Raw genomic sequence first — 72,089 nt, forward strand, 5'->3', positions numbered from 1 at the left:
TCAAAAGGTAATTGAAAAGTACCTCAATGTTTTCAAAGAACCAAGCCAGCTGCCTGCCTCCAATTCTAAAAACTAGTCATTCTATTAATCTCAAACGATTCCACCAAATCTGAGACTATACCTTTATCCCTTTATTTGTTTATCATGTTATCTTAGTTAAGAAAAATGATGGAATATGGATGTTTTGTGTAGACTACATGCAACTAAATGAAATCACAATCAATGATAAGTATCATATACATGTAGTGGACGTGTTACTATATCAGCTTTATGAAGCAACATTTTTCATCAACCTCGACTTATGTGTGAATTATCATCAAATAAGGGTCAGAGAAGAGGACATTCACAACACTGTTTTCAGAACTCATTCTAGATTATATGAGCGATGACATTCGAATTATCAAATGTACTTGCAACATTCTAAGTATTAATAATTGAAATATTTTCGAGAATGGCTAAGAAAATATTTTATTAGTATTTTTTATGATATTATTTTATACAGTTCTATTATGGAATTACATCTAAGGTATTTTGATAAAGTTATGAAAATTCTAAAAAAATTAGTCTATTGGTAAAATGATCAAAATGCTTATTTGGATTAATGAAGTAGAAATATCTAGGTTATTTGTTGGGCAGGTCATTATCGATGATTTTTATGCAACTTTGAAACTATTAACAAACCATTACATGGATTTACACATGCAAGAATGATATGTTTAAATGGACTGAAGACCCAGAGAAGATATTTAAAACTTTGAAAGAGGCTCTAACTACCACTCCGATAATAGTATTACCTGATTTTTCAGTTGATCTCAAAATAGAAACAGATGCCTGCATTGGCGCGGTATTGATGTAGAAAGAAATACCCATCGCATATCTGAGAAAATCACTATCTAAGAGACATTTATGTTTTTATACATATGAGAATAAAGTGTTGGCAGTATCTAATTGAAGATATTACCTTTATGTTAGGCATTTTCATAATTATCAGTATAAAATGTTCTGATGAAGAAAAATATTACTACAGTCCTTCAACAAACATGGTTATCAAAGTTATTGGAATTTAATTATATCATAATGTACAATAGGGGAAAGACAAATGTTGTGACCTAAGAAGGTACATAAAGTCAGCAATGCATAAACACGAGAGATTCAGCCTCATAAGAAATTATAAAAGTTGTTAGTACTGTAAAAGATTATAGAAGTAGTACTAGTTAAAGTTGTTAGCAGTTGATAGATAGTTAGGTAATCAACAGTCTATATATGAGTAGTATAAATAGATAGACAAATATAATGTAATAATTTATGTTTTCTTTTTTTGGAAAATGACTTATTGTCATTTACTAAAACCCCAAAGAGATACAAGAGTTCAATCCAGACAAGACAACCCTTGCCCTAATAAAGAAGCTTTTATTAGTAATTTTTATGATATTCTTATACACAGTTCTAATATGAAACTACATAACAAGGTATATTGAGGATGTTTTGAATATTCTATAAAATAGTCAATTGGTAAAGCGATTAAAATGCTTATTTGAATTAAAGAAGCAGAAATATCTAGGTCATTTTTTGGGCATCAAAGCATTAAGAGGCTTTCTTGGGCAGGGTATTATCCAAGATTCGTATGCAACTTTGGAACTCTTAACAAACCATTACATAAATTTACTCAAAAATGGTATGTTTTAATGAACTAAAGACGCAGAGAAGACATTTAAACTTTAAAAGAGGCTCAAATTACCACTCCGATATTAGTATTACCTGATTTTCGATTGATCTCAAAATAGAAACCAATGCCAGCATTAGCGCGTTATTGATGTAGAAAGGAATACCCATAGCATATCTGAGCAACACACTAGCTAAGAGACATTTATGTTTTTCTATATATGAGAAAAATAAAAAGTTCTGATGAAGAAAAATATCACAACAAACATGGTTATCAAAGTTAAGGATTCAATTATACCATAATGTACAGTAGGGGAAAGACAAATTTTGTGACCCGGGAAGGTACATGAAGTCAACAATGCATATACACGAAAGATCCAGCCTAATAGAAGATTATAAAAGTTGTTAGTAGTGTAAAAGATTATAGAAGTAGTTACTAATTGTTTATGAGTGTCCATACATGAATAGTATAAATAGATAAGGCAAATATGATGTAATAATTTCTGAATTTTTGTTTGTTTTGGGAAATGACTTATTGTCATTTAATAAAACCCAAAAAGGAAAAGAGATACAAGGGTTCAATCAAGACAAGACAGCTTTTGCCTTGAGATAAAAGAGTCATCAACAAAACAAAGATATATCGAAATGACAACAAAAACAATAACAAACCGTAATAATTTTTGATTTCTTCCTAATGGAATGGGGATCAGCACCTCCGTTCTTCTACTCCCCATTTCTGATTCAATATGTCTCGTCTCTATTCCTTATCTTCTATTATAATTCTCTCTCCTTGCATTTCAATGGAGTTTGTTTACATTTAACATTTTTTAGAACGAATAGTCAAGCAAAACAAGTCGATACACATGATAGACTGGTTCTAATAGTAGTGTCATCCAAATATCTTCCAGCTGTAAGTAGAAAGCTTAGACTACCCATTATTATTTCATAATTGTCTTGAAGATTCTCATTGTTCAAGTTCTGCTCAGGTTGCTTTCTTTAGCGTGGTACCTTAACCATTACAGACGATCTGACTAGCACTTTCTTTAGCATTCACACTTACATTTAGATAATTGCTACCCCAATGGGACAAACTCCAACAGGTATATTGAAGATATAATTTGTATGACAACAGTAACAACATTATTTTGTACAATCGTATCTATTTTAACATTTAGATAAAAGTTCTTCCACACTAGTTTTTGTCTTATCTACCTTAATGCCAGGGGATTCTCATTACCATAAGTATTGTCTATACCAAGATTATTGCTAGAATGCATAGAAATCATACCTTGATTGATATCATTTATCCTGGATCTCGGATCCTTTATAATTCTGTTATTACGAGAAACATTAATGATTTCCAGATCGCTCTCGCGACAAAATCGGCCCCTAGAATCATCCAGGGAAGAGAGAAACTTCATTGTCAGGAGCCGTTATTGAAAAGAGATTACGCATATATAAAATTTTGTCGAACATTTTTTTCAATAATTTTATATTCAACATTTTTCTATGTCCAAAATTTCAATTTATAAAGGCAACATAATGAGTGAAATCGCCTCATTTGTTTTTGTCACCGCAATGACAACAAAATAAGCTTATATGATTTTCTTATAAAAGAGTAGACCAAATAATTAAGAGAATATGCAGAAAATGAAATATTTCTATAATTTCAAACTAAAACTATATTTCTATTTCTCAAATTTCAAGCAACCCAAAAATATTTCTAATTCCCAAACCAATACAATTCACGAAAATATAAATCACTATAAAACCAACATTAATAAATGATATTATTCTCATTATTTTTGTACTTTTGTGTTTCTATCCACGCCGGACAACAAAATATATTAATTATATTATTTTTATGACAAAAGAAACTAAACAAGAGAATATGCATAAATAAAGTATCCTCAACCTTTTTAATCATTTAATACTTAATATTTTTTAAGTCCAAAATCATAATTTAAGTGATATTACCTTATAATAAATAAAGATAATAAGTATAAATGAATTATTCTGAAATACAGTGAGTTAAATCATTTGATATTTAATATATTTCACAAATTTAAAATCTCAATATTATAGAACCACTTAATTAAGTGATGTTGTCTCATAATTTTCAAAATATTTTTTTGTGTTTAATATCAGACAACGAAATAGGCTTAACAAATTAATTATGAAAAAAGTAGATAAATTATTTTGAGAATATGAATAAATGAAATGAAGTATTCTCAAACATAATGTTTCTTAAATTGAAAGTTTAATTATATTTCTCAAGTCATAAATCGAAAGCAACGAAAATCTCATACAATAACATTAGTAAAATGCCCCAATTCCTTTTGAACTTTTCTTTGTGGTTTTTTATCCATAAGGGTCAACTAGTCTGAGAATATACATAAATGAAATGAAGTATTCTAAAACATAATTTTCTTTAATTGAAAACTTGATTATATTTCTCAAGTAAAAAATCGAAAGCCACGAAAATCTCATAACTAGACAATTAACATTAGTAAAATGCCCCAATTCCTTTTCAACTTTCTTTGTGGTTTTATCCATAAGGGTCAACTAGTTTGAGAATATGCATAAATGAAATGAAGTATTCTCAAACATAGTTTTTCTTAAATTGCAAGTTTAATTATATTTCTCGAGTCACAAATAGAAAGCCACGAAAATCGCATAACTAGACAACTAACATTAGTAGAATGCCCCAATTTCTTTTGAACTTTTTCTTTGTGGTTTATCTATAAGGGTCAACTAGTATGAGAATATGCATAAATGAAATAAAGTATCTCAAACATAGTATTCCTTTAATTGCAAACTTGATTATATTTCTCAAGTCACCAATCGAAAGTCACGAAAATCTCATAACTAGACAATTAACATTAGTAAAATGTCCCAATTTCTTTAGAACTTTTCTTTGTGGTTTTATCCATAAGGGTCAACTATGAGAATATGCATAAATGAAATGAAGTATTCTCAAATATGATGTTTCTTTAATTACAAAATTGATTATATTTCTCAAATCACAAGTAAAAAGCCACGAAAATATCATAACTAGATAACTAACATTAGTAAAATGCCCCAATTCCTTTTGAACTTTTCTTTGTAGTTTTATCGATAAAGGTCAAAAAAATAGACTTGTCAAATTATTTTTAAAAGAATTAAACAACTATGTAAAAGAATATAAAAAAATGAAGTATTCTCAAACACAATTTTCAATCATTTGATACTTCATCACAAAATCAAATACTATCGAGTCAACTTTTAAAATGATGTTTTTGTGTCTGTACTCGCAAAGGACAACAAAATATATTTATAAAATTAATTTTCAAAAAGATAGACCAACTAGTCAAGAGAATAGGTAGAAATGAAGTATTCTATAACATAATACACTTCTATCATTTGAAACTGAATACTTCTCTAAAGTTCAAAATCACAAGGCATGAAAATACCAATCACTATAAACCAACATTAGTAAGTTATATTGTTTCCATTATTTTTGAAGTTTTTTTGTTATTCTATGAGGACAACAAATTATTTTTAACAAATTATTTTAAAGATTAAAACAACTAAGAACGAGAATATGCAGAAATGATGTATTCTCAACCATAGTGTTATAATTCTATAAAACAAAATCAAAATACTATAGAGCCAACCTTAATTAAGTGATATCACCTCATTCCCCATATTATTCGAAATATTCTTTGTGTTTGTAATTGAAACAAAAAACAACCAATTAAGTATATAATATTACTTTTGAAAAGAATAGATCAACTATTCAAGAGAATATGCAGAAATTAAGTATTCTCTAACATAATACTTTTGTAATTTGAAACCTAATACCTCTAAGTCCAAAATTTCAAGCCATACAAATATCAATCACTATAAAACCAACATTTATAAGTGCGGTTTCATTCTATTTGAGATTTTGTGTTTCTATACATGCGGGATAACAAAATAGGTTTATCAAATTATTTTTAAGACTAAACAACTAAGAGAATAGACAGAAATAAAGTATTCTCAATAGCAATGTTTTAATAATTTGATACCAAATAATTATTATTTTATCATTATATACTAATACTTTATTAAGTCATTTACCAAAAAAAATCTATACCTTCTCAAAATCACCATCAATCATATTTGTTAAATAACCTGAATCCAAACAAGGCCTAAGCAATTAATAAATTAAATATTTTCTAAAATGGCTAAGAAATGGTTTTATTAGTATTTTTTAAGATATTCTTATACATAGTTCAAATATGGAAGAACAACCAAGGCATATTGAGGATGTTTTAAACATTCTAAAAAACAGTATTTGGTAAGCGATCAAATGCTTATTAGGATTAAAGAAGTAGGAATATATAGGTCATTTCTTAAGCATCAAAGTTTTCATGGGCATGGTATTATCAAAGATTCGTATGCAACTCAAGAAGGGTATATCTAAATGGACTGAAAATACAGAGAAGGCATTTAAAACTTTGAAAGAGGCTCTAACCACCTCTCCAATTTTATTATTACCTGATTTTTCGAGTTATTTCAAAATAGAAACAAATGCCAACATTTAGTCAATCTGCATCAAGAAACAACAGTTGAAAATCAAATTGACATGTTACATACAAAATTCAAGAACATCAACATCTAACCGAATCCAAAATTTTGTCACAAAACCGTAGCACTACAACAAGATAATGTGAAATTCAACTTGAAGACATCAATGTAGTCACCATTTTTGGCAAATCTAACAGAAAAATTGAATCAAGAATCATACATGTCAACAAAATTAAGGAAGAACTCAAAAGAGCGTCATCATCGACTTCAGCACGAAAAGAGAACGTAGTTGGAGAAGAAATATTTTGCTGATCAGATGTAAATATAACAAACAAACAACTATAACAAAAGATAGAATTTTAAATTAGTAGGACTACAAACAACATTAAGCTTATTTTAAAAAATCCTATAATTGATCGAGACAAATTTGATAGAACTAATTCGATAGGGTTAGGAGGGAGAACCAATTTTTCGAAAATTTCACAATCGAAGATAATGACAAGGTGAATTATGCTATATATTTTTTACGGGCCGAGCTGGAACATGGGTTACTAATTATTTGATGGACCACATGGTTTCGACGTGGAGGGATGTATTCACGAATGAAGTTCTATTAGCATTTCAACCAATAACTTTATACTAAAAATTTTAGGGCAACTCAAAAAAAGGAAAGATCTTAGTTTAATTGATAGTGGGAGTACTCATTCGTTTATAGACGAAGAAAATGCACGCCAATTGGGTTGGGTTTTAACCTTCGAGAAAATAATCCGTTAGTATTTACCATGGCAGATGAAGGTTCTTTATATAGGATCGTGCAAAGGAAAATTAATTTACTCTCGAGGTATGGACACTCAAATTGCTGCAACATAGTTTAGGGTTGATTGGATGAGAATGATTAAACAAGTAAGCTGAAAGTATCCAAATCAATGAATGAAGACAAGGATCAATAATTTAAAAATACATTTGTACGGGATTAAGGATAAGAGAACTTTCAATTTGATGAGTGTGGGTCAGTGAGCTAAACACTATTAAGAAAGGATTGGGTTATTTCGTAGGACAATTATACCACATAGAAATTAAGAAATCTTCATAAATTAGAACAAACCGATCATAAAAGGATAACCAGACTTGTCCATTCAAAAGTTAATTGAAAAGTACCTCACTATTTTCATAGAACCAAACCAGCTGCCTGCCTGTCTCCAATTCAAAAAACTTTTCAATTCAAAAAACTGATCATTCTAATAATCTCAAACGATTCCACCAAATCTGAGACTATACCTTTATCCCTATTCAAAAAAGGCTTCAGTAGCAGAGATGAAGAGGGTTGGGTTTATAAGAAACAACACAAGTTTATTTGTTTATCCGATTATCCTTGTTAAGAATAAGGATGGAACATGGATATTTTGTGTAGATTACATACAACAAAATGAAATCACAATCAAGGATAAGTACCTTATATCTATAGTGGACGAGTTACTGGATGAGCTCTATGAAGCAACGATTTTTATCAACCTCGACATATGTGCGGATTATCATCAAATAAGGGTCAGAGAAGAGGACATCCACAAGATTATTTTCAGAACTCATTCTAGATTTTATGAATTCAAGAGTAATGACATTCGGATTATCAAATTCATCTGCAACATTCTAAGTATTAATAATTGAAATATTTTCGAGTATGACCAAGGAAAGGTATTATTAGTATATTTTTTTATGATATTCTTATATACAGTTATAATATGGAACTACATCTAAGGTATTTTGAGAAAGTTATGAAAATTCTTAAAAAACAGTATAATGGTAAGCGATCAATATACTTATTTGGATTAAAGAAGCAGGAATATCTAGGTCATTTCTTGGGCATCAAAACATTAAGAGGCTTTCTTGGGCAGGGTATTATCGAAGATTCGTATGCAATTTGGAACTATTAACAAACCATTACTCGGTTTTACTCAAGAATGGTATGTTTAAATGGACTGAAGATGCAGAGAAGACATTTAAAACTTGAAAAAGGCTCTAACCACCACTCCGGTATTAGTATTACCTGATTTTTTGATTGATCTCAAAGTACAAATAAATGCCAGCATTGGCGCAGTATTGATGTAGAAAAAAATAGATGCCAACATTGGAGCAGTATTGATGTAGAAAAGAATACCCATCGCGTATCTGAGCAAATCACTTGCTAAGACACATTATGATTCTCTACATATGAGATGAAACTGTTAGCAATATTAATGGCATTATTTAAGTAAAGAAATTACTTGTATGGTAAGCATTTTCATTATCAGGATAAAAAGTTTAAAGTTTTTGATGGAGAAAAATATCACTACAGTTCGGCAACAAACATGGTTATCAGAGTTATTTGGATTGAACTATACCATAATGTACAATAGGGGAATGACAAACGTTGTCACCCGGGAAGTACTTGAAGTCAGTAATGCATATGCACGGGAAACTGTAAGCAGTATTAATGTCAGTTTCTATGTGAAGAAATTAACTTTATGGTAGCCATTTTCATTTTAATATAAGATTCTAGAAGTTGTTAGTAGTGTAAAAGATTATAGAATAGATAGTTAGGCAAATATGATGTAATAATTTCTAATTTCTTCCTAATGGAATGGGGCTCAGCCCCCCTCCGTTCTTATTCTCAATCTATCTCGTTTATATTTATTATCTTTTATCATAATTTTCCTTCCTTGATAATTCTGGTTACTATTAAAGATTTTGTTTAGTTTATGCCCTCTTTATAGATCAGGACACAACAACAGACTTAGTTGTATATATAAGAACAGTCGCATCAGTTTGGCCAAGTGAAGTAGAAGGATCGTACAAAGAGATGAAGAAATACAAAAGTTTATAATACTACTTGCATCTCAACAAAATAAATGTCTATTTTACAAGTAATAAGACAATATCATCAAATATAAAAACAAGAACAATTAAGGGAAACTGTGAGAATAAATTTTAACCATTCTTTATATATAAGATTATATTGTTGCTCGTATGGGAAATTAGGGTTTGTCTGAGCCATTAATTATTATAAATATAATGAGATGAGAAGAACTGATCGACCTGAGGATGATGTGGAAGGAACGATCGTCAGGTGGTGAATTTCACTCCTCCGATCACACTTCTCCTCTTAACTGGTGCAGAGCTCCGACCGACCGACCAAGAAGAGAGACGCGGAGGATTCGGTGGTGGAGGAGTGTATTTATACTTTTAATTCTGAATGGTAACATAATAAAAAAACAAAAAGTTGGAACATAAAGACTAGTTTTGATAAAGAAACATCTTTCAATAGTGAGAATACAAAAGCAAGGCATAAATTTATCTGAAAATCACTAGTAAATAAAGGGTATGAACCTGAATTGGGGTATGAACCTGAATTGGATTTTTTTCGTGTAATCTTCATACTGGGTGGCAGATTTATCTTCCTCCATTGTTGCCCTTTTGCTTGGCTGATAGTACATCAAGCCCAGACTGCAACTATGAACAGTGCACTCATAGGTTCTCTTAGCGAAACAACGAGATATGAATATGAAAAAGATACATTTGTCATTTTGGTCAAAAATCAGAAAACAAAATATTCTCAAATGAAGCAGAATATTATACTACAATTTGGGGATATTTACGCAGAAACTAATTCTTATACCAAATGAAAATTCTCGATCATATCCAAAAAATAATATCAGCATGCCCCAAAAAAAACCCTTAAACTAAATAATGTTTTGAGGTGCAATGGGGCGAACCTTCATCCATTTTCTGTCAAGAAAGAGTTTCGTTGATCAACTAATAAAAGAAACATGACTATTGATTGACTCGAATACATTGATTGATCAAACAGGGTAAGAAAGTTTGGGAAATTAGGGTTTGTCTGAGCCATTAATTATTATAAATGAAATGAGATGTGAAGAACTGACTGACCTGAGGATGATGTGGAAGGAACGGTCGTCTGGTGGTGGATTTCACTCTTCGATCACACTTCTCCTCTTAACTGGCGCAGAGCTCCGACCGACCAACCGAGAAGAGAGACGCGGAGGATTCGGTGGTGTAGGAGTGTATTGATACTTTTAATTCTGAATGGTAACATAATAAAGAAAACAAAAAGTTGAACATAAAGACTAGTTTTGATAAAGAAACCACTTTCAGTAGTGAGAATACAAAAACAAGGCATAAATCTATCTGAAAATTGACTAGTAAGGGTATGATCCTGAATTGTGGTATGAACATTAATTGGACTTTTTTCGTGTAATCTTCATACTGGGTGGCAGATGTATCTTCCTCTATTGTTGCCCTTTTGCTTGGCTGATGGTACATCAAACCCAGGATGCAACTATGAACAGTGCACTCATAGATTCTCTTAGCACAACAGCAGGATATTAATATAAAAAAGATACATTTGTCATTTTGGTAAAAAATCAGAAACAAAACATTCTCAAATGAAGCAGAACATTATACTACAATTTGGGGATATTGATGCAGAAACTAATTCTTATACCAAATGAAAAATCTCGATCATATTCAAAAAATAATATCTGTTTGCTCCAAAAAAAACACCTTAAACCAAATAATGTTTTGAGGTGCAATGGGGCAAACCTTCATCCATTTTCCGTGAAGAAAGAGTTTCATTGATCAACTAATTAGAGAAACATGATTATTGATTGACTCGAATACATTGATTGATCAAACAGGGTAAGAAAGTTTAGGAAATTAGGGTTTGTCTAACCATTAATTATTAGAAATGATATGAGATGAGAAGAACTGACCGACCTGAGGATAATTTGGAAGGAACGGTAGTGAGGTGGTGGATTTCACTCTCCGATCACACTTCTCCTCTTAACTGGCGCAAAGCTCCGACCGACCGGAAAAGAGACGTGGAGGATTCGGTGGTGGAGGAGTGTATTGATATTTTTAATTCTGAATGGTAACATAATAAAGAAAATAAAAAGTTGAACATAAATACTAGTTTTGATAAAAAAACCACTTTCAGTAGTGAGAACACAAAAGCAAGGCATAAATCTATCTGAAAATTGACTAGTAAATAAAGTGTATGAACCTGAATTGTGGTATGAACCTGAATTGGATTTTTTTCGTGTAATCTTCATACTGGGTGGCAAATGTATCTTCCTCCATTATTGCCCTTTTGCTTGGCTGATAGTATATCAAACCCAGACTGCAACTATGAACAGTGCACTCATAAGTTCTCTTAGCGCAACAGTGCAATAGGATATGAATATGAAAAAGATACATTTGTCATTTTGGTAAAAAATCAGAAACAAAACATTCTCAAATGAAGCAGAACATTATACTACAATTTGGGGATATTGATGCAGAAACTAATTTTTATACCAAATGAAAAATCTCGATCATATCAAAAAAATAATATCAGTTTGCTTCAAAAAAAACCCTTAAACCAAATAATGTTTTAGGTGCAATGGGGCGAACCTTCATCCATTTTCCGTCAAGAAAGAGTTTCATTGATCAACTAATTAAAGAAACATGATTTCTTATTCTGATTCAATTTTGTTCTAAGTTATGTTACTTACTGATATATAGGTTAGATCATTGGTCTTTAGGTATTAAAGCGCCTTTAATTCTCTTGAAGAACTTCCATTGGTTATAATGACAAAATATCAAACCACCAATGAAAGCATTCAAAGCGAGTAAAGAGGCTTGAAAGGATTCCTGCCAAACAAATTAAAAGCCACCGTTGAAAAAAAAACAAATTTACATGTTACATCAACATCAAGATATTCAACAAATCTAACTGAATGTGTCACAATTTTATAGAAAGAAAAATGAGATAACAACAAGACTTAACTCGAAGACTATAAACAATGCAGCCACAATTTGTGACAAATATGGAAGCAAAATTTGAATCAAGAAATATACCTGTCAAAAAATTGAGGAAGAACCCAAATGAGCATCATCATCTTCATGCAAGAAGAGAACGCAGATGAAGATGAAATATTTCGCCGACCATATACAAAGCTGACAAATAACAACCAACAAGAATGGTGGAAAATTTTGAAGGAACTAGAGGTTGGGTCAAGAGAGTGAAGCCAGTGTTTCGAAAATTTCACAATCGAAAACAAAAGTAGAACTTCAAACAACATGAAGCTTATTTTAAAGCATCCTAAAATTCAGGATGACAAGTTTGGTGGAAATAATTATGGAGGATTCAAGAGAGCATGCTGAGCTCACATATGGGTTACAGATGATTTAATGAAGCTGACATAACTTAATAGAAGTTCAATCGATTCTCTGTCAGCTCTAGCAAAAGGGAATATGTCATCTGCAAAACAGACATTACTAATTTCATTTCATTCTCTCTGCAGTTTTAATAGAATTCATTTGAAAGAGATCTATTAAAAAGGTTGATAATACCTTCTAACATGTCCATAATCACGACCAAATAAGAAGATAAAGAGTCACTCTTTTTAGGCCCTTTTTTCAATTTAAAATAACCATCATGTGAACCATAAAACTCAATATATAATTGATTAAAGGGAAACCAGTATCAATAAGAACATTTCCTAAGATCTATTTTAAATGATCCCCTTGATGAAATATTTTTTTGATTATATCCTGTAAATAATCCCTGTAAAAGAAACACATTATGAATAAATCTTCTTCCTGGACAAAAACAAATTTATTTAAACTAATGAGATACCTTTTCATTTTATAAGGATGTTAACTACAATTTTATAGAACAAAAAGCAGCAAGAGATAGGGTCTTAAGTTTTGAAAATTTTTAGGATCAGAACCTTGGGGATGAGTTTAAATATATCAACATTACACTGCTTCAACATTTTTCTATTTTTGAAAAATTCCTAAACAGTTGAGCACATAATACTTTAGTGTCAATAGATTCTCATTTACTTTTTAAAAAGTTGCGTTGATTACAATTTCTGACATCCCTAGTTGCACATTTATTATACATTTTTTATCATTAACATCAGTCAGCCAAGCATCAATCTTGAATAATCGTTTGAAAATCTTCACTTTCCATTAAAAAATAGTTGAGAAACCTGAATGTAATCTTCTTCATCCCCATGAGAAGAGTGTTTCTCCTTCTCGCTCGTAAAGACCATGCAAAGTTAGACCTTGAGTGACTAGTACAAAACAACATATATCTCTCATAAAATTATTAAAATCAACCATACTTATGATGAAATTTCAGCATAAGATTTGTTTCTTTCACATAGGAGTCTTGTCTTGTTTCATTGAAGTCACCTACCGATCAATCTTCTAAGTTCTACCCACTGCCGCAAAGAAACTAACACAATTATTTTGATACAATTACTTTGATAGTAACATTAATAAGAATGACCCGCTCATCATAAAAAAAATCTTTGAACTTTAGCTGTCTTTGAATTCCAAACAAATCCGATTCTTCCATATGCATCATTTCCCAAAAATACAAAATTGAAGCGGTCTAAAACATAATATTTCTATCAACTCAAACTAAATATATTTCTCTTAGTCATACACGCCATAAAAATATTATTACTATAAATCCAACATTAGTAAAGTGATAACTCTCACATTCTTCTTGAACTTTTCTTTGTTTTTCTATACACGGAAAACAATATAGGCTAATCAACTAACAAGAGAATATGCAAAAATGAAGTTTCTCAATAATATTAATTTAATCATTTGATAATTGATTGATATTGCATCATAATTGAGGAGAGAATATGCAGAAATGAAATATTCTTAACCATAATATTTTAATTGTTTGATACTTAAAATTTATATTGTCCAAATCACAAGTTAACTGATATTGTCTTATAATAGACCAAGAAAATATAAAAATAAAGTATTTTAAAATCACAAGCCGAAAAAATTCAATATATAGAGACAACAATAATTAAATAATATTGTTTCCTACTTATCAAAATACTATTTTCTTTGAATTTGTAACTGCATCGATCAATAAAATATGTTTATTTAATTTTTGTAGTAAAAAAAGTTGAACAACTAATTAAAATATTGTGCAGAACTAAATTATTCTCAAATATAATGTTTCTATAATTTCAAACTGAATCTACGCCTCAAATAACAAGCCACGAAAATACTAATCACTATAAAATCAATATTAGAAGTGATATTGTTTCCAATTTATTGAACTTTTATATTTTTATTCACAAGAGACAATAATATAATCTTATCATATAATTTTTACGACTAAAGTCACCAATTAAGAGAATAATTGTGACAAAATCTCAATATTATAGATAGATAGAAATAATCAAGTAATATCGTCTCATAATTTTTGAAATATTCTTTTTGTTGTTAACTTAATTCGAACAACAAAATAAGTTTAAATTATATTTATTTTTTAAAATAGTCCGACTATAATAAAATAAGAGAATATGCAGAAATTAAGTATTCTAAACCATAATTATTTAATTATTTGATAATTAATATTTTCTCAAATCCAAAATCACAAGTTAAGTGATATTGATATTGTCTTAAAATAAAACAAGAGAATATGTAAAAATGAAGTATTCTCAAACATAGTGATTTAAACATTGGATCCTTTCAAGTAAATCACAAGCCAAAATATTTCGATATTATAGAGCCAACATTAATTATGTAATATTGTTCCATATTTTTCAAAATGTTGTTTAAGTTTGTAACCGCAGCGAATAACAAAATAGGCTTACGTGATCTTTTTGAAAAGAGTAGATCAATTAACTAAATTAACTAAGAGAATATGCAGAAATGACGTATTCTCAGATATAATGCTTCTATAATTTCAAACCGAACTTACGTCCCAAACCACATCCACGAAAATTTAATCACTATAAACCAATATTAAAGTGATACCGTTTCCAATCTTTTTGAACTGTTATATTTCTATCCACGTGAGGCAACAATATAGTCTTATCATATTTTTTTTATGACTAAAGTCACTAATTAAGTAAATAACCGTCACAAAATCTCAATATTATAGAGATAACAATAATCAATAATCAAGTAATATCGCCTCATAATTTTTAAAATGTTCATTTTGTTTGTAACTGCATAAACTTAAATGAAATTTATTTTTTTTAAATAAGCCGACTATAATAAAACAAGAGAATATGCATAAATGAAATATTATTTTCTTAAATCCAAAATAACAAGTTAAGTGAAATTGTCTCAAAATAGGACAAGAGAATATGCAGAAATGAAGTATTCTCAAACATTGTGGTTTAAACATTTGATCTTTTAAAGTAAATCACAAGCCAAAATATTTTGATATTATAAAGGCAACATTAATTATGTAATATAGTTTCATATTTTTCAAAATGTTGTTTGAGTTTATAATCGCAACGAATAAAAAATAGGCATATGTGATCTTTTTGAAAAGAGTAGACCAACTAACTAAACGAATATGTAGAAATGAAGTATTTCAAATATAATGTTTTTATAATTTCAAACTAAATTTACGTCCTAAACCACAACCACGCAAATTTAAAGACTACAAAACCAACATTAATAAATGTTATATTTCTATCCATGTTAGGCATCAATATAGTCTTATCATATTGTTTTTATGAATAAAGTCATTAATTAAGTAAATAACAATCACAAAATCTCAATATTATAGAAAACAATAATAACAACAAAATAAGCTTAAATGATAATTATTTTTTAAATTAGTCTGACTATAATAAAACAAAAGACTATGCATAAATGAAGTATTCTCGACCATAACGATTTAATCATTTGATAATTAATATTTTCTCAAATCCAAAATCACAAGTTAAGTGATACCGTCTCAAAATAGACCAAGCAGAAATGAAGTATTCTCAAACATAGTGATTTAATCAATTGATTTTTTCAGTTAAATCGTAAGACAACATATTTCGATATTATAGAGGCAACATTAATTATGTAACATCGTTTCATATTTTTCATAATGTTGTTTTAAGTTTGTACCACAACGAATAACAAAATAGGCTTATGTGATCTTTTTTAAAAGAGTATACCAACTAGTTAAGAGAATATGCAGAAATGAATTATTCTCAAATATAATGTTTCTATTGTCAAACTGAATCTATGTCCCAAACCACAAACCACAAACCACGAAAATATCAATCATTATAAAACAAATATTAGTAAGTAATATTTTTCTTTTTTTTTAACTTTTGAGTTTCCATCCATGTGGGAGGAAGGAACACTACAGTTTTATCATATTACGTTTAAGACTAAACCACTAAACAAGAGAATATGAATAAATAAAATATCCTCCATCGTAGTGATTTAATCTTTTAATACTTAGTATTTCTCAAATTTAAAATCACAAATTAAGTGATATTGCTTAATATATAGAATTGAAATGTTTTCAATCATAGTAATTTAATCATTTGATAGTTGATATATTTGTCAAGTCAAAAATAACAGTCACAAAAGTTTAATATTATAAACAAATAACAATAATTAAGTAAGAATTTTTTTTAATTGTATTAAATAATAAAAATAGTCTTAAATGATACATTTTGGAAAGAGTAGACCAAATAAAATGAAGCAATAGAATATAAAAAAAAAAAATGAATATTTTCAACCATAATGTTTTAATTATTTGATAATTAATACTTTCTCAAATCCAAAATGACAAGTTAAGTGATTGTCTCAAAATAGGTATTCTCAAATTTAATAATTTAATAATTTAATATTTAACATATTTTCCAAGTCTAAAATCGCAAGCCAAAATATTTCGATATTATAGAGCCAACATTAGTTAAGTAATATCGTTTCATATTTTTCAAAATAGTATTTTTCAAAATGGTATTTTTCAAAATGGTCTTTGTGTTTGTAAAGCATTGAATAACAAAATAGGCTTACGTGGTATTTGTGGATTTTTTAAAAAGAGTTGACCGACAATTTAAGAAAATATACAAAATTGAATTATTCTCAAATACAATATTTTTATAATTTTAAACCAAATATAAGTGTACGTCTCAAATCAAAAACCATCAAAATCATAAGTTACTATAAAACCAACTTTAATAAGTATTATTGTTCATGTTCTTTTTGAACTTTTGTGTTTTTATCTACATACGGGACAACAATTTAGTCTTATCATATTACTTTTAAGACTAAAACAACTGAGCATGATAATATACATAAATGAAATATTCTCAATAGTTATGATTAAATCATTTAATATTTAATGTTTTTCAAATCCAGAATCATAAGTTAAATGATAATTGCCTTATATTAGTTCAAATAATTATGAAACCTAATTTAATATATATATATATATAATATGAGGTTTTTGTCTAGAATGTAATGTCTATAGTACCTAATTTAATCTAACTAATTATCCATAGTTTCTCTTTGTCTTCTTAGATATATTATATGTGTTTAACAAATTAGGTAAAATTGTATTTTGGTTAGAAATAATGGATGAAACAGAAGTTTCAGTCATCTAAGCAGATTGATTAGTTGTTAAGTTTTTCCCTCTCCAAGAATTGCAAATTTTTTTTTGTACTTAATTCAAACAGATTGTAACCAAGTACAATGGTTGTTATCCTTTGAAATAGTAAAATTTGTATGATCTAAATAGTTAGAGTGGTTATAATAAATTACAGAAAACAAATAAACAAACTTACCAAAGGAGAATCAAATTTGTTTAAGCGAGAAGTGGTTCACTGCTCCATGCACAATTTCTACGCAAAAACCTACTACACACAACAACAATAGTATATGGTTTTGATTTATAACAACAATAGTATATGGTTTTGATTTAATATAAATTAACGCTTGTAACATGAAAAATAAAAGATAGTTCAATGGAAAAAAAATTAAGACATACTTCAATTATTATTTTTAGAATTAAAAATGATCTTTATTGTTAGTTATGAGAATCCATAATCTTTCTGTTAATAAATTGTTCAAGTAACTAAATCCACAACCTTAATCATTTTACTCTGGGTATAAATAACTAAATCAGTTATGAATATTAAAAACATTAACTAGATCTTATCACAATTTTTTGAATGTTAAAACATTCTCCCTTTGGCTCTTTTTCTTCTTGTTCTTCCTTATCGTTCTTTTCTCTACCTTCTTTTCTATTCAACCGATTTAATTTTGTTCAAGTTACATCACTTACCGATGTAGAGTTTGATTGAGATCGTGTTCTAACAGGTCCCGACTTTAGGTATTAGAGCCTTCGATTTCTTGGCAGGACTTCCATTGATTTCAATGAAGAAATCCGAAACGGCAATCAGAAACTGGGCAATCAAAAACTGGGCGAGCGAATAAACAACCTTGAAAAACATCATTACCTAACAAATTAGAAGCAACGGTTCAAAATCAAATTGACATGTTACATCAAGATATTCAAGAAAGAAATCTAACTCAATGTGTCACAATTCGTAACAAGAAAAACGAGAGAACACGAAGACTATAAACAATCGAATCATAATTTGTGGGAAATCTGGAATCAAAACTTGAATCAACAAGAATATAAAGCCGCTTATCTTTTTCCATAACACATCTTCGTTAAACAACGAATTCCTTACCGAGATTTTTAATCAGAAAGAACGCTGCCAAATAAATCGAATCGCTGCCGAAATAGAGGATCTGGATCCTCTGTTTTCTCTGTTTCTGGTGTAATTAAAAACGATGATGTTCTCGTAAGCCGCCGTTGCTTCAATACCTTCAATATCACCATCCGATCGCGATAGGACAAGCAAGATCGGTGCAATCGGACAAGCAAGATCGGTACGATCGGACAAGCAAGATCCAACATCCACATATTGGAATCGCCGAACATGCATGGTTAACGGTGCCGGTACGATGAAATCGTCGTGATCAGGTTTTGAAGGAGGCGGATAAAAAAGGGCTGGCTGTCTTCGACCGACCAAAACCTAGTCTGTATTTATAGTTTTAATATGAACCGCATATGATTGTATTTAAGTCCCTAATAAATACCGAGTATATTTTCTTTATTCATTTTTTTTATTTTTTATTAATAATTTATTATTATTGAAAGAGACATAATTCGCATATGATTGTATTTAAGTCCCTAATAAATACCGAGTATATTTTCTTTATTCATTTTTTTTATTTTTTATTAATAATTTATTATTATTGAAAGAGAAATAATTAGTATGTTCAAGGATGACCCGAACTCCACGGTATCTCTATCTCTATTTGTATCTTTCTCCCCGATGGGTTTTTAATTCCTAATTTTTTTCTTAAAAAAAATAGATAAATGAGTAAAACATTTGTCCCAAATAATTTTATTTTTTTGGTTTTTTGTTTTAATCTTTAATTAATTTAATTAATTAATACAATAATTAATCTTAATTAATTGTTTTAAATGGGTTGTTTTAAATGGGTTTTTGTAGTGATGTTAATTATTTTAATTTTATTTATTCAAAAATAAATCAAAATAATTATTTTAATTTTATAAATTGGTGTGTAGATTTTTAGTACTTACAAACTCGTCTATTGAAATCTTTTTTGGTCAAGGATCTTGGTCCCTTGATGTACTTCGTGTTGAAGTTGCTAAGTGCTAGGAGGGTCTATTTTTGTCTCAAAACAATTACACATTGGACCTCTTATTTTGCTTCAAGTTGGATGGTGCTAAACATGTTTCTACCCCATGTCAACCAAATAGACTATCATCTATGGTTCATCTGATGCTAGTGAATATCGTAGTGTTATTGGCGGTCTTCAGTACCTCACTCTTACTCGACCTGATATTGCCTTCACAGTGAACAAGCTTTCTCAGCACATGGCCTCACCTCTCGCTTTCAATGTTACTGTTTTACACATTTTATTAGAATTTTTATATTGTAATGATTTTAATTAAGTTTATAATAGGTTTAGAAATAATAGTTTAGTTTTTAATATAAAATAATATTTAGTATTGTTATGATTACGATGTATCCTATAAATAAATAGACGTTAAAATATAGAACTAGCATTTATCCGGTGCATTACACGAATAATAATATAAAAAAACCGTGAAAAATTATTACAATAAAAATGTGATAGCATTTTTAATTTTATTTTTAACCGTTTTAAGTTTATGGGCGGGTCAACCAACAATCCGACTCAAGTATCCATTTACTCTCACATTGCAGAACGATCTCTAAAACAATTGATACAGTTTGATTCCTCAACTCAATTAGTTTGACCTTTGGAGTCCACTTTTTCCACATATTACGAATGAAAAGAAAAATGTAAATACTACTATTAAAATAGCACAGACGAGACTTACTATATCCATATGAATTATGTCTCATATTTCTATAAATATGACAGAAATCTTCTATTATTGCTCACTAATAATAGTAAAATCTACAGCGCAGAGTCAAAAGATAATTATGGCCGATTTAAAATTATTGATGAATCACCGCGTTCATCAAATTTGGTGTTGAACTTAAAATATGAAGTTTTATTAGCTTAATTGGTTAAAGGGTTGTACTTGTTTTTGTTAGGTTGTAAGTTTGAACCATACCTATAGCATTTTTAATTTTATTTTTAACCGTTTTAAGTTTATGGGCGGGTCAACCCACAATCCGACCCAAGTATCCATTTACTCTCACATATATATCCAAATTAATCACAGCTCTCAACCCGGCAATCCGGACATTTTAAAAATTAAGCATCATTATATATATATATATATATATATATATATATATATATATATATATATATATATATATATATATATATATATATATTACTTAAACTAATATTTCAAAAACATTATATAAAATGAATAACTCTATAAGATATAGGTATTTGTTGAGCCGAATCTCGTTATATTTCATTAGATTATGTATTCTATTATTTTTATATGGGATAAATGATCAATTTAAAGAAGAGTTTTTTTTTTTTTTTTTTTGTTAAATTTAAGTATTTCTTAATTTTTTATAATTTAAAAAAATCAATTATAATATATTTTTTTTATATTTAAGACTCTACATTTAACCCATTCATTTATGTACAATAACCTATTTGTCAAAACTTTACAACATATACTTAATTATAAACAATAACTGAAAGGAACTTTTAAAACAAGAGAGGTTTGATACATAATCTTAATCTTATTCGGTTTAAAGGTTAGTTTGATATTGAATTATTTTGATTTTTTTTTTAAGTATTCTGGTTGAATTTTTAAAAATCTACATTTTATTATATTACTATCATTTTAGTTATAAAATTATTTAATTTATTAATAAAAATATTAAAATATTTTTACTCTACTCTTATTAAATTTAAATTTTAAATATAAAAAAAACATTTTAATAATTTATATTAAACAAATCTAAATAAAATAAGGTCAAAAGAGTTTTTTTTATATGTTTGATATATATATATATATATATATATATATATATATATATATATATATATATATATATAAATAAATAAATTTATCATTTAAAAACAAAGAAAAGAAAAAGGTCTCATTTCCAACCAAGAGTCAAGATGAGGATGCTGATTTTTAATAATTAAACTCAATTAATCTCATAAAATCCATTTAGATTTTCTGTGACAGCTATAAGCTATAATATTATAACCAAATATAGCTATTAATTGAACTAAATAACCTTTAATTAATCAAACTATCCGGGCCTTTGATTATTAATTATATTATTAAAAAATATATATATATATATTTAAAATAAAATTATTTAAAATTTTATTATTAAAAAATATAATTTGATACTTTAATGAAATAAACAATTTAATTCTTAAAAAAATATTTTAAAATAAATAAATAACCCAAAATCAAACAAGCTTAGTTAGACATGTGATTTTAGGCAGGTAGGTGGGAACAATAATTAAACAAAACAATCTTCTTCTGACAACTTAAATTATTATAAAAAATTAAGGGGATGTTTGGATTGACAGTGTTAAGCTATTTTGATTTTTTTTTTTTTTTATTATCTTCTTTGTAAATCATTATTTTAATATATTTTCTTTGTAAATCTTATGGTTTAATTAGATTTAATAATTATTTAAAGGGTTGTTTGGTACACACATGAAACCAAACAGACCGTTATAAATGAGAAAATTAGAGAAGAGATGAAAAGGATGTGACAAATTATTGGTTGATATTTGATAAAGGTCATCTCTTGATTCGTCTTTCTGTCGGCTTTCTCTTTTCATTTTTTTCTCAATTAGAAAGGGATTTTCATTCAATTCGATTCGATCCCCTCAAAACCCATAACTTTGTTCACTCTATATATCCCTAATAGGACTCGATTCCCCAAAACAGATATTTTTGCTTCATCTTTCTCATTCGGTAGTTCTAACTACTTTGGCTTCAGGTTAGTTCTCTTCATTATCACAAGCTCCTTATCTGCAAAAATCTCTGTTGTTTGCGTTTTTTTTTTCAGGGTCTTCGTTTCTTGTTTGGGTTTTCTTATAATTTCTCAATCTCTAAAGATTTTAAAAGGGTTATCGAAGAAAATTGATTTCCCAATTGGGTTATATTTGTGAGGCTTTCTCTTACATGATAGTACCGTTGGTTTAGATTGAATCTATTTGCAATAAGGAAGCTTTCTTGTTTCTTCAAGCTTAGTTAGATCTCAAAAAGTAGGTCAACGTCCACTGATTGTCTTGGTAATTATTATGTTATTGTTTGTATGAGTTGAGATGAGATGAGATGATGATGCTTGTCCAAATTTAATGGCTTAGATTGCAGATTCTTATGGCTGAAACTTGATGGGTTTAATCTGTAAGGTTTTAAATAGGTTATGAGTTAGGTGTTTCTGTTAAATTCACATAGTCTCACTCAATCATTTTTTGTGTTAAATTCTGTAACAATGAGGTGCTCATAGACAAGACCATAATCATTTTTGTGTTGAAATTTGTTTTTGTTTGCAGTTTAAACAAAGATGCCTGAGGGAATAACAGCAGAAGGTCTTTTGGACAACATCATGGAACAATTTGCAGATAATGTACCAAAACAGAAATCAGTATCGTTCTTTGAGGAAGACAAATCAGACTCTGTTAGTTCCCAGTTCAATAGATTGTTTGGGCGCCAGAAAACAATTCACAATATCTTTGGGGGTGGAAAATGTTAGTTTCATTTTGTTTTGTCTTGAAAAGAGTTTGTTTTAGTTGCATATTTAATTATGGGCTTAACACTGGCAGCTGCTGATGTGCTTTTGTGGAGGAATAAGAAGATTTCTGTAGGTGTGTTGGCCAGTGCTACAGCCATCTGGATTCTCTTTGAATGGCTAAACTACAATTTTCTTTCTCTTGTCTGCTTTGGCTTGGGACTTGGCATGCTTGCACAGTTTGTTTGGTCAAATGCTTCTGGATTAATGAGCAGGTAGTTTTTTGTTTTCTTTTTCCATCTTAATATTCAATTCTTTGGATGATTAATTAGGAGTTAAGATCATTGATTTTCCATGGAAACAGGTCTCAATCTAGGGTTCCTCGACTTGTTCTACCTCAAGAGCTATTTGTCAATATTGCAACATCAGTTGGCCATGAGGTGAACAAGGCTCTCGGGTTTCTTCAGGATGTTGCAGTTGGAGGAAACATGAAACTGTTTCTTGGGGTATGCATCTTTATATTTGTAGAGAATTTTTAGAATGTGTGATTCAATTGATAAAATGTCAAATTTGTTGTTATGGCTGAATGAGAGATCATACTTTAGAAATGACAAATGAAATTGTAGCTGAATTATGATGTCAAATTCTTTAGAAACAGATACATTTTCGTTTGGTAAGAAAAACAAAATTCTGTTTTTCCAAAAGGGGCACATTCAAAATCTTTAGATTACTGTTTTCCTCCATGTAGGCATTGCATGATTTTGAGGTGGTTCTTCACAATCACATGTCAAGTTATGGATTCTTGTCATTTGAATGATCTTAACTTGTCTATCCATGACTGATTGAAAGATAAAATTGTATTGTCTTCTATTTGATTAAGCTTTTGTTTCCTGGAATTCATCCAGGCTGTGTCGAGCTTATGGTTTGCTGCTATTATCAGCAGCTGGTGCAATTTCTTGACACTGGTTTATATTGGTGAGAAATCTGAATTTGTATTGGTATCATTCTGTATTAAATAAACTTATTTGTTTTGACACGGGGATTTTGTGTTGGTGTTGAAGGGTTTGTTGCGGCACATACGTTTCCAGTAATATATGAGAAGTATGATGATCAGATTGATGACTTTGTGTACAACGCGTTGGACCATCTTCGCAATAACTACAAGAAGCTAGATACTGGTGTTCGTAGCCGTATCCCAAAAGGACAATTCAAGGGGAAGAAGCATGAATGAATAGATATTATTGATGGTCATAGTAGTAGTAGTGGTTGATGTTTGTATTCATCTGCAAAGATTGTGTTGCTATTATTGAAGTCAAGCATTTTGTAGTTTTGAAAGATGCAATGTTGTTTTAATTTAAAGAATCACTCTTTATTTACTTAATGAATTAGAAATAACTTTGAATGTGGATTACATGCTGCTTAGTGGTCTTGTTATGAATGAATCAAACAAACAAACATGTCATTTGAACAAGTCTTTCAATTCCCTCATTTTAGTGGTCAAAACTAATAGTCCAAATTCCCAACCAACCAACCGCTTGTCTTAATACCCTGTTTACAACGGCATTGTTTTATATGATTTTTTCAAACCCGTCTCTTTCTCAGAAAAGCACTCAACGAACATGAAGCTGGTCTTACTCCCCTTACAATGAGGTAGATGGTCTAAAGAAAAGAATTTTATCCTTCAAATATTCTCATCACTCAAATTCTTTATTTCTTTAGATCCAAGGACTTTGTCAAATATAGGGTTTGTTCAAAATCGTATTTTTTAAATAATTTGGATTATTTAAAATGTATCGATGGATTATGACGTATCATGAGAAAAAGTAAAATATTTGTTTTGGTAAAAAGATTTAAAAGGTATTAATATATAATGATAAAATAAAAAATTATAATTCAAATATATTATATATTAGTATTTTAATTAATGAATTATGGATGAATAAGAGTAGAGAGTGAAATAATGTTTGATTATATTGGTTATTTCAACGGCTAGTCTAACAAATTTACAAAATTTAAAATTATAATAGAGAAAATCAAATCATTTTAAATTTTCTTGAGTGTGACTCAAAATACGAACTCGTTCGCATTTCATAACGATGAGTGAATAAATAAAGCAAAGCGAACAAACCAATCAAACGGTATTAGAATAATGTCTATCAAATATTCTGAGCGACGGTTAAAATAACGTCGAAAAAGTTATATCAGGTGATAATTGATCATCTATATATATTGTTGAAAGAATAATATACTCGTATAATTAAGAAATTATACATATAAGATATAAGAGTACTTTAAAATGATAGATGAATTCCAATAATTCTTATTAAATAAAATATAAACAAATTTATATCTAATAACTTAATTTCTTTTAATGCTAAAATGAGGATAACACATACTCGAGAAAAAAATATTAAGACAATTAACGGATATCAGCATCAAAACGACTCATTAAAAATTGTGAGAATTATTTGAATTAAAAATTTAAGACGAAAAATTCGATCTGACTAAACAATATACTTGACCAAACAACTTCAAACTTCAAGTCAAATCTAAATGGTTTAAAAAAACAAGACACTTTCATAATAGGGACTGAGATGAAAATGACTTTTATAACTTTAAATTTGTTATTATTATATTAAGAAGAAATTGCTTAGGCTATTTCTTTCAACCTAGCCAATTTCAAAATAAGAAATAGATGAAATTATCATTCTTAAATAAGTCCTCACATTTGTATTGGCTATACATATCTCCTATCCATGATTCAATTGTTCATTGGCTATGATAATTTGTAATAAATACTTTTTAAACAGGATTATCAAATTGAATCCAAAATAAAATATAATAGAATGAAAAAAACAGCTGAATTGAAATTCCTAGTATGTCAATGTCACTCGTTTTGCCTAAGAATGGGGCTTTTGACTTGTACAGTATTATTCTATTTTATTTATTTTCATTATAATAATAATCTATCATTGACTTTAAAACAGAAAAATAACACCTAACTTCAATGTTCAAGTAGTAGATGTCGAAACTAGAAAAAAAAATCAATTTGACAAAGTTCTATAAAGAAAAGGAAAATATAAACTATTCAACTTATTTTTGGTACTTCAAAGTTAGGTGGTTTATTAATTAAATATTTTAATTTACATATCACTTGATCAAAAATTATTAAATTATTATTACAAAGTTAGAAGAATTATAACAACAAAAAAATTAAAAATATCAATGAAAACGCGTAAAGGATCAATCTTTTCTTTTATCATTGTGTGTTCATATGAAAATCAACCCGAACCCGTTCTTCAATTCAAACATAACCCAAATTCAATGCACTAAAAACTCAGTCTTTGACTTCCTCTTCTTCCAATTGGACTCGTTTCACTTTCTCTCTCTTCTCTCAAGAATTGGAAAAGCCACCATTGGAGGAGCATTTGTCTTCCTTGTTCAACGTTTCTGTTCTTATAATACGTTTTTAAGGTTTAGCTTCCGACCAGTTCTGACATTTAAGGATTTCAGTTTCTGGGTTTTAATTTGTTTTCTTATAATCTTCACTTTTTTGCTCGATTTCAGGAAAACAAACAAAAAAAATCATTTCTTTCTTCCTCTCCAAGTAAGAATCTCCGATGGTTTCCAACCTTTTTGGGCATATCATACTCTTTCTCTTCCTCACCGGAGCATTAGGAGTCGCCGGCAGAGCTTATACCCAAAAATCAAACATCTCCCATCTCGCCGGAATCCAAATTCCAGATAATATCAGTTTCAATGCCGTCTCTACTTCAGCCAATTCAGGCTGTGGCCTAGCAGAATCGAAGCAACCCAACTCCGAATCTAGTCTAGATGAAGAAGATGATGATGGGTTTCCTTCAAATCCCCAAGCTCCGGCAGTGAAACTCCAGATGAACCGCCGCCGGCAGAACCCAGAAATGAAAGACTCTGTTTTTGAGTCAACATCTAGAGACATAGTCAGAATTCAGAGACTACATAGAAGGATAACGGAGAAGAAGAATCAGAATGCTTTGTCAAGACAACAGACTAAATCAACTTCTCCGACGAAACCCTCACCGGAATCCTCTCCCTTACCGTTTTCAGGTCATCTGATGGCTACACTTGAGTCAGGTGTAAGTCTCGGCTCCGGCGAATACTTCATGGATGTATTCATAGGTACACCTCCAAAACATTTCTCATTAATTCTCGATACCGGAAGTGATCTCAATTGGATTCAATGTGTTCCTTGTTACGATTGTTTTGAACAAAATGGACCTCATTATAATCCAACTGAATCATCATCATTCAAGAACATACCTTGTAATGACAACCGATGTAATCTTGTTTCATCTCCGGATCCACCTCAACCATGTAAAACAGAGAATCAAACATGTCCTTATTACTATTGGTATGGAGATAGTTCAAACACAACCGGTGATTTCACACTTGAAACCTTCACTGTAAATCTCACAAACCCAAATGGTGAATACGAATTCACAACCATCGATAACATCATGTTTGGTTGCGGGCATTGGAACAGAGGACTTTTCCATGGAGCTTCTGGTTTATTAGGGCTTGGAAATGGACCATTATCATTCTCATCTCAATTACAATCTCTTTATGGTCATTCATTTTCTTACTGCTTAGTTGACAGAAACAGTAACTCAAGTGTTAGTAGCAAACTGATATTTGGAGAAGATAAAGATCTTTTGAAACACCCACAATTGAATTTCACAACTTTATTGTCGGGGAAAGAAAACCCAGTTGAAACATTCTACTATGTGGAGATCAAATCGGTTATGGTCGGAGGGGAAGAGTTGAATATACCAGAGGAAACATGGAAATTGTCTAAAGGTGGTGGGGGAGGGACAATCATCGATTCAGGTACAACATTGAGTTATTTTGCAGATCCTGGTTATAAAGTTATAAAGGAAGCATTTGTAAACAAGACAAGAGGTTCTTATTATCCTTTGACAAATGATTTTCCAATATTGGAACCTTGTTATAATGTATCTGGAATTAAGGAACCTGTGTTTCCAAGTTTTGGATTGGTTTTTAGCGACGGAGCGATTTGGAATTTTCCAGTTGAGAACTATTTCATTAGGATTGAACCGGAGGGGGATATTGTTTGTTTGGCGATTCTGGGAACGCCGCGTTTGGGTATGTCGATAATTGGTAACTACCAACAGCAGAATTTTCATATGTTGTATGATACTAAGAATTCTAGGTTGGGATTTGCGCCGACAAAATGTGCCGACGCTTAATACGGATTTACCGACGCTTAATACGAATTGGTATTATTAATTATTATTATTATAGGAGTTTTATTTATTTTTCTTTCTTTTTGGACTGTGGTCCGGTTACCGTTTAGGATATCGAAATTATATACACATATAAACATTACCACTATTATGAAAACTTAATTTTGTTGTTGTTTCGAGGCTTTTCTTGAAATACTCACAATTTTACTGACCAAGACTAAATGTTTGTCATAATTTTTTTTCTTAGTACAAACGGTTCAAAATACAATAAATTTGACATTGGATAACAACCCTTTATTCACTAAAAAATGATTTTATAATAACATCAAACTAAAAAGTAGTATTTATACAAAATCAATATAGAGTTGTTTTAATCCATCTTAGTACATCAAAAAGGAAATATGGGTAAAAGTGATATATAAACCCAAAAGTATAAATTACAATTTAAAAAGAAATGTATCTTTTTTTTACAAATTTCCAATGTAAGAGCTTCTCGGTAAATTAATTTGACATTGGATAACAACACTTGTTTACTAAAAACAATGATTTTATAATAACGTCAAGCTAAAAAGTTGTTTAATCTAAAAATATTATTTGTGGGTAATTTTAATAAGAGATAATTTTGTAGTAAAAATATTTAAATATATTAATATATATTGATAAAATTAATTAATTTATTTTTTTAAATAGAAAATATTTTAATAGATGAATTGAATAATATAATTGAGGGACATAATTATGTTTAATTATAGTTAAGTTTTAAAAAATCCAATAAAGAAATTAAGTAAATAAAACTATGACAAATGTTAAGTTTATACCTATATGTTAATTTATTTCTCTTCCCTCCAATTTTTTCTTCCACTATATATACAAAGTACCAGTAGGGTCGTGAAAAAAAAAACGCGATAACTTACCAATTTTGTTTTATCGATTATTGGTTAACTAGTTTTTTACCGGTTAAACGGTTTAATTTTCGGTTAAATTATTTTTGTAACGGATTAACCAGTAACGGGTAATAATTTAATCATATATATTTATATTAGTTATTTTGTTAATATTAAATATATAACAAATAATATTTGATAATATATATTAGTTTTTTTAATTTTAAATTATAATTTGTAGAAAATTGTTTACAAAATTTTTTTAATTTATATGACAATTAGTTTAAAATGAATATTTTTAAATATATTAGATGGTTTACATTAATATAATGTATTATAATATTTTTTTAAATATATTTATAAAATATTATTATAATCTATTATATATAACAATAATATAATATAGATAAAAAATAGAGAATATCATAAATGTACGGTACAAACAAGGATTTTGAAAAAAAAAATCATTTAATAAGTTTAATATTTAATTTTAAAAATTGAATTATCATGTCCCGGTTAATCGATTGGTACGGATTAGAACTAGTAGAACCAAAACCGGTAAAATTGATATCAATACTAATCGGTTAAACAGTTTATAAAATAAGAGGTAAAATCAAATTTAACTGAAACCGTTTAACCGAGCCCAATTGAACACCCTAACCACATGTCACAATTCTTCCCGAATAAATAGTCAAATAACAAAATTACTTTTTTTTCTTAAAATTTCAATATAATTCAATATCACTTTATTAATCAAAATCAAAGTCAATTAATTTATTAATTAAAAAAATTATTATAATACACTAATACATTTCAAAATTTACCAAAAAACTTATTTTCTCAAAATGAACATTTATTCTAAATATATATATATATATATATAAACTATATCCGACAACCCCAAATCCAAATTCTCAACAAGTTGTTATGAACATGTAGATTATAAGTTGAATTTGAATAAATAATATTATTAAATTTGTTAACACATAATTATAAGCCTGCAAATTTGACATATCTAAATTTATAATAATATTTAAAATTTTTAAATTTAAAATAATCCAAAAAGAGATTAAAAATTAAATTAATGTTATTTATTGTGATAATTAAACTTTAAATATAAAAATTAAATAAAAATCTAAAAAATAATTTGAGGTTAAATTGTATTTATTTTACCCAAATTAAACTCAAAAAGGGTTGAAATTTTTTAATTATAGTTTTAAACATAAATTATGTATAATTTATGTCTTAAAACAATTAAATAAATACCCCAAAATACTAAAAAAAAAATGAACATAATTTTTATCAAAACTATTTTTGTGTATTAATTTGGTGAAGGAAAACGTAAAAAAATGTTAAAAATTCGATATCAAATAACCCTTTTATTAAAAATATAAATTGATAATCCTATGTTGCAAAAATTATATTTAAATTTTACATCAGAATTCAGAGCAATCGGATCAGCGTTAAATTTTCATCCAGCGCCCAGGAAAATGTCACATATCCGGCTGTAAAGGAAGTAGTGCGCGTCCGGGTCCACACCAGAACAACTAACGGGGACGCTAACCCCGTTAGCCCAGACGCTCCAGCGCCAACGGAACGCAACGACGCGTTTTGTTCTTCATCTTCGCGAACGTCGGTGGCCGTGCTCGATGCCGACGACCTTTTAGAAGGCTTATCTCCGCATACTTTCATCCTTATCCTTCGAGATTTCACCCACAAGCACGTCTCTACTTTGTCATCATTACCCCTAAACTTTGATTTTCAAATCCTACTCTAACCTAGGCTGCTAAGGACAAAACATAATCGTTGAAGAAGAACTTCGAAAGCCAAATCGAAGTTGAATTCGTCCATGATAAACGATCTAACTAAGTATAAATAGTCTCTAGGTATCCTTCTTTCGATCCATCGAACAAACATCAAACATTACAGCCTAAATCGAAGAATTCAAATGAACTCTAGTGACTGGTTTTGTAAAAACTTCTTCTGCAATCTAAGCCTTGATCCAGGGCATGGGAAAACTTCCTACACATCTTTGGAGTGTTCTCCAATCACTAGTAAGCTTCTAGTTTATCTGTAATTCGAATTAAGAATCAAAAGTGAATTTTTCCAAGTTCGATCGGGTTGATCATTTTTAGGGTTCAATTTTGTTCTTTCTATAGTTGAAATCACTCCCTAGATGATTTCTAAGCTTTCTGTCGAAAGAGATTTCATCAATTCAACCTAAATATAAAAAAAAACCAAATTTGATTTAAAATCTAGAAATCGCCTAACATATTTGTAAACCTGTTAGGATGATTTCCAAATCATAAAATTAACATCCCAGTCATGTTTGATCCAACTGAAATTTGAAAGAAAATAAGTTTGAATTTTAGTTTTAAAAATTGTTACAGAGCTTGATTGATGTTCTTGTTTTGGTTGCGTTCGACTATAAACATCATTTCAAAGTTGTTGGAACAAGAATTAGGCAATGAGATAGTCTAAATCAAAAGTTCCCAAATTTTGCCCTAAAAACTATTTTGAAAAATCAATTGTTATAGAGTTTGATAGATCGTGTTTAGGGTTAGAGATTTCATATGAGTTGTTTGCAACTTACAAATCATGTTTTCATGATCTATATCAAAAGATACAAACCTGCAATTCTTCATACCAAATGAAGAACACTCGGTACCCGACTACCAAGTCTTGTAGGACCAGGACCGAGAAGCAAGACTGAGACCAAGGATCAAGAAAATTAACTTAGGACCGAGACCAAGAACTAGTGTTCTTGAGTTAGGACCGAGACCTAGGACCAGTGTTCTTGAGAATGGACTGAGGAATTCGATCGATGTTTCTAATCTAGGACCGAGAGGTCTAACTTAGGACCGAGACTCCCAAGTCTACGATCGAGGAAGCTAAATCTGGGACTCAGACTCCCAGACCTAGGACCGAACAACCTAAACTAAGAATCGAGCCTCCTAAACCCTAGGGCTGAACCCTCTAGTCTCTCGACCGAGTGTCCTGAACCCCGATCCAGACCACCCTCGGCCTAGGCCGAGTCCATCAGAGCCCAGATCGGTAAAAAAGGACCCAAGTCCTAGGACTCTGGTCCTAAGGCCTATTTGGTTCCACTTTTTAAAATACGAAATTATTTTCTTAATTTTGGAACCCCGATCCAATTTCAAATAATCTTGAAAGGTTAGACAATATTCTTGGATATTTCCCAAACAAATATTTTGGCTAAGGCCCCGTTTGAAATTTATTTTTAAATTCTAACATTTTTTAAATATTTTTCAGGTCTTATACTCAATTTTATATCAACGCAATCACATGTACTCCCTTTTAAATAATTTTGCGTAATCTAAACATATCATTGTTTAGGACCTCTAGACTACTAATTAAAGGAAATAAATGTTATAAATAAATCTTTTGATAGCTAGACTTTTACTTTAAAAAATAAAACTATTATTTGACGGGCGCAGATGACATAACGCGAAAGCCTTTTCCCGAGCGTAACCAAATAACGAACCATTTTATGGAAACTCTTGTATAAAGTACGTTTATACACGTACACTTATACTAATATTTTAAAATCTTTTAACGACTCTATTTTCAAATCAATAATTTTTTTTAAAATTTATTAATTTAAAACCAGATTTCAAATCAATTCCTCATATTATTAAAATTTAAATCAAATTAATTATCTTTACATAGTTAATTTCAAAAGCTCCTAGGTACTTACAATTTTTTTTTATAAAATAGTCTTTTGTTTTATTTTTTAAATGTCTGACACGTAAACCATAGTTAAAATGCATCGAACCACCCCGGGAATTCCCGTGTTGCCATGAGTCACTTGATACGTGTTAGGCTAGGAGGACGCCTGGTAAGGGGAACCATTTCCGGGGTTATAATAATTAAAATATATTTTAAAATATCAATTTTCGTTTATAAAATTTGAAACGATTAAATTTAAAATATATAATTAAAAATAATATATATATATATAAGTTTTGAATTTGTTAACTAACAATATAAATAAAATATATTATATAACTAAACTAATAAGTTTAATATTTTAAAAAAAAAAAAAAAAAAAATATATATATATATATATATATATATATATATATATATATATATATATATAAAAACAAAGTTTTTTCAAATTACATCTAACTAATCACATAATAGAGAATGTTTATTTTAGCTAACTACACCACATAAATAAATATTATCTCTTATGTGGTCATGTGAGTTAATTTAAATACTAATTCATAAGATATAAGACCATCTCTAACTAGCACTCATAATAAGTTTTATGTGCTCTTTATATATGCGTTTGGAAGGCAGATAATATATATATATATATATAAATATATATATATTTAATAACTTTCAATTTTTTACATTTAAATTAATCCTTTAATTTATATTTTTTTTTTTACTTTTAAGTTATAAAGTTAAATTGTTTTTTAATAATTAAAATTATTAAATTTATTATACTTGAAATTTAAACTAATTTATTTTATATTTTATAACTTTAATTTTATAAATTATCTTATAATATGTTAATAATGTTTGTTTATTTAAATGTATTAGAATTATTTTATTGTTTATGAATTATTGATATATAATTAATTTTATTTTAATTTTATTAAATGAAAGAGAAAAGTTGGAGTTAAATATGTAAAATTAATAAATATATAAATAATATTAATAAAGTTAAAAAATTAGTGTAAAAAAGAATATTTTAAGAATATTCTTTTAAGTTTGAGAATAAGTTTTTAAGTTTGAGATAGTCAATTAAATTTGTGGATTATATATATATATGGACAAAGTTTGATTGATATAGTTTATTTGAATTTTTTTTTTAAATAAATGTATTTTAATTAATAAATTAAGTAATTTAATTATTAGAAAAAAATAATAAAATATATAGATTTTGATTAAATATATATATATATATATATATATATATATATATATATATATATATATATATATATATAAATAAGCCAAGTGAAACCAACTCAGTAAACTTGTTGAAAGAAATATACAGCGTGAAGGTGGACACTCTATATGTTCGCTACTTATAATATATCAAAATTACCGAAGATTACAAATTATTTCTCAATTTTATTTAACTTTTGTCCAAACATAGATAAAATGAATTTTGTGATCACACCATCTTTACTTTCAATTCAACTCAATGTACTTTAATTGATAATTGAATCCAAGATTTTTAATCAACATTTCTAGAGTTGTGTTGATTAAAAATACTTAAGTTGAGGTGGAGTAGTTAACAAATATTATTATTGTTAATATATATATATATATTTGAACGTTGCTAATTAAACAGGGTTGTAATTCCTTAACGAAAAACAAATACTTATTTTTCGAATTTCATTTTGAGCGTGCATTGATCAATCATTCATATTTATTTTTAATTTTGTTAATTTAAAAAGTTTACAATTTTGTTTGAATTTAAGATGTCTTAAAAGAACATTTATTCTCTTAAATAAGATTTGTATAAGTTAAATTATTATTATAAATAAATAATAATGTTATATACAAATAAGTTATAAAGTGTGTATAACTTAACTAACATAAATTATAGAATTATAAATATAGTTAAAATATAATTAAGGACTAACCAGAAATTAGAGCATTGCTTAACATTAGCCATGAATATAATAATAACTCAAAATATCTCCAACAGTTCCCAATCAATTATTGTTGGTCTATACAACTGTAGAGATTAATTGATTATAATTTTGATATAGAAAACCCAAAAAAGAGAGATTATATATATATATATGCCAAGACACATAAACAAGAATTAAAACATACATAATCTTAATTTATTCATGAGATCAAACTTCATAACATATGTTGATAGTAGTGTTTATTATAAGAAGATTGGATCAATCTACTAATGGTGATGGTGAAGATTGAAGGACCTTCTTCCAAGAAGGTCTATTACTGATATCATCCCACCAAGCACTAACATTCTTCCTATCCCTAATCATATACTCCTTTCCAATAGGACCCACCAAGTATTGAGTAAAAGGAAGATGACTTAAATCAGCAAGACTAAAGAAATCTCCAGCCAAGTATTTGGATTTCCCCAGCTTCTCATCATAGATGTCAAGAACTTTCCCAAGTTTCTCTTCATTCTCCTTAATCAAATTATCATCTACAGCCAAACCCATAAAGGGGTTGAACATGATCTGAACAGTCAGGATGTAAATGGGTGGATTGAAACTGTTTGCCTCAACATCTAGCCACTGTTCAACAAAACCCCTTTCTTCTATGGTGTTTCCTAATAGATTAGTCCCTTGTGATTTGTACTTTTCAGAGTAGTATCTCATTATGGCTCTTGATTCTGCATATGGTGTATTAGTTAGATATATGTAGATTGATGAATATGAATTAATAATTAAGGGCATACCAAACAAAGTGAGATCTCCATCTTGGATGACTGGGAGAGATCCGAATGGCTGTAAATAATAGAAGTTAAGGTATTGTTTGGAAGAAAAAGAGAAAAGGAGACCAAAAAATGGACCTGTAAGCGGAGGAAATCAGGGGTTTTGTTCTCCCCTTTGAAGAGGTTGATCGGGACGGTCTCGTATTCAATCTCCTTCTCCACAAGGCAAACCAGAACTCTCTTTGGTGATGCATATGCTGGACCGTAAACTTTCACCACCATTTTCTCTTTTTTGTTTTTTCTCTCTGTTTTTCTTAGATCAGTAATGGTGATATATATATACACTGAGGCCTTGTTAATAGGTATTATTTCAATCACGCTTGTTTGAAAAATAATGATTGTCATTTTAACCTTATATAGAATTATATTAATAAAAAATTAATATATAATTATAAAATAAAAAATAATAATTTGAAATAATTAAAATGATGTTTTTTTAGGTTATGAAGTTTTGTTCAATCCTTATTATTTGAAAAAATAATGATTTATAATAATTTGAAAGAGGTAAAAATAAAATATTGGTAAAGAAACTTAAATAATATTTATATATCATGATAAAATAAAAAATAATAATTTAAAATAAAATATATTTTAATTAATAAATTAATTTAATTATGATGAGTGAAAAAAGATGATGAGATGAGTTTTGATTTTAATTATTTAAATAATTCAAACCAAATAAACTTGTTTGAGTGTTTTGGGTAAAATTAATTTTTAACTTATTTTTTTTATTAACTAGTTTTTTAAAGGTTAATAATAATCATTTCATTTAAAAATCAGATGGGATCCTCGGCTACATAGTAATATTTTGAAAAAAATTATTTATTGATTTGTCCCTCCTGTTACGTAGCATTAAATGGAACTATCTGTTACAGATCACATATGTTTCTTTACCGTCAGTAATATTTAAAAAAATAATAATAACAAAATTATTTACTAATTTGCCCTTTTTAAGGGAGAACATGTGAATTCATCAAGGTTTTGAAAACCGTTCCGGTAATCATTTCATTTAAAAATCAGATGGGATCCTCGGCTACATAGTAATATTTTGAAAAAAATTATTTATTGATTTGTCCCTCCTGTTACGTAGCATTAAATGGAACTATCTGTTACAGATCACACATGTTTCTTTACCGTCAGTAATATTTAAAAAAATAATAATAACAAAATTATTTACTAATTTGCCCTTTCTAAGGGAGAACATGTAAATTCATCAAGGTTTTGAAAACCGTTCCGGTCATCAACCCGGTTTTTTGGACGAACTTCGGTTCGATCAGTCCAACCGGTTGAACCACTGGTTGGACCGGATTTTAAATTTTAAAAAAATAATTTAAATATATTGGTACATAAATGATATATTCAGTTAGACATTTGCAAAGTTAATCAAATATTTTTTAATATTAAGATGTTTTCAAATTTAATATATTTTTTATTAAATATTATGTTTAAAAAAACCTTCATAAACTATAACGTATAAATAAAAAGAGATATCAATTTAAAAATTTATAATTATATTAAAATAAAATATATATCTTTGTTTCTATAAATCTAATTTAATAAATAATAAAAAAAATTAAATACATTTGAACCCTCTCTGTATCCTTTATTTTCGTCAACTAATAAGAGAAAGATAGAAAGAGAGAAAGAGGGAGAGAGACAGAGAGACATACTAGACAGAGGAGTAAGAGGGAAAGAAAGAGATAAAAAAAGGGGAAGAGGGAGAGAGAGGGAAATAAAGAGATAGAAAGAGGGAAAGAGGGAGAGAGAGGGAAAGAAACAGAGAAAAAGAGGCCGAATATCAAATCATTTTGAAGAAACCTTTCCAACCGGTAATTTTCGGTTCGGATTTCCGGTCGGACCGGATTTTGACCGGTTCGAAAGGTAGCCGTATTAAAATATAAAATCGAACTGTCTCCTCAACCGTTTTGCGGTCGGACCGGTTGGACCGACGGTCCAACCGCGTATTTTAAAACCTTGGAATTCATAACAGCGAATCTCATTTGATAAAAAATGGAATTAAATATATAAATTAGTGATGATATAAATAAAGTGAAAGTATAAAAAATATTGGATTGTTGATCAAATCTAAAAAAAAAAAAAAAAACTCAATATGAAGCTAGTTATAACTTTTCTTCTTTTATCTTTTTGTTTTTGTTTGCTAATAGGGGTAGCCGACGGTCACAATTATTCTGGTCTTATACATATATTTATTTATTTTCAATAATAAAATTAGGTATTGTTTGAAAGAATCAAAGACGGACTGACAGGGAGAGATAATAATAAATAACAGACAAGAGTGAAAATAAATTCAGCATTATAATTATTCGATTCCCATAGAGAAAAAAAGGAGACCACTCAAAATATATAAAAAAAAAATAGTGTGATTATCGATTCTTTTTTCTTTACAACTAAATGACAAATAATAACATATGTCAATTCAAAAAAAAGTTGTTTCTAATAATTATTATATGATAATGTGAAATAACTTTAATAATTATATTTAATAAATAGATAAATAAAATTTTAATTAAGACGTTAAAGTACGAAATTAACTACATTTTATTTGAATTTGTTTAATCTTGTTCTTTTTTAATTAAAAAAAATATTATTCAATAAAAAATTAAAAAATCATAAGTGATTTAATTGTTAAAAGGTTAGAACAAGAAATATAAAAATCAAAAACAAAAATAAATTAACTCTTAGGATTTCTTCGGATAAAAATTATTCAAATAACTCAAAAAAATCAAACATCATTTTACTCTCCTTCTCATCTATCAAATAGTTCAATTCATTCACTAAAATACTAAAATACTCATTATTTTAAATTATTATTATATATATATATATTAATATATATATATATATATATTAATATATATATATATATATATATATATTAATACCTTTTAAATTTTTATATAAAAAATGTCATTATTTCTTTAAAATCATCGAATCATCCTATTTTTCTCTCTACATGTTATTTAATATCATATGTACTACCATAAACAAAGGTGATAGAGGTTAAATTTGTGGTCATAACATAGTTATTTAATGGGTGATGTGTATATAAACTTTAATCTTTTATATATAATAATTTTATTTTATTTTATGTCCAAATTTATAGATAATTCTATTGTAATTTATTTGTATTTGTTTAAGTTGTTTACAATTTGTCATTAGAGATTTTCTAACATTTTCATACCAATTATCAAATATTTTAAATCCTTAAAATGTTTTCTTGATTTATAAATAAATAATATCTACAAATAAACAATTGACAAAAAAAAAAAAAAAACGACTAATAAATCTCGTTCAAATTTCAACTTATTTATTTATTAAAATAAAACATATTTTATTAATTTATTAAATCACTAAAGTCATAAACTAAATAGTTAACTAAAATATCATAAAAAAAATAAAGTATGATAATTAAGAGATTTGTGTTCAATTTTTATTTAGAACTAGTTAAATTAAAGTTGGAAGTGGATAAATTTTTAAATATAATTATTGTTTATATATATTGAATTATAAATTACATTATAGAGAAAATATTAATATGTCTAATAGTGTTACAATTGAAAGTTATATTTTAGATAATTATTATTTTATCACACTTCTCCTATCAGACTTAAGCCGGTTTCAGGCTTAAGGATTTAAATAAAAAAAAAACATTTAAACTTTTAAATTATTGATTTGATTAAGAAATCAAAATATCACGAGTTCGATTTTATCTAAAAACGTTTTAAGCTTAAGTGAAGACTATAACTGTAAGGTGTAAGGTGTAATAATTTTCATTTAATTAATAAAAATTAAAAAAAGATTAATAAACCAATATAAACCACCTCTTTTAGGCTAGAGTTATAAGTTAAAATTTTGATTTTTTCAGTTAATTTTGATAAACAACCTAGAGTCATCAGTTCAAATCTTGATTTTTTTTAAGTTAATTTTGATAGGCCATTTTTTATTACTATTAAATTGATTATTTATAGTATTTAAAAAATAATATTTGAATAATTTCAACTATATTCTTGAAAACACAAGATGTAAGAAGGAAGTCTCAAATTTTAACTCAGCTTCTTCTTTGAAGACTTGTATACTAACTTTTGGCAATTGCAAGTGAGAGAGAATGTGACGAGGGTGCGTGCGTCACCATAGTGGGACCTATTTTGATATTATAATATTTTTAATTTAGTGTTGAATCTCTCTTATAAGTCCATCCCACATTTCTTATTGGATTTTTTTTATTAGTATCGATTTTTTTAATTTGAACGGTAGTACATAGAAAAGAAGACGAAAATGAAATTTGTGTTCGCTAAGGATGTGTTTGATGAGGGGGAATTGAAATTGAAATTGACATTGAAATTCTAATTCCAATTTAATGAGAATTGACATTGAATTACAATTCAATTTCTATGTTTGGAAAAATAATAGAATTGTAATTCAATTCCAATTCATATGTTTGGGAAAATGATAGAATTGTAATTCAATTCTAATTCCTATGTTTGTAAAATAAAATATCGGTTCAAAATATTAACTTTTTAAATATGGTTTTACGTTTTTGGCACGTTTAATACGACATGTTTGGCACGATTTTGACATGTTTTAACACGTTTTTGACATATTTAACACATTTTTACACGTTCTTGGCACGTTCAAACACGTTTTTAAAATGTTTAACACATTTTTACACTTAAAACACATTTTCACACGTTTAACATGTTTTTTCACGTTTTTGGTATGCTTAACACGTTTTTGACATTTTTAATACGTTTAACATGTTTTTCACACGTTTTAACAAGTTTAACACGTTTTTCACGTTTTTGGCACGTTTTTAACATGTTTAACATGTTTTTCACATGTTTTAACAAGTTTAACACGTTTTTTCACGTTTTTGGCACGTTTTTAACATGTTTAATACGTTTTTCACACGTTTAACATGTTTTTCAAGTTTTCACACGTTTAACACGTTTTTGGCATGTCTAACACGTTTTACACATTTTTGACACGATTAACACGTTTTTTCACGTTTTAGCACATTTAATACGTTTTTCACACGTTCACACGTTTTTCACGTTTAACACGTTTTTCACATTTAACACGTTTTTCACACGTTAAACATGTTTTTCACGTTTTTGGCACGTTAAACATATTTTTGGCATGTCTAACACGTTTTTCACACGTTTTAACATGTTTTTCACATTTTGTACACGTTTTCACGGTTTTTACACGTTTTCACAAGTTTAACATGTTTTTCATGTTTTTCAAGTTTTTCACACGTTTTAACACGTTTTTCACATTTTTTGCACGGTTTTCACGGTTTTTACACGTTTTTCATGTTTTTCACATTTTACACACGTTTTAACAAGTTTAACACGTTTTTCACGTTATTCCACACATTTTTCAAGTTTTCACACATCTATCACGTTTTTTACACATTTTAACAAGTTTAACACGTTTTTCACGTTTTCACACATTATAACAAGTTAAACACGTTTTTCACGTTTTTGGCACGTTTTTAACATGTTTAATACGTTTTTCACACGTTTAACATGTTTTTCTCGTTTTTCACACGTTTAACACGTTTTTGGCATGTCTAACACGTTTTACACATTTTGACACGTTTAACACGTTTTTTCACGTTTTGGCATATTTAACATGTTTTTCACACGTTTTTGACGTTTAACACATTTTTCACATTTAACACGTTTTCCACACGTTAAAATATTTTTCACATTTTTGGCACGTTAAACACATTTTTGGCATGTCTAACACATTTTTCACACGTTTTATATATTTTTGACACGTTTAACATGTTTTCATGTTTTTGCACGTTTAACACGTCTTTTCACGTTTTAACACGTTTTTCACGTTTTTGGCACGTTTTTCACGTTTAGGCACGTTTTTCACATTCACACGTTTTTGGCACATTTCACACGTTTTTGACATTTTTAATACGTTTAACATGTTTTTCACATGTTTTAATAGGTTTAAAACGTGTTAAACGTGTCAAAAACATAGAAACGTGTTAAACATGTTAAAAACGTGAAAATCATGTTAAACGTGTTAAACGTGTCAAGGACGTGTTAAACATGTCAAGGACGTGTTAAACATGTCAAGGACGTGAAAAACGTGGTAAATGTGTCAAAAACATGTTGAACGTGTCAAGGACGTGAAAAACATGTTAAATGTGTCAAAACGTTTAAACGTGTTAAACGTGTCAAAAACGTGTTAAAAACGTGTTAAACGTGCGAAAAATGTGTTAAACGTGTTAAAACATGAAAATCATGTTAAACGTGTCAAAAACGTATTAAACGTGTCAAGGATGTGTTAAACATGTCAAGGACGTAAAAAACGTGTGAAATGTGTCAAAAACGTGTTAAACGTGTCAAGGACGTGAAAAACGTGTTAAATGTGTCAAACGTGTCAAAAACGTGTTAAACGTGCCAAAAACGTGTTAAACATGTTAAAAACGTGAAAATCATGTTAAACGTGTCAAAAACATGTTAAACGTGTTAAAAACGTGAAAATCATGTTAAATGTGTTAAAAACATGTTTAACGTGTCAAGGACGTGAAGAACGTGTTAAATGCATCAAAAATGTGTTAAACGTGTCAAGGACGTGAAAAACGTATTAAATGTGTCAAAATGTGTTAAACATGTCAAAAACGTGTTGAACGTGTCAAAAACGTGTTAAACGTGCCAAAAACGTGTTAAACGTGTTAAAAACGTGAAAATCATGTTAAATGTGTCAAAAACGTGTTAAACGTGTCAAGGGCGTGAAAAATGTGTCAAAAACGTGTTAAATGTGTCAAGTACGTGAAAAACGTGTTAAATGTGACAAAACGTGTTAGACGTGCAAAAATGTGTTAAACGTGCCAAAAACGTGTTAAAAACATGAAAATCATGTTAAACGTGTCAAAAACGTGTCAAGGACGTGAAAAACGTGTTAAATGTGTCAAAAATGTGTTAAACATTCAAAAACGTGTTAAACGTGCCAAAATATGAAAATATGTTAAACGTGTGAAAAACATATTAAAAACGTGTTAATCGTGTTTAATGTGTGAAAAACGTGTTAAAAATATCAAAAACAAGAAAAATTTGTTAACTTGGAATTACAATTCCGACCTAAAAAGAGTGGAATTGAGAACTATCAAATTACACTATATTGAATTCCATTGGAATTCTAATTCCAATTCTTAATATTAAAGTGTCTAACAAACACAAGAATTAGAATTGGACCCTCCAATTCCAATTCCAATGCTAATTCCAGGGTTATCAAACACACCCTAATTGAATTTCACACTAACACTAATAAATAAAATTAAATACATAACATCATCAATACATTTTATTTTCATATTTTATAAGACAAATTATTTAGGTGGCCATCTAATTACTTAAATTGCTTATTTTTAACTCTCAAATTATTTTTAAAATATTTTGTTCTCAAGTGTCACGAATTCAATTTTCCATTACACATAATAATCTTTGTAACTATAAGCCCTCTAACTATTCTAATCGTTAACTTTTGACCCTCCAATTATTCTAATTATTGACTTTTAACACAAATTATTTGCTTACACCAATCTCTCCAAAAATACCAAATTTATAGATAGTCTGCTCTATTGTAATATACCAATATTTTGTTTTTACTTTATAGAGCAATGTCTTGGGTGACTCTCCAATTATTATGTTCCTTTACCTTTAGTTCTCCAATTATTTTTTTAAAAACAAATCGTCACTCAAATTTTTAGAAAGAATCATCAATGACCCTTAAAGTAGTGTTACCAATGATCATTTTGTCACTTTTTTCATCTTATTGACATTACTATATAAATATATATTTTTTAAAATATTGATAAATTACAATAGAGCAAACTATCTACAAATTTAGCCATAAAATAATATAAATTACATGTTCTATTTGTAAAATAGATTACACATCCTTCATAATAAATATAAAAGAGTCACGAGTGATAATTAGTGTAAACAAATAATTCAAAAGTTAAGAGTGAACGATCAGAATAGTTGGAGGGCTTTTAATGGATATCCATGAATAACCATTAGTGAGCATTTCTGAAAATTTGAGAGGTAATTTGTTTTAAAAATAATTTGAAAGCAATTAGAGTAATTGAATAGACACCCAAGTAATTTATCTTATTTTATAAAAGTTTTAAATTTATTTTTATATAATAATATAAATTTTCATATATTATAATATACATAATATTAAAAAATAAAGAATACGGTGTAATGGTATCCCGCAGAGATTTATTAAAACTGAATGGAATGAGGAATGCCGATAAAAAAATTCCGAAGTAGAATAGGATAGAGACAGGAAACATATATTCCGTCCCAATCCGCTCCTTGAATCATTGTCATCCCTAGTCTAGATAGACACAACATAAAAAAAAAAAAAAAGCAGCAGAAGAAGAACTGTATGTGAAATGGATAAAAAAATATTGGTAGAAGATTCAACCAATGGAATTTTAGTACATGCTTTTATATTCAGTTAGTTCTACTTCTAGCAACAACCTCATAGAAACACAGTAGCATAAAAGGCTAATAAATATGCGGAAATAACCGATACAACATTGAATTGATTTGCGGGGAGGAGATAAATGTCCACAAACTCCCTAATCTCGAAATGGAGTGAGATCGATATTGAATGGTTGTTTCCCCCTGCTCACCTTCTTCAAGAATCAAACACAAAAACCAAATATCTTAGACAACTGCTAATAAATAATAATCTCACCAAATATATTATATTACTTACACCAATAGCTACTAGCTCTTCTAGCAATTCTTCCAAATGGCGAAGGGGCTGTTTTCATGCATAAAAAAAAACACCAACACGGTTATCATATCACTAGTAGATAGTCATGTTTTCTCAACTAAGAATATGTATAACATACCCATTGTGTCGGTCCATCAACTGGAGCATTTAAAGGATCATCGTGCACCTAATAATCAACACAATTTTAAGATCATCTCATCCTCGAAGAATTGCTAATTGGTTTAATTTTACAACAAGAAGAAAATGAATCTATTATATATGTTTGTACATTAAGCCCAAACATATTGCTAATAAGAAATGAGTATAAGCAAACTACACAATAATCTCTACTACCTCCATGAAAATTCCATCAACTCCGACAGCAACTGCAGTCCTTGCAATACATGGTATTAGCTCGCGAAGGCCTCCACTAGCAACACCACCACCTTCCAGCTATACACAATAGAGAAAGTTATTCATAAGTTTGGATCTAGAAATCAACAATTCTAAACAAAAATTGAATTTGATCCATACCTTTTTCCCAGCAGGTTGTTGTAAAGAATGAGTGATGTCAGCTACCTGTTACAAAACACTCCAATCAAGTTATTTGATCTTTAGGACTGAAGGGAAGCAAACAGTGAGTAGTTTAATATGTAGAATTTTCTCACAACTGGGCAATTTGCTTCCCTCATCCACTCAAAGTTGCGTGGATCAACAATTAAATCATCTGCAGAGACAACAAAAATATTAGATAGATAGTTCATATTCCACTTTCTTGTCAAAATATACACGAAGAGCCCATTATCCAACTAAATACCTGAATTTTTGAGAAAATTATGTAAAAGCATAAAAAATAAGAGGTGGAGAGAGTTACTACTCTCAAAACCTTCCCTAAACGAGGATATATTTTATTTATTATAGTACAGAGATATCCATGGTAATTTCTGAAATGAATTATCAAAATTACCCAGCACAATGTTTTAACCTGAAGATTTAAAGATGACTTACTATAGCCGAACATTGTCCCCCTCTCGCAAACCATAACGTTGTTATTTCCAGCCAATCTAATTTTCTCAGCAGAATTTACCATCACCTATAAGAGGAGGATGTCACCGTTACCAAATTATACTTCATCAGAAGGGAGAGGCGAAAGTAGGACAATATGTTCAATATACAAACAATTTGTGAATGAGGAAAAGTTTTCCCAAAATAGTGAGGAAAAAACTTTACTTACCGAAGGAGCACAAAATTGGCCTTTCTTGATATTGATAATTTTTCCAGTTTTGGCAGCTGCAACTAAAAGATCTGTCTGGCATTTTAAGAGTGGCGAACAAGTGATAAGAACTTATGAGCTTAGTATTAAGGTGCGTGATGATTGGCTAATGCATGAACCTAAAGCCAATTATTACAACCTGCCGGCAGAGAAATGCTGGAATCTGAATAATATCTGCAACCCTTCCAACAGCTTCACACTGAGAAAAGTTCATTAATATTCACACAAGAACATAAGACTTCCATCCAGAAAATAAAATAAAAACAGATAAATTGATACTAGGAAGTTAAGGAGATAAAGCACAAAAGACACACGTAAAAGGCAATCCAGACACACTCATTCCCTCAAATACAATATCAACATTCCAACACCAGAGTAGCAAAAAATTAAAAATAATTTTGAAAAACCAGTTTCTTTCAATCATTTTGGCAAATTCTCTGAGATTAAGTTTCTCTTTTTCCTTGTTTGTTTGCCAATGTAATTAAATTTCATTGCTAATAAAATCTGAACACAAAGTATTCTCATCCTATAATCCTTAAGTTTTACGGCTTCAGAAATTTTATCAGTGGCATACAGTAGGCCAGCATTAACATTGAATATTCATACAATTGATTGTTGGAAATGACCCAAAAGGGTCAACCAAATGGAGAAAAGACATGGGTCTCATTCAATCGATCCATCATTTAAACCGTTATCGTACAACATAAGCTGTTATATCCAGCTGTAGGAGATAAATATGAATGTCATGTTTTCAGATAAGTTCATCATCTTTATGAACTGGAGAATGCAAATGTAGTTACTGATAAGAGAAAAGAGAAGAGCCTACCTGAATAGTCTCATGCACATCAGTCACAATAGGGATGTCATACGCTACTTTAACTTTCTCAAGGATCTGCAATCATTAAGAACATACTCATCAATCACCAGATCTATATCTTTTAATTAGTTTAAACATTAGCTAAGATATGAATTCAAGCTCCTACAGATAGCCAAATATCTGAGATCTAGCCATGTCTTTAATTGAACTCGCATAAGTGCCAGATAACAAAAGAATTCCCTAAATCTAAACTGATGGTATCTATACAGCAAACTATTGAAAAAAAGAAGGCAGAATTGGAAGTTAATACTAGTACCTTTAATCCTTCCTCCATGCCAGGGCCGCGAAACGATTTAGATGATGTCCTGTTGGCTTTATCAAAGCTAGACTTGAAAACAAGCGGCAAATCGAACCTGAGAAGTGAAGGTAAAGAGTTTGAAATACACTCAAAATGAATATAGAAAGAGAGGGAGAGAGTAAAAGTAAGAGACTTGGAAGCAATGGCTTTGATGTGTTTAGCCATCCGTAGAATGTGCTCCTCTGATTCGATGACATTGGGACCGGCTAACAAAAAGAACGGCTCAGCTGACTGTTTAACATCGCCAAAGAGAAATGCAGATTCAGATTAACATATTAGTGTACGTATAACAATCTATAGAAGAGATAGATCATAGAACCTTGAGCTGGTTAAGTAGAAGTGCCGATGAATCCATTGCCGCGCTTTGAACTGCAGTTAGGACTTGGATCTCGAAAACGAATTCAATTTGACGGGAGGATCGAATCTGAAAACACGAACTCTGAAATTTCAAACCAATCTAGGCTTCGATTTACTCCTTAAAACGCTAAGATGATCGTTGATGAAGCGTTGGAGCGGGGAACAGTGATCAACGCGTTTGGATGTTTAATCACTGAGCATATAGTGTTTTAGAATCAAGTGATGTTCAAGCAAATGGAATTAATATTATTCAAATTTAAATAATTTAAAATTAATTTTAATTTGTAAAAATTAAGTTTAATCTTAAACTTAATATTAACATATATTTTATTCCCTCTACATCCACTTAATTCCTCAATTGACCTTTATCTTGTGACTTACATTTTTTCATATACATTTTTTATCCCTCAATAAACCGCTCACCAATCTTAGTCAACCTCTCTTTTACTCACACTTCAACAACCAATCACAATTGACCACATATCTCTTATCTAACGTCAAACCAACCACTAACCACCACCGACATTCATCTCGTGACCTCACACTGAAAAGCCTCGGGCGGACCTCTCGGTCTTGGTCGAACATGTCGGTCTTCAAGAACATCAAAATTGAAGATTTTGCAATTTTGATAGGCCCCTGATCCTTTACAAAGTTTCTAGAAATATTAGAAACATCATCCCAAGGTATTATTCGACTAGGTGATGTTTAATTTGTTCAAAATAGTTTAAAGGCCAAAAATTGGGTTTTTGGTTTTTAGAGTTTAATGAAGTGTAAGAAGTTGGTCAATAACTTTATTATAGTTCATATGATTAATTGATACTAAAACATGAACATTTGATGTTTATTTGGACCAATTCAAGAACTTATAATTTTTATTTATTTTGAAAATTTTGATTTTGATCAAAACATTATCCAAATATGTGTCAAACATCATAGAAACATGATGAGAAGCTTTTTGGACTGATGTTCTTGATGATTAGCTCAAGAATAGAAAACTCGATTTTTAATTTTTTTCAACTTCAAATTTGGGTTCTTTTGTTTTAGATCAATTCATTATTTCTAACTTTCACAAATAGTTTGTAATAGTTTGTAAATGATCATAAGATCGTTTTTCAATCAAAAAATTAAACAACCAAACAATATTAAACTTATGAAAACTAAAATATAAAATTTTCAATTTCAAACTAAAAGATTGAATTAGAGGGTGATTGAAAGTTTACCAAGGATTGAAGAACACTCATTAGACCTTAGGAAAACTTTTGAAATGTCTAGATCTAAGTTTAAGATTTTATATAAATTTTGAAAAATCTAGAAAGCTTGAACTTCAATGGCGGATTTCTAAAAAATTCGAATTGAGGTATTGAGAGTTGATCACTTACCTTCGGAATCATCAATGAATGGTATTTATAGCCTCCTCAATTTGGTTGATTGGGCAAGTGGGCTTAAATCAGTTTTTTATTTTAAAATCTTAAGGGTTTATTTAAAATACACAAAATATTTAAAATAAATTTATTTTTAAAATACACAAAATATTTAAAATAAATATGTTATTTATTTTGTCATTTTTTTTATATTTTGGGTTAAATAAATAATTTATTTGGGATAAAAATGATAAAATATATATTTTAAAATATTTATTTTAATATCCTTTATTTTTCTAAAATTAATTCGAGATATAATAAGTATAACATTTATCTCAAATTATTTTATTTATTTATCTGGTAATTATCTTTAATTAATTAAAATTTAATTATCATAATAATTAATCTAATTAATTGTTTATTTAGGTTTTAGCTTTGAGTTAATATCTTAATTTATTTATTTAAAAATTATTAAAAAAATATTTATAAATTAGGGGTGTATTTTAGTCTTACCATGTATACACTTGAAATAAAATTATAAACTATTTTTTATTAGCAATATAAATATAAACTTTTTCTGTTTCTAAATCAGCACCGTGTTACTGTTTTTTTTGCTATTGATTTTGAAGACATTAATTAGTTAATTACTATATTATCATAATTAGTTAATTACTATATTATTTTTATAATATTTTAAAATTGTATCATGTAATTGATCACATGACCTAATTGATTAAGTGCAGTAATTTTATAATATTTTAAAAATGTATCATGTAATTGATCCCATGACCTAACCTAATCGATTGATTAAGTGTAATAATTTCTTTTTTTATTATTTTATTATTTTATTTTTTTTTTTTTTTTGTTGGAAAAACAGTTTAGTGTCATTTCATTAAAAAATTTTAAAAGAGGGAAAAATATACAAAAGTTTAAGATCAGATCTAGACAATTTCTAGATTTAACAATGAAACAATAATTGAATTACAGATAACAACAACAATCAATTAACGTTTATAGCATTTTTACTTTAATTTTATTTGTGACTTTTTCAAATGAAATATCCCATATCTAGTAAAGCTTTCTATTCTCTTCATTCTTTTCCATTCTTTTTCAGGATTGAATGAGTGCATTTCCATCTGAATTTATATCTCTCCAAATATCTTCAGCAGTTCTACTTCTTCCACTATGAGTTCTTGAATTTCTTTTTTTCTAGATATTGTAGATTACTTCTCCAAAATAGTATTTCAACATACTTAAATAGAAGGATCTTCCTTTTACTATTCTTCATCCATTCTTGGATTTCTTCCTATGTTCTTGGAAAATTGATGATGTTCATGTTTGTAGCATATCTTCTCCATATTTATATTATAAAAGAGCATTCCCCAAATAAATGGTTTATGCTTTCCTCAACTCCCGAACATAGGACACAGTTGATATCAGGAATGTTTATATATTTCGAATTCTGTCTTTTGTTGTCAACCTTTTCCTGTATACTAGCCAAATAATAAATTGGTGACGAGGAATAATATTTAGAGACCATACCACATTATGCCAATCCACCTATTGTCCTCTTGTTCTAATCATTTCCCATGTCTTTCTTATAATGAACTTCTCGTTGCTTTCTGTTTTTCAGCATATTTCATCATTTCTTTCATTGAGTTGCTTCTACCTCATTAGGTTTATGATTCTATCATCTTCTGGAATACGCCTCAAAAGTGAATCACATTTACCTTCATAGACGTCTCTAAATGTGTACTTGATGTATTTTATTCTAACTCTATTTCCTTGCATTTCTTCTTTGAATATAATGAGAATATTATCCAGCCAAGGATCATGCTAGAATAGTACCCCTCTTTCATTTCCAATTTTGGTTTGCACCATTTGAAAGACATCTTTTATTGTTTTTAAGATCTTCTTCAATGACCATGACATTCTTTCATTGATGCTTCGTGTCCAGATACTTTACTCTTCTTTTATAAATCTTGTATTAACCCATTTGACCCGCAGAGAGTCCGCTTTCTTCTCCAACTCCCATAAGCTCTTGATGGTGAGGGCTTTGTTCCATTCAACACAACTTTTTATTCCTAGTTCGCCTTCTTCTATGGGAGTGCAAACATCCTCCCATTTTACTTTTTTGCCTCCTCTGTCTTGTGTTCCCCAGATATAATCTCTCATGATTCTATCGAGTTCAGCCATTACTTTCTTTGGGATGACTATCTGTTGTGCCTAGTAGCCAATAATTCCAAAGATAACTCTTTTAACGAGCTCGATTCTACATGCATAAGACAATTTTTTTGTAGCCCCACCCAAGACAGAATTTCTAACCTTTTCTACTAGTTATCTGAAGTGATTATATCAGAGTTGTTTTGATGACAAGGGTACTCCAAGGTATTTCACTAGTAGTTCACCTTCCCTCTGTAATCAGTCCATTTATTCCCCCGTAACATAAAGTAAGAAAGATTCCCATAATATTGAATATGTTTTCCTTTCTTTCTTCATTAATCCCTCCATAGAAAGCCTGACTTTTGTCCTCATTGATGTATAAACCTGTAATACTCGAAAAGATTGTTAGATCTTCTTTCATTATACTAACATATTCAACATCCGCATAAGCCAAAAAAATAGATCATCTGCAAAACATATATGAGTTATTGCTTCTTCTTTGCAGTACAGGTGAAATTTGAAATGACGACTTCTTAGAAGAATTTTTAAAATACAGTCAATAATTTCCATTATTAAGACGAATAAGTAAGGAGATATATGGTCTCCTTGCCTTACTCCCCTTTCACCCTTGAAAAAGACTCCATGAATACCATTCACGCTCACAGCAAAGTGAGGAGTGAAAACACATTGCATAATCCAATCAATGAAAATGATTGGAAAACCTGTAGCAAGGAGGAATTTGTGGATTGATCCCCATCTGATCGAGTCAAAAACTTTTCTAATGTCAATTTTGAAAGGCACACGTGGCGATATGTTTTTCTTGCCATATCCATTCAATAAGCTCTACATGAGTAGGATGTTATGGGAAATAGAGCATTTGGGAATAAATGTTGATTGCCTCAATCCTACAATCTTATCAATAACTTTTTCAAACGTTGCGAAAGAATTTTTGAAATAATTTTGTAAATAACATTGCAGCATGAAATAGGACAAAAATCTTGAATTTTTTCCGGGATTGAATTCTTAGGAATCAAATTCAACATTGTGACGTTCCATTGCTTCAACATTTTCCTATTTTGGAAGAATTCTAAAACCCCTTCGCTTACATCTTTACCCATTATTTCCCAGTTTTCTTTGAAGAAGTTCGCGTTGAAACCATCTGGTCCTAGACTTTTATCCCCTTTCATCGAAAACACTATTTTTCTGACTTCTTCCATCTCTTGTAATCAATTAGTTATTACTTTCTTCACTAATTTTTCTTTGCACAATTTATTGAAGCAATCTTCGGTTGTCCTCTATTATTGTGCTCGTTTCTGTTCCAATCAGCTCTTTGTAGAAATTTATTGCTTCCTCATGAACTGTTTTTTGTCCCTGTAAAATATCTCCATTTGAGTTTGTGAGCCTTATGACCTGATTTCTGAAATTCCTTGATGAACATTTTTTATAGAAGAAAGAAGTATTATTGTCTCCTAATGAAAGCCAATTTTCTCTAGATTTTTGCTTAGCAAAGCTTTCCTCTTTAGAACAAAGGTCTCTAAATCGCATAAGAGCCTCTTTTTTCTCTTCACTATTATAAGGTAGATTCGGATCTCTCAGTGCCTTGCTTTGTATTTTCTCCATTTTCGTTTTGGCTTCCTCTACTCTTTTAGAAATGCCACTATATTTTTTCCGGTCTAGCTTATTTAACTTCCCTTTCAGTAATCTTAGTTTCTCAAAAACTCTAAACATCTTTGTTCCATTAATTCTGATGTTCCAAGTTTCATTAAAGATTTCATTAAATTCTTCATCTTTCATCTAAAAGTTGAAGAACTTAAAGAGTCTTTTCTGTTTTTTCTCCCTCTCCCAAAAGAATTTTAAAGGGCAGTGATCAGAGATACATGGTTGCAAAACCTGGATTTGACTTCTTGGGTAAAGCTCCACCCATTTTTCATTCACTAGGCCTCTATCAATTCTGCTCTTTCGCATGTTGTCTGCCCCTCTTGAAGTTGACCATGAAAATAGATTACTTGAGGAAGACGGTTCAATGCAGCTTATGTCTCGAATGCATTCATTGAAATCATGCATGTCTTGTGTTATGTCTGTCTCAGGCTCTCTTTCATTCCTAAATCTTGTAACGTTAAAATCTCCCATAATAACCCACAGTTCATCGTCCGTAATGCTTCTTCTCAAATCATTCCAAAGTGTCTTCCTCTCTGTTCCAAAGTTGTTTGCATATACTACCGTAGAGAAGATTTTTACTCTTGTCACTAGATTGATAACCTCTGTCAAAATAACTTGTTTGCTTTCAAAAATTTTCTTGACTTCAACCTTTCTTTTATCCCATCCTACCCAGATTATGCTTTTAACCCCATCAGAGTTATGAATAAATTCTCATTCTTTTTTGAAGCAACCCAAGGCAACGTTCTCTATTTGACTTTGACTGACTTTTGTTTCAAGAATTCCAAATACTGTGATTTCATTCCTTTCTGCTATTCTTCTAACCTCTCTTCTCTTTATAGGGTCATTTAACCCACTAATATTCCATATCATTAAGTTCATTAATGAAAAGAAGATGTTATATCTTTACTTCCCTTTCCTTTCCCTTTTCTTCCTTTATGTTTTCCCATATAGAAGGGCTATAAGGAATTGTATTTTCCTTAATTTTCTTACCTTGCTGTTTTAGGATTTTCGTGTTTCTTTGGTCAACCTTCTTCTGAGTTGGATATTGCACAGTTTCACCTGATTCAGCTGCTTCTGCTTTATCTTTCCCACTTACTTCACCCGCTTCCCCTTTCTTGCTTTCTCCCACGCTTTCCCTTTCCACGGTCTCTTCGGTATTGATTCTTGCTTCCAAGTCAAGTTTCTTTGTTATCTCTTCATTCACAGCCTTTGATTCTGAATCTCTTACCACTCTATCTTCCTTCCCCTGTTTTTCAAAACCTTGTTCTGAGTTTTCTTCTTTATCTTGATCCTTCTGCTTACTCAATACTGATTCTTTAGTAACCTCTTTCTGTCTTTCATTCTCCGCCTTTTTCTTTTCCAACCTTTCATGTTCTTCTTTCTGTTTCTTTTCTGTCTCTTGCTCGATCTTCTTCTTCCTTTCTTCTTCAATCATTTTCGGGCACTTGTAACAGACATGTTCGAATGTGTTACAATCAAAGCATCTACTCAACCTCCACTCATATGAGATTCTCATAATTGTGGGTTCACCTTTTCTGTCCGTTACCGTCATCTGATATGGAAGATTTGATCTCGGGTGTATCTCAATGCACATCCTAGCATAAGTCATATGCTCACCTTTTTCTGTAGTTGGGTCCATGTAGAGTGGACTTCCCAATAGGCTCACAAAGTGACTTATGCTTCAGGGTTATACATGTGGGGAGGGATGTTGCGCAATTGGAACCAGATTTGTGCAGTTTCTTTGGGCTTGCTGAAGAGGTTCATACCTTCTGCCCATTTTTCGAGTTTCATGCAGGTTTTCCCAATAAATGTGTGCCCGTTGATCAGAATATTTTCAAGATTTGATCCTTCTTTGAATTTGAGAAAGTATAAGTCATGAATGTTTGATGTTACATTTTCTAGACCATTTTCTCCCCATTGTTCCATTAGAATTTTTTGGTTACTAGAAATGTCACCTTGTTTCTTCCGATGAAATTGCCCACTATGACATTCTTCCATGACTTTACGTAGTTCTCCTCAACTTCTTGGAGTAGTTTGAATTCAAACGGGGAACCTCTAATTTCAACATTTGGCTTAAATGCTCCAAGGAAAATCTTCCCCCTTTCTCGAACTAGGTTGTCAGTTTTTGTTTCCTTTTTATTCTTCTGTCCTGTATTCTGTTTTTGTTGTTCATTCTGCTCGTTACTCTAGTTTTTCCATGTTTTCTGATCTTTACTCTACTTTTGCTAGATGAGGAGTGGGCCTCTGGGGAAACCGACACGGAAAGGACCGATGATAGAACGGTCAACGACGACGATCAGTCGGCTCGAAGTCCAAACGATGCCGAACCATACACCAATCCGGAGACCACCGAGGGTGAAGACGGGGTTGATAAAGTAGCCAATGATGAAGGCTACAACACGGAGAGGGAGGAGGCCGAAGAAGCAGAGGCTGATAGATTAGCCCAGAAAATCTTTCAGGGCATTAACAAGCGAGACGAGGACGTTATAGACCTATATTTGGAGTGGCATGAGCACCGGTTCAGTACAAGATATAAAGAAATCCTACCGAGCTTCACGCAAAAGGAATGCATCGACAGATTGGAGGAAGTAGAGGACCTGATGTTGCGCCTCACAAAATCCAACACAATTCAGGAGGTACAAAGCCGAACCTGTCTCCTGATAGCGAGAAGCCAACTTCGGAAACTAAGAAAGCGCATCCGGAAAATTAAGGAAGAGTATAACGAGGGGGGATCGGTGGACACCGTAGCACCGCGGGTGTTAACAAAGCTTGCAAAAGGCAAATTGGAAATACTTCAAAAAATAGAGTGGCTGAAAGCAATATGCAACCAAAAGAGAGTACCGGTCTATACTGCTCCGGTAATCGAAAATTTTCCAGTTAACTGTCCAACACCTCCAAGGGAGGTTGAGGTACCGATATTGGAGGTTGAGGTACCGACCTTAGAGGTTGAGGTACCGACCTTAGAGGATGCGGCACAATTAGAACCTCCAAATGAAGATGCTGCATCGTTAAATCCCGGTGAAAGAGCCGATCCAGATCCCACCGAGCACTCACCTCCCCCACCACCGGAAGTCACCGCTTCGGACCCTCCTAAAGAATGGGCTGCTAAAGAATGGGTTGAGGACCGACTTCAAAAGCTTGAAGCATCCATATCGGAGCGGATCGATGACCGCGTACAAGAACACGACGTGTCCAAGCTTCAACCATTCAAGGATAGATGCAACAACATTATTGATTCGGCCCTAAAGTTCACCGACGTGACAAAGCAGCTTCTGGATCAACATCAAGCACGACTCTCAGAACTCGGCGCCGGACTGTGGGAAGAGGGCAGTGAGCGCGAAAAATGTGTTCAGCGAACCGCAACTCTGGAGGGTGTGACCTCCGACTTAAAGAAGGATTTCGAACGGGTTGACACGACAATTAACCGCGTCTCAGAACTCGAAAAGACAAACGAGAGTCTCGTGGCCGAAGTAAAGGCATTTACCGAACAGATGGCCGCAATTCTAAAGGCTAAGGAGAACGCGGACGCAGCGGCTATAGAGGCTGATGCTCAAGTGGCTAAAAGGGTCCAGGATGCACTGGACGCCGAAGCTAGCAAAGATAAAGAGGGGTTGCGATCTTCTCAACTAACCGAAGCGGAAGTGGAAGCCGCACGAATTAAAAAGGCTGGGGCCATATTCCCAGGGTTCGCTGAGAAAGTGGCCAATCAAGCTGCGGAAGATGCCGCACGGTTGGAAAGGGAAGCACGGAGGCTGGAGGGCTATGCAAAGGAGAACGAGAAGAGGAAGAGGGCCGCCTCCGCTTCAACACCGAAAAAGAGAAAGAGGGAGGCCCCTAAGAAAGTTCGGATAGCCGAGATGCTTCAAAAGGTCTCTGAACCGGTCATTACGGGTACATCGCAGCAGGCCGACCAAGTCGAGGATGAAGTCGAAGAACAACTGCGGTCCAGATCTAACAGGCGACGATCTTCCGAACAGACCGGGCAACAGCAACCGAAGAAAAAGAAGAGCGCCTATGATTTCACGGACTCTGAATAGGGACTATCCTTCTTATTGGTCTTAGTATTTTTATATAGTTTGTCTTTTCCGGTCATCTATAAATATATATAAAGTTATTTTTGAATCCGACCTTATTTTGCATTTCTACTTAGTTTTGATAATTTTAAATAAAATAATCAAAAAGGGAGAAATTGTTAGATAAAAGATAAAGACTCTTCCAAAACTTCTCTCTCAAAATTTTTCGAAAATTCTCCAAGTCTTTTTCAAAAACCGGCCAAACAAAACAACCGGCCTACGGTTGCAAACTTACATGATTTTGATAATTTTAAATAAAATAATCAAAAAGGGAGAAATTGTTAGATAAATTCAGACCGGTTCAAATAAACCTAACTTAAACAAACTTCCCATGTAGGAACAAGGAACCGGACCGGATGAACAAGAGAACTGACTGAAGAAACCTAACCGGTCAAGCTACCAAACCGATCAAGAGTATTCGGAACGTGACCGCACAAAGGAATGATCGGCCAAAGCTCAAAACCGGAACCATCAAACAGCCGATCATCCACAAGACAAGAATAACAGGAAGAAGTCCGGTTACATCACTACCAAAGACATTCGGCCAAGTCAAATGACCGACCAGTACAAGAAGACAATTTGGGTATCTATTGAGAATGATACCAAAGGAACAGACTGAATACTTCCATATCCATGCAAGTCTGAGGAAAGACTGTAGGCTGTAGAAAACAGTACTACCGGATCCTTCTACTTCGGGATAAGCCAGAAAGGAAATCTTCAAAGTACAGACAACTGTCCAAACAGACAGTGCCTATATCAAGTAAAAGACAAACCCGACAGGCTTGTCCTACACACCGAATGAACAGACCGCCAGGTCTGAGACATAATGCCAGGCCTAAGCTTGACCATCAGGTCTGAGGAGACGACCGCAGGTCTGAACCTCTGAGACACTGAATCACTGCACCTCTGATCAGCCAATCAGATTCAAGGCAGTGAAATATGACCGTTGGCATATTTCACCTATAAAAGGAGGCAGTTGCAGAAGAGTAAATGCGCGACAGACATTTGGGATAACGAGAGCTAAGAGCATTTACTACAAGTGATAACAGTGTGCTATTCTAGAAAACCTAAGTGTTGAAAGTTAAAGTGTGTTCTACAATTTCGGTGTAAATTGTAAGAGTGTTATCGAGCTGAAAATAAGTCTCGATCGGCTTGTACTTGTATTCCTTAGTGAATATCCTTCTCGCGGTTTCGAGAGGAAGGGGTGACGTAGGAGTTTTATCTCCGAACATCCATAAAATCTGTCTTGTTATTTACTTTCTGCCGGCTTCATCATATAACCGACTAACTTAACCATACCGCTCCAAACCGACTTTACACTAACCATACCGAATATCCAGATTACCGAAACCGACTCACCATTCTTCAAATCTCCATCATCCGAAACCGATTCCGCCTATCATACAAGTGTGCCGCTTCAACCTAAAAGCAAACCTCTTCCGCGCTTGAACCTAGTTTAAGGGTTTGTGACAGGTTATGTAGTATTGAAACCCCGGTGTTAATCTCTAATCGGATTAACCACCACCCTACGAGTGAGAACCGCTAACCGGTCCAACCCCCGGTCCACCAGCGGCGACCTAGATCCTAACATTAATATTTTCGTAGCATGTGGTTTGAGACATAAATTCAGTTACAAATTATAGAAGCATTGTATTTAAGAATATTTCGTTTCTGCATATTCTTTTAACTAGTTAAAAAGATCACATAAGCCTATTTTATTATTTGTTGCAGTTACAAACTCAAACAACATTTTGAAAAATATGAAATGATATTACATCATTAATGTTGGCTCTATAATATTGAAATATTTTGACTTGTGATTTACTTGAAAAGATCAAATTATTAAATCACTATGTTTGAGAATACTTCATTTATGTATATTCTCTTAGCCTATTTTTGAGACAATATCACTTAACTTGTGATTTTGAATTTGAGAAAATATTAATTATATAATAATCAAATCATTATGGTTGGGAATACTTCATTTCTGCATATTCTCTTATATAATTATAATCGGAGTATTTTAAAAAATAAATATCATTTAAGCTTATTTCATTGTTCGATGCAGTTACAAACAAAAATAACATTTCAAAAATTATGATGCGATATTACTTGATTATTGTTATCTCTCTAATATTGAGATTTTGTGACTATTCTTTTTTAATTAATGACTTTAATCGTAAAAATAATATGATAAGACTATATTGTTGCTTTACGTGTAATTTTGTGGCTTGTGGTTTGGGACGTAAATACGGTTTGAAATTATAGAAGCATTATATTTGATAATATTTCATTTATGCATATTCTCTTAACTACTTGATAAAATATTTTTAAAAAAATCACATAATCCTAATTTGTTATTAGTTGCGGTTACAAACAAAAACAACATTTTGAAAAACATGAAACGATATAATATAATTAATGTTGGCTTTATACTGTAAAAATATTTTGGCTTGTGATTTATTTGAAAAGATCAAATGATTAAATTACTATGTTTGAGAATATTTCATTTCCGCATATGCTCTTGGCCTATTTTGTGACAATATCACTTAACTTGTGATTTTGGATATGAGAAAATATTAATTATCAAATGATTAAATCATTATGGTTGAGAATACTTAATGTATGCATATTCTATTGTTTTATTATAGTTTGACTATTTTAAAAAAGAAATATCATTTAAGTCTATTTTGTTGTTTGATGTAGTTAAAATCAAAATATTACCTAATTATTGTTATCTCTATAATATTGAGATTTTGTGACTTTTATTTACTTAATTAGTGACTTTAGTCGTAAAAATAATATGATATGACTATATTTTTTGCCTCGCGTGGATAGAAATATAAAAGTTCAAAAAGATTGAAAATAATATCACTTACTAATATTGGTTTTATATTGATTGATATTTTCGTGGTATGTAGTTTGAGACGTATGTTTACTTCGATCATGAAAAACATGATTCTTTGATATAGCTTGAGCAGACTTGTTGTCGACAAAAATTGTGGTCGCTTCATTATCTGATAAACCTATCTCCTTCAACATTCTTCTTAGTCAGATTGCGTGACAAGCACATATTGTCATTGCGATATATTCTGCTTCACAAGATGATAGTGAAACTATCACTTGTTTCATCAAACTCCATGAGATTGAATTAGACACCATAAAAAACACAAATCCATGGCCCAGTAGATGTCAAATACCTTAGACATCCAACGAGACTTTTGAACAGTGTTGAATCCACTTTTTCTTTATTTTCGTTTTTGCCTAATTTAGCTCAAACCTCCATATAGGGGTAGCCACCAGTTTTCTATTCGACATATTGAATCTATCTAGAACTTCCTTCACATATGTTTGTTGGCCAACAAAAGTTCCATCATTCGATTGACACATTTCTAATCCGAGACAAAATGACATTAAACCAATATCTGTCATATCAAATTCTTGAGCCATATCATTCTTGAAATCTTCAAAGAGACCATGTGAAAATAAGATCATCCACGTAGAGGAAAACAAACAAACAAACAATCTCCATTTTTATCTATTTTCACATAAAGTGCATACTCATGTGGACATCTTTCAAATCATTTCTCACAAAAATAAGCATCAATCCGATTATGCAATGCTCGAGGCGCTTGTTTGAGACCGAACAAATCCCTCTTCAACTTTAATACATTTATTTCTTGTCTTTTCATCACATAGCCTTCTACTCCACAAAAACAACATCCTCAAGGAAACCGTTAAGAAATGTTTACTTCACGTCCAATTGAAATATTTTCCATTTTCTTTGTGCCACCAATGATACAAAAAATCTGATTGTTTTTAGAAGATAAACTAGAGCAAATACTTCATCATAGTCCACTCTGTGTCGTTGTGCATACCCTTTGACGATTAATCTCGCTTTAATTTTTTTACAATACCTTTGACATTTTTTTCCTATTTGAATATCCACTTGACATCAATGGACTTTTGACCCGATGGAAGTGAAGTGAGTTCTCATGTATCGTTTCTTTTAATGACTCAAATCTCCTTTTCCATGGCTTGTCACGATTTCTTCTCCTTACTAGCCTCTTCAAAACTCAAATGCGTTGTTTCAGATAAAAGACAGAACATAGAGACATCATTCATTATCTCCATATTCTCGTATAGTTCTTGGATAGTTCTTATCCTTCGTGATCCTTCATTAGGACTTCCACTTGATGAAGATGCATCAGAAAGTGTGTTCGTTGTTGTCGTAGGAATAACGGGCTACCATATTTCTTCTTCTTGATTGTCCTCATCGAACATTGGGAAGAATTCTTTGATGAAATCTTCATTAACTTCCCAATTTCAAGAAGCATCTTCATCAAACTTCATATCACGACTTACAACAATCTTTCCGTTGATAAGATTGTAGATCTTATACCCTTTTGATTTTCCATCATAGCCGATTAACATAAACTTCTTAATTCTATAATTAAATTTGGTTCTCTCTTGCTCTGGCACATGCTTGTAAGCAATATGTCATGTCCCTCTTAATCAGTTTCACTCCATATCGTAGCCAAATATTATGATCTTTCATTCCATGTGTTGCCCCAAACTCAAAATATTACTCTTTAATTTGGGGACATAATACACATCGAAAATAAACTTGTGTGTACCATCCTTTAACCGAATCAAAATGGTACATTTCCCTTCAATGTTGATTTTCAAAGCATCTCCGAACGTGATATTTCCAGTTGCCTTCTCAATCTCAAATATTTCGACTTGTCACCACACATATGGTTACTCGCACCGTTGTCAAGATACCATTGAATTTCTCCTCCAATAATTTGTTAATTTAGCACCAACAACGTCAACTCCTCTATTTATTTTTCTTCCGTGAGATGGACTTATACTTTTGCTTCATCGGTATACCAACAATTACGAGCATCATGACCCAATTTGTAATAATTATAACACTTAACGCGTGACTTTTCGTATCCCTTCTTGTATTTGTCACTTCCTTGTTCTCGTCCGTGTCCTCTTCCTCTACCTCTCAAATTTCTTCGAGATTTTTCATCTTTTGCTCTCTCGATGTCTGAATTTCTGCCACGTCCTCGACCGCCACCACAAAAATAACCTCAACCGTGACCTAGATGAACTACGCTCCCCTTTTCGCCAAATGAATGCTTGACTAAAAGAGTTTGCTCCAAAGGCTCCTTCTTGTGTTTGTTCATCCATTTCTCGTGCACCCGTAATGATCCATTTAACTCGTCAATTGAGAGTTTCTCCAAATCTATGTTATCTTAGATTGCAACCACTACATGGTCAAATCTTTGATGTAGAGAACGTAAAATTTTCTCGATTACTCGAACGTCTTAGATGTTTTCACCATTTTGCTATATTTGGTTGACGATAGATAATATCTGCATGAAATAGTCTGAAATAGACTTCAATGCTTCCTGATGAAGAGATTCAAACTCTCCACGTAAAATCTGAAGCCGCAACTTTTTTACCTTAACAACTCCTTTGTGGGATTTTTCTAGAATTTTCCATGCCTCCTTCGACGTTGAGGCATTTTCTACTTTCTCAAAAGTATCATCATCTAGACATTGATGGATGTAAAAAGGGAATGTTGATCATTCTTTTTGTTCTTCTTGAATGCTTGAATCAAAGTCAGCGTCGCATCCTCATCAGGTTCGACAATCGCACTATTTACGATTTCCCACGCACCTTAGGAAGCGAGTAATGTCTTTACTCGGATAATAGTTGACCTTCGTAAGAGGCGAATATTGGAACACCAAAGACATTATTGCTCTAATACCACTTTGTTGGAAACGTTAGTGGACAATCAACGTATTAACTCAGAAACTCAAGATAAGATTAAAAGAAAGGGTAATAGATCTTCTTTTTACATATACATCTATTCTATTTATACTAGGAAAAAACTCATAAACCTCCACGACTCTTAAACGGTCATAATTAATGATAATTAAAACACCTATTAAATAAAAGATAATAACATCTAATATTAACTAGATATTTTCAATTTCTTAATTAATTTTATTTTCAACATAGATTTCAACATCGTTAAAATATTCTTAGTTTTGGGTGATGGTGTCTTGAGAAGAAGACAATGTGTCTTTTGTTTTTCTTGAAGGTGTCAATGAGTGCGGATGACAAAAAGTCTTCGTGTAGGCAAAGAGACCAGAAAGAAGAAGATGAGGTTTATTCTTTTAATTTGGGACAAGGATAAAAAAAGAAAAAAAATATATATCTCCACATATATATATATTATGATATAATATATATATATATATATATATATATATATATATATATATATATATATATATATATATATATAAAGAAAGCCAATAATCTTTGAAGCGGTTAACATCTAAGACTTTTTCTTCACTAGATATACTTGGTATTATTATGGTTTATACTATGTAACATATTAGTAAATTTTTCTATAATAAATTCTCGGAAAATATCATTTTCTTGAAAGGTTCTTGTAATTCCATTCCTATCAATTTTCTTAATTGGATAAATAGTATTTAAAAATGGGGTACCGAGTATGACTTAGTTAGAGATATCTTTAACAAGTTTAAAACTTTGTACAATGCACTTAATCACTACATATGTAGGCTTTAGAAAGTTTATATTGGATTTGGAGTTTATCTCCCCCTGCATGCCACACGGTATGTTTTATTTATGAAAATATCTAGTAGGAATTAACTCTTCTTGTATAACGTTTAGATCTACTCCGCTATCAACAAAAACAGTGAAAGACTTTGTATAATGATTATCAATTAAAAATGATATTTTTATGTACCATTTCTTGGATTTGACCATTTCTATTGTGGATAAGAAATTTTATGAGAAATGTTTTCTTCAATTTCTTTTTTCTTTTGTCATAAGCTTGATTATGTTCTTGAGTTTTATTCTCAAGTTTAGTTATTCTGGATTCCTATATAATATTTTTATTTTTTAATATTTTTATTTCTTCTTTAAAATTATTTATTTCTTTGTAAAGATTTTGGATAGATATTTGTTGTATAGCGTAGATAAAATATAAAAGTTCAAAAAGAACAAAAATAATAACACTTATTAATGTTGGTTTTATAGTGATTGTGATTTGGGTGACTTCTGATTTTGATGACTTGTGATTGGAGGATGTACAATTATATTTGATTTGAAATTATAGAAATATTGTACTTCAGAATACTTCAATTATGTATATTTTCTTGACTAGTTGGTCTACTCTTTGAAAAAAACCCACATAAGCCTATTTTGTTATTCGATTCTATTACAAACACAAAGACAATTTTGAAAAACACAAAGACCATTTTGAAAAATATGAAACAATATTACTTAACTAATATTGGCTCTATGATATCAAAATATTTTGTCTTGTGATTTTAGACTTGAAAAACATGTTAAATATCAAATTATTATATTTGAGAATACTTATTTCTGCATATTCTCTTGATCTATTTTGAGACAGTATCACTTAACTTGTCAATTTTAAATTTGAGAAAGTATTAATTATCAAATAATTAAAACATTATAGTTGATAATATTATTTTTTTATATCCTCTTGCTTTATTTTATTTGGTCTATCCTTTTCAAAAATATCATTTTAGCTTATTTTTTATTTGATACAGTTAAGAAAAAATTGAAAATTGTGAGGCGAAATTACTTTATTATTGTTATTTGTCAATAATAGTAAGATTTTGTGACCGTTATTTTGGACTTGAGAAATATATTGAGTATCAAATAATTAAATTATTATGATTGAAATACTTCATTCTTTATATTCTTTTTAACTATTAGGAGGCAATATCACTTAATTCTGATTTTGAATTTGAGAAATTCTAAGTATTAAAATATTGAAGATCACTACGATACGATGGAGGATAATTTATTTATGCATATTCTCTTATTTAGTGTTTTAGTCTTAAAAGTATTACGATAAAACTGTACTGTTGGACCCATGTGGATGGAAACACAAAAGTTAAAAAAATAAGAAAAATATCACTTACTAATATTGGTTTTATAGTGATTAATTGTTAGATAAATTCAGACCGGTTCAAATAAACCTAACTTAAACAAACTTCCCATGCAGGAACAAGGAACCGGACCGGATGAACAAGAGAACTGACTGAAGAAACCTAACCGGTCAAGCTACCAAACCGATCAAGAGTATTCGGAACGTGACCGCACAAAGGAAGGATCGGCCAAAGCTCAAAACCGGAACCATCAAACAGCCGATCATCCACAAGACAAGAATAACCGGAAGAAGTCCGGTTACATCACTACCAAAGACATTCGGCCAAGTCAAATGACCGACCAGTACAAGAAGACAATTTGGGTATCTATTGAGAATGATACCAAAGGAACAGACTGAATACTTCCATATCCATGCAAGTCTGAGGAAAGACTGTAGGCTGCAGAAAACAGTACTACCAGATCCTTCTACTTCGGGATAAGCCAGAAAGGAAATCTTCAAAGTACAGACAACTGTCCAAACAGACAGTGCCTATATCAAGTAAAAGACAAACCCGGCAGGCTTGTCCTACACACCGAATGAACAGACCGCCAGGTCTGAGACATAATGCCAGGCCTAAGCTTGACCATCAGGTCTGAGGAGACGACCGCAGGTCTGAACCTCTGAGACACTAAATCACTGCACCTCTGATCAGCCAATCAGATTCAAGGCAGTGAAATATGACCGTTGGCATATTTCACCTATAAAAGGAGGCAGTTGCAGAAGAGTAAATGCGCGACAGACATTTGGGATAACGAGAGCTAAGAGCATTTACTACAAGTGATAACAGTGTGCTATTCTAGAAAACCTAAGTGTTGAAAGTTAAAGTGTGTTCTACAATTTCGGTGTAAATTGTAAGAGTGTTATCGAGCTGAAAATAAGTCTCGATCGGCTTGTACTTATATTCCTTAGTGAATATCCTTCTCGCGGTTTCGAGAGGAAGGGGTGACGTAGGAGTTTTATCTCCGAACATCCATAAAATCTGTCTTGTTATTTACTTTCTGCCGGCTTCATCATATAACCGACTAACTTAACCATACCGCTCCAAACTGACTTTACACTAACCATACCGAATATCCAGATTACCGAAACCGACTCACCATTCTTCAAATCTCCATCATCCGAAACCGATTCCGCCTATCATACAAGTGTGCCGCTTCAACCTTAAAGCAAACCTCTTCCGCGCTTGAACCTAGTTCAAGGGTTTGTGACAGGTTGTGTAGTATTGAAACCCCGGTGTTAATCTCTAATCGGATTAACCACCACCCTACGAGTGAGAACCGCTAACCGGTCCAACCCCCGGTCCACCAGCGGCGACCTAGATCCTAACAATTGGTATCAGAGCAGTTAGTTTCAATACTCAAGCGAACATGTATCAGGATAGGCCTCCAATGCTAGAAGGTGATGACTTTGCCAACTGGAAGGCACGCATGCACCTGCACCTAGTCACCTTGGATGATGAAATGGAATCCATTCTAACCGAAGGACCGATATTCATTGATAAAGATAGAAAAGAATGGACGGCTGAAGATAGGAGAAGGAACAATCTGGACAACCATGCAAGAAACCGGATCTCCAACAGCGTAGACAGAAACACACACTGCAAGATCAGAGATTGCAAAACTGCGAAGGAGACATGGAACACGGTCATCCAGATCTTTGAAGGAAATGAAAGAACAAGGGAGAACAAAATAATGATGGCCACACAGAAGTTCGAAAGTATCAAAATGAAACCAGGAGAAACTATGAAGGAATACAGTGACCGGTTCACTGGTGTGTTAGATGAACTAGCAACTCTTGGCAAGAAGTATGAGAACAAAGAGGTAGTTATGAAGGCTTTGAGATCTCTTCCAAGTGCCTGGGATATAAAGACAATGGTAATGAGGGAATCAAAGAGCCTACGTAAGATGAAACTATACGATGTATTCGAAGATCTAAAGGCATACGAATTCGAAATGAAATCTAGAACCGAAGAGGAAGTCTCGGCCTCAACATCAACCAGAGCACTAATCACATCTACAGAACCGGCTGTACCTGCTCCTGTACCCACACCGGCACCGATACCGGTTCCTGCACCCGCACCTATTAGAACAGCCGAACAGTTCACTGAGGATGCCATGGCAATGCTTGCACAGAAGTTTGGGAGGTTCATGAAAAGGAGCCAACCGACAAACAACTACTATGGTGACAAATCCAATATAAGATGCTATAACTGTAACTGTTTGGGACACTTTAAGTGGGAATGCAGGAAACCAAGGAGGGATACCCAGAAACCGGACTATCAAAATGACAGAAACAATTATCAACAAGCCGGTGAAGGAAGTGAGGTACCGAAAGCACTAATAGCCGACGATGGAGGAAGTCTATGGGCTCGCAGTGACAGCGACGATGAACTCACGTGCCTCATGGCCAATGAGGAACAGGTATTTGACTCTCCTTGTGAGGAATTTACTAAAGATGAGTTATAAAATGCATTGAATGACATGGTAGAAGAATATAAGAACTTATTGACCATGTTACCTAAACACCTCAACATCAAGCCCGACTTCATAACACCTATTCCAATAGAACCAGAGGTACCCATCATAACCGAACCGGAGGTCATACAATCTGATGATACCCATACTATAGAAACCGAGTTAAACCTTAAGACCGAACAACCTAGTGAACCGACTAGAGAACTAACCGAGGAAGAAAATGCCCGATTTCAATATACGATGGCCGCCTATAAGAGATCTAGCGATATAGTAAAGAATATGAATAAACACTACAGGCATCCTCGTTGTAAGCGTGGTCTAGGATACACAGAGAATAGCTCTAAAAACCGAAAACCCATAGAGAAACCAAGGCTTACAAAAGGAAACCTTCCTTTTATAAAATTTCTTAAGAGCACCTGGACAGCTGAAGAAGAGGAAACCGCATATTATAGGGAAGAGAAGCTAAAATACGATTATGTTGGCCCAACCGATTCATGGCTTGACCTTGAGAAAAGAAAAGCCGAAATCCTCAAATATAAGAAAGATTTTCCTGAACCACGTAGGTCAAACTACAGATCACCGAACCAAAGACCATCATCGTTTAGGACATTTGAAGGAAAACCGAAATACACCAGACCAAGTGTAAAAAGGACAGTTAAAACCCTAGCAAAGAAGACCGTCCGGTTTATTAAAGTTTGGGTACCTAAGGGACTAACCGCATGTGGACCCAAGTAAATGTGGGTACCAAACAGTTGTAAATATGTACATTTTGCAGGATCCAAAGAAACGGCTAGGAAACTCCGAATGGTTCTTGGACAGCGGTTGCTCCAGGCACATGACCGGAAATAGCAATTTGCTAATCGACATCAGATCAGTAACCGGTGCTCTAATTACCTTCGGTGACAACTCAAAAGGTAAAACTGTGGGCAAGGGTAAGATTGTCCATGGTAATCTAACTATTGATAATGTACTTCTAGTTGAAAACCTACGTTTTAATCTACTTAGTATTAGTCAGATGTGTGATGCCGGATACACGGTAGAATTCCTTAAACATGCATGCTTAGTTAAGGACTCTCAAGGTATTGTACTACTAACCGGAAATAGGATAGGTAACATCTATAAGGTAGACTGGAAAACAAGAATAGAATATCCTATATGTATGATAGCTAAGACTGATCAAACCTGGCTATGGCACAAGAGACTAAACCATCTAAACATGAAAACCTTAAACTACATTCGCGGTAAAAAGCTAGTTGAAGGTATTCCTGATATAGTATTTAACCAGGATAAGGTCTGTTCAGCATGCCAAATGGGTAAACAAACTAGGTCATCTTTTAAGAGTAATGGAAATATTCAATCTAGCCGATGCCTAGATCTTCTTCACATGGATTTATTTGGACTGATTCAGGTCATTAGCCTAGGAGGTATGCTTTACACCATGGTAGTTATTGATGACTATTCTAGATATACATGGGTAATATTTCTACCATCTAAACGTGAAACCGTATCAAACCTGATCACACTTCTTAAGCGGTTGCAAAATGAAAAATCAACTCGTATCAATAGCATTCGAAGTGATCGAGGTACCGAATTTACTAATAGTACATTAACTGCATATCTTGATGAATCCGGCATTAGACACGAGTTGTCTAGTGCTAGGACTCCTCAACAAAATGGCCTGGCCGAGAGAAGAAACCGGACTCTCAAGGAAGCCGCACGGTCCATGATAGCCGACTCCGGCATTGCTCAGAAATTTTGGGCTGAGGCTATCAACACTGCATGCCATACACAAAACCGGTCTTTGATAAACAGATTTCACAACAAAACACCATATGAGGTTTATTTTAACAGAGTTCCCAAACTCAAGTACATCAGGATTTTCGGTTGCAAATGTTACATTCATATAAACGGTAAAACCCAACTCACCGCTTTTGATGCAAAGACCGATACCGGCATTATGCTAGGATACTCGGCAGTAAGTAAAACATATAGAGTATATAATAATAGAACTGCAACCATGGAGGAAACAATTCACGTTGTTTTCGATGAATCGGTTGAAAGCAATACTGCTTCATGCTTTGATCTGCACAACAGATTGGAAAATAATGATATTCATTCTGATAGTGAAGATGAGACTCCGGTCTTCAGGCGGTTTGTCCATGACCAAATAGGTATCATTGATACCCAGCCGGATCAAGCTGTTCCACAACAGGAAGCTGACACCTCGGTCCAATCCGAGGGAGTCGGTCGGTCTGACAATCTCGTTCAGCCTACCGACAAGTCTAGCCTTGATCAAACAAACGGTAACTTGGTAGACACTCCTGAACTGAATCTCAGAAGAAACAGTAAACATCCTCCTGAGCAAATTATAGGTGACCCTTCAGAACCTGTTCGAACTAGGAGTCAACTTCTGGAAGGATATTTTAACTCTGCTTTCATATCCCAGATTGAACCGAAAAGAATAGATGAAGCATTGTCAGATCCGGATTGGATCTTGGGAATGCAAGAAGAGCTAAACCAGTTCGAGAGTAGTAAAGTCTGGTACTTAGTTCCCAGACCGAAAGATCAATCGGTCATAGGAACAAGATGGGTATTCAGAAATAAACTCAATGAGGACGATTTGGTCACGAGGAACAAAGCCAGATTAGTGGCTCAAGGTTACAAACAGGAAGAAGGCATTGACTTTGAAGAGTCATTTGCTCCTGTAGCCAGAATTGAAGCCATTAGGATCTTTCTTGCTTTTGCTGCTTTCAAAAATTTCAAAGTTTTTCAAATGGATGTTAAAAGTGCATTTCTGAACGGTGATCTACGTGAAGAAGTGTACGTTGAACAGCCACCCGGTTTCAAAAATGCTGCATTTCCAAACCATGTATACCGGCTGAACAAAGCTTTATACGGTCTAAAGCAAGCACCCAGAGCCTGGTATGATACGCTAACCGCATTTCTATTAGAACATGATTTCACCATCGGTTCAGTGGATAAGACATTGTTCAAATTTGAAAAGAAGGAACATATCCTACTCGTTCAGATTTATGTAGATGACATTATTTTCGGTTCCACTGACCCCAAGCTTTGTGACAAATTCTCAAAAATGATGACTGACAAGTTTGAAATGAGTATGATGGGAGAATTAAGTTTCTTCCTAGGTCTTCAGGTTAAACAACTTAAAGAAGGAACATTCATCAGTCAACCTAAATATACCAAGGAGCTGCTAAAGAAATTCGGTATGGACACCTGCTCCTCGGCGGCTACTCCAATGAGCTCATCAGTTAAGCTGGACAGGGATGACGAGGGCCAATCGGTAGACCAGATTGCATACCGGGGCATGATCGGTTCCCTACTGTACCTGACAGCGAGTAGACCGGACATTCTGTTTGCTGTTGGTGTTTGTGGGAGATTTCAAGCAAATCCAAAGCAATCCCATTACACAGCCGCAAAGAGGATACTGAAGTATCTGAAAGGCACTCCTGATGTCGGTCTGTGGTACCCAAAGGACTCATCCTTTAATCTAACAAGCTACTCAGACGCAGATTATGCAGGATGCAAGATCGACAAGAAAAGCACCAGTGGAACATGTCAGTTCCTAGGTGACCGACTGGTGTCATGGCACAGCAAGAAACAGACATCGGTGGCTACATCAACCGCGGAGGCTGAATACTTGGCGGCCGGAAGTTTCTGTTCTCAACTCCTCTGGATCCAACAGCAGCTGAAGGACTTCGGCATCATAGCCGAAGAATCCCCGATTTTCTGTGACAACACAAGTGCCATCGCGATTACCTACAATCCGGTTCTCCACTCCAGAACCAAGCACATCGACATAAGGCATCATTTCATCCGAGAGCATGTCACGCTGAAGCATATCCGGCTGGAATACGTATCGACCGATCAACAAGTAGCCGATATCTTCACGAAGCCGCTGCAGGAAGCTAAGTTTTCTCAATTCAGGCTCACTCTCGGCTTAACCGACATTAGCCAAATCCTTCCAAAGGATGCTTAAAGGGAAACCGGTTCAAGCAGACAAACCGGTAACTCTTCCTAAGCTGTCGAACTTCGAATCTTCGGGGTGTCTGTGGAAGAACTGCCCAGTCTATCAGATGGAGTAAACCGACCGGCTACTTGGTGCATGCACCAAATAACCGCATCGGGATGAACAACTGATACCTGACCGGTTCGGAAGCAGGTTACCCTAGATTATTTGAATTTCAAACAGAAGAGGAATAGTTATCAGAGGTTAAGGATATCTGCTCTGCATTATTACCCTTTCAAAGTAACATGGTCGCGCCTAAAAAGACGTGAAGATCTTTTGATATCTTTCACGGTTCAGGCCTATGACCGACACCTAGACTGCAAACTTGCCTATTTCATGCAAAATCTCTTATCCTGCAGTTAATACATGTCATCCCATTTAATGCCTGGACAATAGGTTAGCCCCTAAACTAGTATTTAAGTGAAGCAAACGCTCACCTCAACACTCACAAGTCACAAGAACATCCTCTCACTAAGGCAACCTAACCATGTCTCAATTCCCAAACATCCTCCAAGTCGATTTTGAATCCTGTTCTGGTACCGAACACTATGAGGTGTATCGGATGATCAAGAAACTGGAAGATACTGGCCTCCAGTATTTTCTGGATGACAAGCAAACTATCTACCCTGAATCCGTCTTGGAATTTTACTATAATGCCAGGGTATTCCGGGGCACACCCCACTTTGATACCCACATCCAATCAAAGGTTGGGGGTATAATCTTCGATTTCACCGAGCAGGACTTTGCTCGGTGCTTCGGTCTGCCTAAGCAAGGGATCACAGACCTCAACCCTCCGGCCGATATTAAGGCAGAGGTCTCCCTCTCCCTTGCCCGGTCGGATGAGCCTGTTGATGATCATGGCTCTAAGTCTCTCCTGAGGGCTGAGTATCAGCTCCTCAACGATG

The 72,089-nt window shown here is 31.5% G+C and overlaps 4 protein-coding genes and 1 long non-coding RNA gene across 7 annotated transcripts; 2 read left to right on the forward strand and 3 right to left on the reverse strand.

The window, feature by feature from the left end:
* Positions 1-1,729: 1,729 nt before the first annotated feature.
* Positions 1,730-17,852, reverse strand: LOC124922275. Of its 3 annotated transcripts, XR_007097789.1 has the most exons (8): positions 17,823-17,852; positions 12,106-12,508; positions 11,270-11,392; positions 10,984-11,130; positions 6,184-6,235; positions 2,951-3,051; positions 1,961-2,044; positions 1,758-1,840 (listed from the first exon to the last, which is right to left on the reverse strand). It is a non-coding gene; the product is annotated as an uncharacterized LOC124922275 (long non-coding RNA). The 3 variants fall into 3 exon arrangements; XR_007097788.1 differs by having other exon boundaries at positions 1,730-2,044; XR_007097790.1 differs by lacking the exons at positions 1,758-1,840; positions 1,961-2,044; positions 2,951-3,051; positions 6,184-6,235 and adding an exon at positions 8,084-8,415.
* Positions 17,853-22,340: 4,488 nt separating this feature from the next.
* Positions 22,341-24,654, forward strand: LOC124920111 (reticulon-like protein B8). The gene is made up of 6 exons (XM_047460522.1): positions 22,341-22,508; positions 23,068-23,262; positions 23,338-23,518; positions 23,608-23,749; positions 24,149-24,218; positions 24,305-24,654. Exons 2-6 carry the CDS (start codon positions 23,079-23,081, stop codon positions 24,472-24,474), a joined length of 747 nt encoding a protein of 248 aa, XP_047316478.1. The 5' UTR covers positions 22,341-22,508; positions 23,068-23,078; the 3' UTR covers positions 24,475-24,654.
* Positions 24,655-26,600: 1,946 nt separating this feature from the next.
* Positions 26,601-28,678, forward strand: LOC124920987 (aspartyl protease family protein 2-like). The gene is made up of 2 exons (XM_047461582.1): positions 26,601-26,717; positions 26,811-28,678. Exon 2 carries the CDS (start codon positions 26,864-26,866, stop codon positions 28,487-28,489), a length of 1,626 nt encoding a protein of 541 aa, XP_047317538.1. The 5' UTR covers positions 26,601-26,717; positions 26,811-26,863; the 3' UTR covers positions 28,490-28,678.
* A 6,434-nt stretch (positions 28,679-35,112) lies between these two features.
* LOC124919909 (glutathione S-transferase F9-like) lies at positions 35,113-36,096 on the reverse strand. The gene is made up of 3 exons (XM_047460273.1): positions 35,912-36,096; positions 35,798-35,846; positions 35,113-35,731 (listed from the first exon to the last, which is right to left on the reverse strand). Exons 1-3 carry the CDS (start codon positions 36,053-36,055, stop codon positions 35,271-35,273), a joined length of 654 nt encoding a protein of 217 aa, XP_047316229.1. The 5' UTR covers positions 36,056-36,096; the 3' UTR covers positions 35,113-35,270.
* Positions 36,097-44,258: 8,162 nt separating this feature from the next.
* Positions 44,259-47,594, reverse strand: LOC124920262 (2-dehydro-3-deoxyphosphooctonate aldolase). The gene is made up of 13 exons (XM_047460709.1): positions 47,376-47,594; positions 47,190-47,287; positions 47,015-47,111; positions 46,708-46,773; positions 46,021-46,080; positions 45,843-45,917; positions 45,617-45,701; positions 45,277-45,335; positions 45,143-45,187; positions 44,963-45,061; positions 44,748-44,795; positions 44,609-44,656; positions 44,259-44,525 (listed from the first exon to the last, which is right to left on the reverse strand). Exons 1-13 carry the CDS (start codon positions 47,409-47,411, stop codon positions 44,469-44,471), a joined length of 873 nt encoding a protein of 290 aa, XP_047316665.1. The 5' UTR covers positions 47,412-47,594; the 3' UTR covers positions 44,259-44,468.
* Positions 47,595-72,089: the final 24,495 nt, after the last annotated feature.

This window comes from Impatiens glandulifera, chromosome 1 (genome assembly GCF_907164915.1).
Source record: "Impatiens glandulifera chromosome 1, dImpGla2.1, whole genome shotgun sequence".
Classification (NCBI taxonomy): Eukaryota; Viridiplantae; Streptophyta; class Magnoliopsida; order Ericales; family Balsaminaceae; genus Impatiens; species Impatiens glandulifera.

Excerpts from the sequence above, each read along its gene's own strand:
- LOC124920111 (XM_047460522.1), top strand. The coding sequence starts at position 23,079 with ATGCCTGAGGGAATAACAGCAGAAGGTCTTTTGGACAACATCATGGAA. Across the intron at positions 23,263-23,337 it reads TATCTTTGGGGGTGGAAAAT|CTGCTGATGTGCTTTTGTGG; the intron begins GTTAGTTTCATT and ends TAACACTGGCAG. Across the intron at positions 23,750-24,148 it reads ACATGAAACTGTTTCTTGGG|GCTGTGTCGAGCTTATGGTT; the intron begins GTATGCATCTTT and ends GAATTCATCCAG.
- LOC124920987 (XM_047461582.1), top strand. The coding sequence starts at position 26,864 with ATGGTTTCCAACCTTTTTGGGCATATCATACTCTTTCTCTTCCTCACC.
- LOC124919909 (XM_047460273.1), bottom strand. The coding sequence starts at position 36,055 with ATGGTGGTGAAAGTTTACGGTCCAGCATATGCATCACCAAAGAGAGTT. Across the intron at positions 35,847-35,911 it reads CTGATTTCCTCCGCTTACAG|CCATTCGGATCTCTCCCAGT; the intron begins GTCCATTTTTTG and ends TATTATTTACAG. Across the intron at positions 35,732-35,797 it reads TGGAGATCTCACTTTGTTTG|AATCAAGAGCCATAATGAGA; the intron begins GTATGCCCTTAA and ends CACCATATGCAG.
- LOC124920262 (XM_047460709.1), bottom strand. The coding sequence starts at position 47,411 with ATGGATTCATCGGCACTTCTACTTAACCAGCTCAAG. Across the intron at positions 46,081-46,707 it reads ATGTGCATGAGACTATTCAG|TGTGAAGCTGTTGGAAGGGT; the intron begins GTAGGCTCTTCT and ends AACTTTTCTCAG. Across the intron at positions 44,796-44,962 it reads TTGATGGAATTTTCATGGAG|GTGCACGATGATCCTTTAAA; the intron begins GTAGTAGAGATT and ends GTTGATTATTAG.